Source organism: Lagopus leucura, unplaced genomic scaffold, assembly GCF_019238085.1.
Source record: "Lagopus leucura isolate 7727_CA_CO unplaced genomic scaffold, USGS_WTPT01 Super-Scaffold_1, whole genome shotgun sequence".
NCBI lineage: Eukaryota > Metazoa > Chordata > Aves > Galliformes > Phasianidae > Lagopus > Lagopus leucura.
The window spans coordinates 22,103,877-22,175,965 of record NW_024962250.1 but is presented as its reverse complement, the minus strand read 5'-3'; the positions used below and the strand labels follow the sequence as shown (position 1 = coordinate 22,175,965).

At 40.8% G+C, this 72,089-nt stretch overlaps 2 protein-coding genes across 5 annotated transcripts; one reads left to right on the top strand and one right to left on the bottom strand.

The window, feature by feature from the left end:
* Positions 1-6: 6 nt before the first annotated feature.
* ZDHHC22 (zinc finger DHHC-type palmitoyltransferase 22) lies at positions 7-4,548 on the top strand. The gene is made up of 2 exons (XM_042871184.1): positions 7-568; positions 4,283-4,548. Exons 1-2 carry the CDS (start codon positions 7-9, stop codon positions 4,546-4,548), a joined length of 828 nt encoding a protein of 275 aa, XP_042727118.1.
* A 17,777-nt stretch (positions 4,549-22,325) lies between these two features.
* On the bottom strand, positions 22,326-32,335 carry CIPC (CLOCK interacting pacemaker). 4 transcript variants are annotated; one of them, XM_042863421.1, is made up of 4 exons: positions 32,285-32,335; positions 28,890-29,064; positions 27,845-28,014; positions 22,326-24,217 (listed from the first exon to the last, which is right to left on the bottom strand). In XM_042863421.1, exons 2-4 carry the CDS (start codon positions 28,960-28,962, stop codon positions 23,336-23,338), a joined length of 1,125 nt encoding a protein of 374 aa, XP_042719355.1. In that variant the 5' UTR covers positions 28,963-29,064; positions 32,285-32,335; the 3' UTR covers positions 22,326-23,335. The 4 variants fall into 4 exon arrangements, with proteins under 4 accessions (XP_042719355.1, XP_042719345.1, XP_042719366.1 ...); XM_042863411.1 differs by having other exon boundaries at positions 28,890-30,692; positions 32,285-32,326; XM_042863432.1 differs by lacking the exon at positions 32,285-32,335 and adding an exon at positions 30,611-32,037.
* Between the last annotated feature and the right edge of the window lie 39,754 nt (positions 32,336-72,089).

Genomic DNA, 72,089 nt, shown 5'->3' with positions numbered 1-72,089 from the left:
TCCGCAATGCTAGTTCTCAGGTTGCTCAATGTTGTTGCTCCAGCCTACTTCTTGTGCATCTCCCTAGTGACCTTCGTCCTCCAGATCTTTCTCTTCATCCCCAGCATGTTCAGAGACCCCTCCACCACCCCACTTTTCTCTCCTGCTCTGCTGCATGGGGCCCTCTTCCTCTTCCTCTCAGCTAATGCCCTGGGCAACTACATCCTCGTGATCCAGAGCTCCCCTGAGGAACTGGGCAAGGGCTTAAACTTGGGCGAAGGAGCTGAAATGGTGGCGGACTGGCTGGATGGAAGCAGGTCCCCTGGCTCAGCTTTGCCCAGCACTCACTACTGTAGACTGTGTGCCAGAGTCACCCAGAGGCATGACCACCACTGTTTCTTCACAGGGAACTGCATTGGGAGCAGGAACATGCGGAACTTCATCATGTTCTGCCTCTACACCTCTCTGGCTTGCCTCGACTCTCTGGTGGCAGGCATGGCTTACATTTCTGCTTCACTCTCCATGTCCTTTGCAAACCCACTCGCCTTCCTCACACTTCTGCCTCACTCTATCAGCCAGTTCTTCTCAGGTAAGGATCCTTCCTTGGCCATGAGGAGCCCATTCTTCTTCCAGGGCTCCAGGATAGTGGCCATGGTCTTTGCTGTTTGGCTGTGTGTGAGGATGGGTGGGGGGAGGGTGCAGGCATGGGGAGAATTGTCTGTGTTTGGTAGAGCCTCCTTTAAAGGCAAAGGCTTCAGAGACTGGGACCCTCTCCAGGTTACAGATACAGCCCTATTCATAATGTGTTGTACTCTGGAAAACACTCTGTAACCAGACTGCCAGAGATGGTCTAGGGCTGCGGTCATGCATGAGGCATTTAGACAGAGAAGGGAGATTTTATTCATTGTACTACAGGTGAGGGGAGTCTTACATGCAGATGCGGAGAGTGTCCCAGAGGAGATACGACCATTCTCTTCATCCAACTCATGCACCTACTCCACCTCCTGCCTCCTGTCAGAGCAAACTTACTGATTCTAGCACAGGAGAATTTGGGTTCATGTTTCAGGAATCAAGCAATTTGTTAATGTAATGTGACCAAACACCTCTCTGTTGACTCTAGTCTGGGATGCAGCTCTACAGAAAGCCAAGACAAATTATCCATTCCTGCTCTCTGGAAGAGCTCTGCACCCAAAGCAAACCTCTGTCTTCCTTTCACCATCCCTTATTCGTCCCTCTGCTTTTCCTGATTTCCCTTCTCTTCCCGTCCTCCTGTAAATGTCCCCAGGATTTCTCCTTCCCTCCCATTCATTCTGTTCCTGTGCCTTTTCCCCCACTTTGCCAGCCCTGTCTCTTCACCTTTCACCATGCTCTCAAACTCTCCAACATCCTCCCTTTCTCCGTCTAAATGTAAGAGCTAGATAAAACCTGATCTGGGGCAAGTTACTCTGCAAACAGCAGTCTGCTCTGAAATTGACAGCTGAAAAATGCCATTTTCCCCACATGCAGTTCATGCTGAGCACATTTAGATCAGTTTAAAATAGATATTCCACATATTTTAGCTTTGAAGGTTCAACTGAGCACAGTAAGAAGGGCCTGGAGTCTGTTTTGGCTTGTGCACTGCCACCAGAATTGTTGATCATTATCTGATAGGGGGATCTCCATTGCTGGTGATGCAAGAGCCAGAAAGACCCCAGATTGCTTTCAGATTTCAGGCTGGGTTTGCAGGGTTGCCATCTGAAAACAAACAAATATCTCTACTTGGCAAATGAACAGATTCGTCATGGTAATCACTGAGAGACTATAAACATGAAATCCTGCCATGACATTTTTATGGAGTCATTTTTCCATGCAAAAGAATTTTTGTAAATAGTGTTGCACGAGCTTCACTAGCATTAAAAACACTTGGCATGTTTTTCCTTGGTGCCTAAGCTCTCCTCAGCACATCAGCCTAGAAGGGAAAGCAGGGATGTGGGAGAAGATTATCCAGGAATTAGTTCTCTCCCTGATTCTGTGAATTCATCTGCACCAAGCTGGGTCCTGGCACATGTCTGAAGAGACACTGGAGTGCCCCAGTTTTGGTGTCAGCACCCACAATGCCAAGGTTGGCACACAGCAGTGTGTGAATGGGATGTGAAGGGGCTAGGGGCAAGGTTGGGGGCTTGGGCACCCAGGAGTCAACAGAATCACAGAAACATGAGCCCATGGAATTTCTGCCATAGCTGGAGTGACAGCACACAGTAACATGCAGGTGCCTCGGTTGCTCAGGAGGAAGGGCCTTCTGGGCTTCCATCAGTGCGTTTACCTCCTATGCAGGAAAGAGAAACATGGCCTGGAATAGTTAGTTACTAGAAGGACTAGAAGGACTGCCCACCCAATGTTCTTATGCAGCCATTACTTAGGTGGGATCCAAACAGCATTGCTATAACAGGAAAAAAAAAAACAAAACAACTTTACCCTTCATCTCCAGAGTGCCCTTGGTGCTGGGGAGGAGGGAGAGGACAGAAGTTGAATCTGCTGATCTCAGGCTCAACTCAGTGTTTCCTGCTTCCATGCTGGGAAAATTTTTGGTTGGCTCATTTTCCCAGACCATGCTGAAGCATATATTTTGGCGTCTGACCCAGAGTCTATAATTTCAGTCTGTGATTCAGTTTTTCTGGCATAGATAACGTATGGTAATAAGCTTGAGACCATGTCAGGTCAGTCAGAGCAAAATGAACCCGAGACTGAAGTGGACTGTAATGATGAGGGGCAAATGAAGAGCACTTCTATAAATACAGGTCAGGCCAGATCCAAGAAAGAATGGATAGAAAATGCTTTTTCTGGGCAGCCACAAAAAATGCATAAGTGCATTTTTAAATAAGGTTAAAAAATGCACACATCTGGAAAATATGGCTGAGAGATGCTGAATAAATGCAAAGGGAAACGAGTGTAATTACTTATTTGATGCTGAATTTCAGCAGCTCATAGAAACAAAGCTTGCAGCTGTCTTCCCAAGGCTCAGAAGAAAGTCCCTTTCCTCTGCTCCATCCCATCTGAAATCAGCTGTAGAAGGGAACACATGCCTGTCATACAGGTCCAGCAGAAGAGCAGAAAAACCTGTATTTGGCTCTGCACTTCCAGTTTGGTCCCCTAAATTATTCTAATAGAATTGGTCTGGGGGATTTTTCATCATCCTGGACACTGTTCTCTCCTTGCTGCATGACATACGAAGCCCACTGGGATCTAATGATTTCTCGTTAGATGATGCTGCAATTAAAGAGAGCACAGAACAACTCTGGTGCCTTTTCTTAGCAGGATGATACAACAGTTTGGGGCTGCAAGCAGCACCCTCACCAACAGCCCTCAGAGTGGCCTGCAGGCAGAGCCCAGGTCTGAGCACATGGTGCAAGCCTGTGCCAAGTCTGTGCTCCCACCCTGCATGCCAGGCAGGCTGGGCTCAGGGACCATAGGTTGGATGGAGTATTCTAGTAGCAACTTTAAGAAAGAAACTTGGACTGCATTTGGGAAAGTTTTCTGTTTCAGATTATTGCATTCATGTGAAAGCTGTATTTGTCAAATGGTAGGAAAGGCATTACTGATTTTTCATTTTTTTTAAACATATTATTGTTCAGTGATTATACATATCACAGAATGGTTTAGGTTGGACGGGTCCTTAAAGCTCACCCAGTCCCAACTTGTGCCATGGGCAGAGCTGCTGCTCCCCATCAGCTTGGGCTGCCCAGAGCCCCATCGATCCTGTCCTCAATCCCCTACTTGGATGGGATCTATAGCTTCTCTGGGCACATGTATGTCTAGTGATGAGCCCCAAATCTGTCTGCCTGGTATTAATGCATACAGTAAGGTTTCTGGAAGCATCTAAATGCTGTAGAACTGCATCTCCTTCCAAAAGGAGCCTGGGAACCTCTGAGTCCCTGTGCTTAACAGGCAAGTGCTGAAATAATTTCATATTCTTCAAAATAGAGCTGCAGTCATACAAATGCTTTCACTTCTGGAGACTGCCTCTGAAATCCAGACCACACATTAACAACAAAAGGAGAACTCTGCAGAGACTGCCACCATTTTAGTACCTCCCCAGTGGGATGCACTGCCTGGGGCACTACAAGGAAAGGGATGCACTGCCTGGCCACTACAAGGAAAGAAATTTTATGTCGTTATTCACCACCCTACCTTTCTCCTCACTCACTTCTTGTATGGCTGCTCAATGTGGCCAGCCAGGCCCTCAGGGCTGCATTCGATGCTGACATGTGAGAGATTCCTAAACTCTTTCTTTTGCTGTTCCCCTCTCCTGACTGTCATTGTGCAGGGGCTCTGCTCAGCTCTGAGATGTTTGTCATCCTCATGCTCTACCTCTGGCTTGGGATTGGGCTGGCCTGTGCTGGGTTCTGCTGCCACCAGCTGCTGCTGATCCTGCGTGGTCAGACACGGTACCAGGTGCGGAAGGGGATGGTGGTGAAAGCCCGGCCCTGGAGGGAGAATCTGCGGGAGGTCTTCGGCAAGAGATGGCTGCTGGGGCTTCTTGTCCCCATGCTGAATGTGGGAAGCGACTGCCGCAGGCAGAAAGTGAAATAAAAACCCTGCATGTGCATCCCTTGCAGGCAGCACTCCCCAGCTCCTGGACTGTGAGGAGCTTGGCCACTTCATCCCTTGAGACTGCAGCCTCTGCAGGAGGATGGGACCGGCTATCCAGGAGAATCAATTTAGCCTATTAATGCAGAGATCACAAACCATGTAGAGGAAGAGATACTGCAGCTTAGTAGTCGCATCACTGCACCTGCATACATGGCAACAGGCTTTGAACTAGCAGCAGGATTAGTCTGATCTCAGTTCCCTGCCCTCGGCCACCTGTATGTCCCCAAACAAGCTACAGCAGGAGCTCCCTGAGAGCCTGGGTTGTTGTGATAGGCTGCAACACTGACATCTGCTCATTTGGAGCCTCCAAGGTGCCTTTGGCCCTTTCGTTCTGGAGGCAACAGCACTGAGAAGCCCTCCCTGGCAGACCTGCAATGCAATCAAGCCTCCAAAGGAGCAGGCTGTGAACACAGCTATGGCAGCAGATTAATCTGCTCTCAAAAGGCTAAGGAAAACCAGGAAGGAAACAGAGAGAAATCCAGTATTTCTCCATTTCTGTCGCAACCCACTCCCTGTGCAATGACAGGCCAACACTGCAGCTTTGCCACATGCTTTCAGCAGCCCTTTGTCCAGGAATGCAGCACAGACAAAGCTGCAGCAAGCAGATAAATCAGCATCAGGCAGAGCAAAGGGAGAGGCAATGCAGAGGTGAATGGAAAGCTGTGTCTGAGGAAATGTACTGTCAGGCTGGGTGAAAGACAGAGACAAGAGCACGTTCAGGGATGTGCCCACGTCCCCCTGCACCACACTCTGCAGAGGGCACCGACACTGTTGGTGCTGCGAGGGGCTCTGAATGCCAGGAACAGGAGCAGTTTCAGTGGATCAGGACACTTTGCTTTGCACTAAAATCAAAATGTTTACCTTGGACATCCCTGCCACACCATGTTTTTAGGCTCTCTGGAGCAACGCTTCCCTCTCACGTTGCTGCAGAGGGGTAAATTCATCCATGTTATAACTCCATTAAGGAGGTTAATGGAATTACTACAGGGATTAATCAGCCTAACGTGTCAGTTGTTTTCCAGCTGCAGCAACAGCCCTTGAGATCAGTGCAGATATGCTATGCTAATAGGTGCCTTAAGAAAGAATGAGCAACATTGACCGGGATCATAGTGCTGGGCTCCTCAGCACCTGCAACAAGAAGCTGTTGTTTTGGCAAACTGCATCAGCTTATATGGGCTGGGCAGAAATCCATTGCTTCTCTTTAATAAGCTGGGGAATATGCTGACAAGCCGTGAAAAATGTGTTTTCCCTTCCTCAAAAATGCTCTCTATGCATTCTCTATCCCAGGTAGAGAAGCACACGTGCTCACATCCTTGCATTCCTCATGAACCACAGCAGAGGCACACAGTCCTATAGCTTCACACTTGTATACACGTTTGGATCAATAATAAAGTCTATTGTGATGAGCAAAGCAACCATGAAAATATACTGAAAAAACCCTAACTGGATAATTAAAACTTGTAGCATACAAACCCTTCCACACTGTGTGTGTTCGCATGAATGCACTACTATTGCAATGTGTAATAATCTGTATTTGCACTAACTGTGAACAATAAAAAGTGTTTTGACTTTTTATGGTGGCTGTATTATGCTTTTTAACAGTTCATTGTCTGTCTTTGTATGTGACAGAAGCTACGTTTGTTACCTCATGCATACAGACATTCTGAAGGAAAAAGTCAGGATGTTTATCAATTTGCCAGTAATTCAATGTAACATTTTGGATAAGTCTTTTCACCCTTTCTACTTTAATGTAATGACCAATCTAAAAATGCATCTAGCAGGCAACTTGGAGACGCTTTCTAATCACTATTTATAAATTACACTACAAACCTCAGTGGAAAGCTACAAGAAAATTGAGTGTTATCACTGCCCACAAACAGCATCTCAAAGTAAATTATTCCCCACTGGTGAGGTGGCACCAAGGTGAGCAGACAGTCACCTTGTCGCTGGCAGCTGAGCCAGCACTCGGAGCCATGCACCTCATCTTGGACAGGCTCCAAAATTATTCTTGTCCCAACAATCAGTTGATGCAACAACTTCTTTTATCAGATATCTCCACAGGCAAAGGGCTCCCAAGGTTTTACATCAGTAGAAATTATGTTCTTACCCTCTGCAGCTGGCGCTTGAATGCTGCAGTTTGTGCAGCTCATGGCATTCAGGGCCTGCTGCCAAGCCATGAGCTTTTTGGGGGTGGCATTGTGGGGAAGGCACAGCCAGCTCACAGCTTGGGTGGACTGCCTGTGAGGACAGTCCTGTGCAGGCAGTGATGTTAATTGCCCCCAGAGCCTGCTATCTCTGCTCACTGATGCTGGGCCACGCCTGCCCTTTGCCAGTCAGAGCTGTCTGCCCTCGCTGCAAGGTTTCTCCATGTTGCAGCCCAGGGGGATCTCAATTTGAGCAACCACAGCATGGCTCCCCACAGTTATCCTTCACCCAATTGTTCTTCCCCATGACTTATTCAGACATCTGTGTTCTGACTGCAAACCATCACGTTGTCATTTTGTGCAGTGAAATGCTTCCCCTGCAGCAAACAGCTGGATGTCGGCAGAAGTGGTGGGACTCTCAGATGTATGCAGTCTTTACAGTTATGATCCTCTGGGATGAAAAGAGCTATAAAAATGTAACATTACAGTGACTCCTTGTATTGGCTTATTTCTCTCCTCATTCCCAGTTGCGTGGACTGCCCTATTTGGGGCAGATCATTAGTTCTGCAGGAACAGCTGAAAGCAGCTCTTTGATTATCCAGCTGTCCTGACACCCCTTCCCAGTCATACCTGTGCATTCACTTGTAGAAATCCTTGGGCAGAAAATGTAACAGGGCTCAACAGCTCTGAATAGAGCCTTTGCTCTTAGCTATGAATTGGTAAATGAGGGCTTAGCTCAACAGCAGTGTCACAAAATCTCAGCTAAATCCATTTGATGGCTCTGAAGTTTTATAAGGGTAAATAAAAGCTTCCCAATTTCTGTGCTTAGAGAGCTAGTGCTTACCATTTGCATTTTATTAAGTAGCAGCCGCAATAGCAAAAGCATTTCAGAACATGATTTCTTGTGACAATGTTTAAGTATTTCTAACAATTTTAAATATAAAACATCTAGGGCTTCTCTGTGCTTTGGAAAATCAGATGACCATAATTTCTTCTCCAGTAATGATAATGGCTGAGGGGAAAAGCTCCCTGTTGCCCAACTCCTTGCCACAGAAACCACAGGCTTTCACTGAGTGGCTTCCTGAAAAAAATAGTGCCATCTGTAAGGCCTCAGAAGCCTTTGCAACAATAATGGAAAGCAATTTGAGGAATGTAAATGCGAAATAAACCAGTAGAGATCAGTTCTTATATATAGCGAAACTCTTATACAAATAAGAAGTAGGTGATATTCTTTTTCATACTACACTGTTGGGCAATCATTCAGGTCTGCATGCAAAAGGTCTCCACTGAATATATTCAAAGGATACAGAGTCGAAACATGAAGACTCTGAAGTAATAAGGCATGGGGAAGAGATGAGAAAAGATGAGGTGAAATAGCATTTATCTTCTTTAAGAAATAGCCAACTCAAGGGAGATGATCACAGTCTAAAAATACTTGCAAGGAGACAGAATAAATGAATGAGTGGACTCATTAGCTGTAAGAAGATAGTTGGAGGAGGACAGGCAGTCCTGTAGCGAGGAAAAGAAAAGCCAAGGTCAGGGATGAGGGCAGCTATCTTTATAACACTCAGTGGAAAGCAATCAGAGATGTGTTCCCAGTAAGAGTAGAAGCGGTTTTATGTTGGTAGGGATGATGCATCAACATCCAGCAGGTGATAGGGGGTATGACAGCACAATTCAAGTTGTCTTTATTGATTGTTGACTGAAAAGACATGGAGAAAGCCCAGTCTAAGAAAACAGATTTTTGATAATTTTCTGCACAAAACCTCTCAAAACCCTCCAGCAGAACTCAAAGGGCTTTTCTCAGCTGAATAACAAATAATGCTACCAGCAGGTGCTCAGTGAGTAGAAGTCCTAAGTCATAAGAGCAGAATCTGTGTAACAGTTCTCTTCAAGTTACTTAGAGACCAACCAGAGCTATCATGGTTGGAATAAAGTGATGACCTACTTGTTCAAGATGAATAAGTAAATGGAGAAGAGAATTTAAAGCATCTAAGGAGACTCTGCTTTTCTAAATGTTTACACTGATAGAAACATAATGTCAAGCAACATACATTAACAAATAGTATGATGGTATAGCAATGTTATATAATAATAACAACGTGTCCAAATGTGGGTTCTCTGCTTTTTCAGTTCTCTTCCAGAAAGCACAGGGAATAAAGAGATCTTGGAGCTTACACCACACGTCAGCAAATATGGACTAGTTAATGCTTCTGATCTCCTCTGGAAGCATTCTGCCAGCATCATCTTCACCACACCAAAGAGGTCTTAGCATTGGGTTTCCCTCAGGATCTAACTGCCAAGAGATGATGGTGCTCAGGCAGGACAGTCCCATGGCCCTTAAGGATTTAGAGTCAGCATTTTCCAAGTCTCCTCATGTGTTTACAAAGAAAAAATACAAGTTCTCAAGTGCTGGTGTCAAGTACCTTGCACAGTGCCTCATTTAACGTTCTGGCAGACACCTTAATAGCAGTTCCAGAACTGATGTGAATTGAAAATACATGGAACACACTGCAACAATTTGCTTTGAAAATGGAAGGGGGTGAATGGCAGTAACCAGCTCCACATGTACAAGAGAATACTCACCTGTGATCAGTGGGGATGGGAAAGTTCCATTTGTCTGCTACTGATTTTCTCAGCGCTGCTGTTAATCTGTCTTGATCTTGAATAGTTAGCAACTTGAATTTCCTATTATTGCTGTTTATCCACAGGCTTAGGGGGATGCCTAGTCTCTACTATGTTATTTAGTTGCTTTTCTCTCTCTGTTTTTGCCACCAATCATTCCCAGATTCAGGTTTTCATCATGCCTGACTGGAAGGTTCCCATTAGATGTTAAGTCAGTCTCTCAGCTGTTTATATTAGATAAGAAGAAGTGAAGACTTGTACCTATGTGACATAAGATTGCTGAAAATGCAATAAATAGGCTTTTCCAACAGTGTACCCTTAAAAATCTTAAACCTGCAGTAGTGAAGGAGTTAACACAGTGGACCCAAATTAGAATGTCCTGGGAGTTAACAAGCAACTGCTGGATGCAGCCTTGTCACAGAGGCTGTGTTCAGGGAAGGATGTGAGCCTTAGGAAGCAAAAACAAAGGACAGGTCCAACATCATCAGTCAGGACTCCCTGTGGCTTATGATTGCTGGGAGGAAACTGTTGATGAGTACAACATAATCAATCCTTGTGGGTCTAAATATGACCTGCCAAAATCAAGCAGGTCCTGAGTCCAGATGCAAGAAAAACACATTGAGAGAAAACTCAAAACACCACTACCTAAAGCAGAAAGTGTTTCAATAGATAAAGACTACCAAATACTCAATGCTATGATCAATGTTTTGAGCAATGAAAGTTCCTTTAAATCTTGGGAAAACTGTCCCTCCTGCCAACAACTTTCAAGTGTCAGCTTATTACTTTTCATGTAGAGTTTGATATTTAAGACTCCTGTTAGATGTTCTCTGTGGATATGGAAATAAAGTGACTGACTGCAGGAAGCAAAAGGTGGTAATGAGGCTCTACTAAGCTATCAGTCATGTTGTTTAAGGAGATTTAAAATCTCTTTCAGAGCTTGTGGAAACAGATCTCCATTAACTTCTGAATAAAAACAAACAAAAAAGCTCATGTGTTTCTAATGCCAGGAGAACTGGAATTTCAGAGCAAATAATAAGACTCAGTTTCTGGTTCTCAGAATTGGAGCATATTCAGTGTGTATGAATTCAACCAAACACCACCTCACATCACCCCATTGCTTCAGGGGAGCTATGCAGTCTGTAGGGGTTTCAGAAATTTGCCCATACAATCATTGCAGCTGGCAGGCACAGTCAGCCTGGGCAGAGCTGATGGCCTGCAGCAGGAAATACCATCAACTCAGAAATTCTACTGCCTGGGCTGCACATCAAAAACCCTTTAGCTCAGATAAAAATCTTTCATGTATCACAGAAGCTTTCTGCCAGATGTGGGTTTGGGATACAAGAACTTCTGTAATCAGGCTGGAAGCAAACATATCTTTCCCCCAACGATCTGCCTTTGGCTCTGTGCACTGACCGCTCCTGTTGAATTAATTTGATGAAAACTGGTTCGGCACCATCCAGTCAGCTGTTAGCACCCTCTGGGAAAGGATAAATTTGGGGGAAGGGAGGGTGCTCATTAGGGTATGTATTATGTTAACAGAAAGAATAGGAAAGTGTGAAACACATGAAGGAGTATGCCAATCCAGACTACAAATTATAGTGTGATGGACAAACTCTGTATGAGCCTGTGGAATAAGATGACAGCATTTCAGAATGCAAATGAACTTGAAACAAACAAACAAACAAACAAAAAAATACAAGGAATCTTTTTCATTCCACACCGTTAGGTATGCTCAATTCCTGTAATACAGCTTTCAGATAAGAAACTTTGCCAATTAAAAACCTCTGGCAATAACATGATCCTTAAACAGAGCAGCTACATAAATACATGAAAGGTGTGATGTCAGAACAGATTTAAGATCGTTGTTGAATTTTGACATCGTTTTAGGATGTTCTTTCTTTCCTTTCTTCAATTTACTTTTCCTCTAACACAGGAAAATATTTTTCCTGTATTTTTCTCTAATACAGGAAAACATAGCAGCTCATTGGAAAAGAGTAGAAGAATGGGAGATCAGCGCAGTGTTTGGGAAGTATCAAAAAGGAGAAAGTAGACATTTAATTATCTCAGCTATTAATATAAGATATAATAATACTAATATAATATTGTGATAACAATATCAATAGGCATGTACAATCAGGACAGAAGATCATTGCATGAAAAGACAATAATGAAAATGCTCTCAGTCCTACCAGTTGCAGAGCGACACAGTATAGGAGAAAAGAGTTTCAAACATAGTCGTAGTCCCATAACTACAGCTGAACTACTCGCATCTTTCATTTCAGTCATTTGTTTCTAAGTTCTCTTGGTTTGGCTGCAGAACTCAGTGCCTTCCGGGACTGAGATCAACATGTTTTTCTGATTTAAAACACTGTAACTTTTTTAGATAAGAAAATGTAACATCTGATAAGCCTCCAGGCTTTTGACCTCTATTTCACATGTCGCATTACTACAGTTTATTGAACAAGTTTACACACCAGGGAGGAAAAAGACATGTGTAGGCATAAATTAATATATGTGTGTGGGCAAGATAGATGTCTGCTTACACCACAAAAGCTGGAGAGGGTTTGTATGCAACACAGCCAGCTATCACTCTCTTTACACCCATTGCCTTGTCAACGTGGAGATATTTTAAATTTTTCCCTTGTTAGGCATACAAAAAGAGATTTTAGTCTCCATGTACCTTCCATTCAGTTTTCCATAAGGAGTAAGTTTCTATACTCACTGGTGGAATTGCATTAGGGGAAATTAACCCAGCAGCCATATAGTTTAGTTCACTAAAATGAAACAAATTATAGGTTAGTACAACTACACAGATGTTCAGCCTTTAGAACATTCAGTACCAGAACCATGGCAGCCCACAGCCATGACTTGGAGAAAATACCAATATTGCAATTCTTACAAGAGAAATTTAAAGATTTTATAATAAGAAACAAATGTTGTTTTTTCTTTAGTTATATACTTACATTATAGTTAAGAAGATCCAAGTGCTTTGTCCAAGGATAGAAGGAACAGAGCCTTAGACCATCTCAATTCCAATCATATATTGTTGTTTAAATTATTCCATGCAGCAGTGGTGACGATGGTGCCAGGTGCTTTAGAGCTGGGTGTGATTCACAGCGTTAAGCCATGAACCTAAGCCTACAGCATTCTCTTTGGCCAGAGAAAAGAGGAGGGGAGAACAACAAGTAACCAGCGATGGCAGCGAGTGAGTTCATTTCCACCATCAAAATATATTTCAGATTATAAATCCAGATCAAATGGGAAAAAATACAGAGACATGATTTTTTAATAAGAAATCTGGTAAAAAGATTAGGATATTATGTGTAGATGGTTACCTTAAGATCTATTTTCATGCATCCTCATAGCATTGCTTATCAGTGTTTTTTTCCATTCTGCTTTTGTTTTTCTTTTCTAGCAGCTGCCACCTACTTATGGTACAAATTTTGTGGAATTTACTTCATCTTTTTCTGCTTCCATCCCCTCAAATTGCTGAGATTTTGGGCGTCAGCCATATGGCGACCAGTTCCTCATTCAAAGTTCTCTTATTTTATCTTTTACCTGATGTGATTTTTTAGACTATGGAAAAAGGAATGGAAAATTACAGTGCACTGAGCTGATATTACACATCATAAATACCACCTCTACATCAAGACCTTCTTTGAAATAGAGACCAAGGAAATCTCAAAAAAGTAAAAAGCCCAAAAGTATACGTCAGATAAGTCAGTGCTAATGGTACAACCTGTTGGACAGTAAGTATGCACATAATTGCCAATATCAATTTCATGTTGTTATGAATGCTATGAACGTTTGGGTTAAAGCAGTTCTGACCTGCAGCTTGAGTGCCATGGAAATGCATGAAAGAGTTCAAGAATTGAGTGCTGCTATATTTGGTTCCATTCCAAGCAGAAACAATTCCAGGCAAACAGAGACATCTTTTGAGTCACATTTATATTTTAAATGATTTATCCCATCTACTGAAAAATGATGTGCTAAGAACTGATCTCACATCAGAACCGGGAGCAATAATGGAATTATGGAAAAGCTCCCAAGTTAAGTTAGACTTTGGGGAACAACAAACTGTTTTCCTCCCTTCTCCATACTAATACAAGATGCAGGCGGTGGCCTATTGCTGTTATTGTCTTTATTTTTTAAGAGGTAATAGTGATTCTTTGCAGGACTGCTGAGTGCTTGAACTAACTGCCACTACATCTAGACGAACTGATCGCACAGGTACTCCCCATATGTGCTCAACCGTGCACAGCTGCTATAATGACAGAGAACAGGAAAAGTGCTATCAGGAAGTAATCTCACCCCTGGGAATTCAAAATCTTTATTTTATTGGCATTCATCTGCTTCCAGTCACCCAGCCAAGCACACTGATAAACTCAGGGCTTTTACATCAGATGGCTGCAGTATCCCTGGTTGGAAGGTGTTACTGTGCTGGAGAAGCGATGGAATTTGAAAGAAGAAAGCCTTACAAACTGCAGTGATGCTTCCTGTAACATTGCAGGCTTCAGGATCAGACAGAGGCAATGCATCATTCTGCTTTGCCTAATTTCACTGCTTCAAGTTTGGCAGCAGAAAAAAATGAGCAGGGTAGCATTTTTCATGTGCAAGCAAGCCTTAAGTTCGCATCTCATAGATTTTCATAGAAGTAAACCGCATGGCTGTGGCCAGAAGGTGCATCTCCTGAATGCTCAGCTTCATTTTTAACCGCTACAAGCTTGTCAGAGCCATTGGTGCCTCCACACACCCCCTCATGCTGAACAGCATTGCTTCTCTAACTGTGGCAGTCTCTACTGATGCGCTGTCATTGCAGACCACAAATGCTGCAGCAATGAAACCTCAAGCACAGTCACCTCTCTTTTTCTTCCAGTTTGGACTGGCTGCAGCTCCCATTATCCATTTGGAGGCTTTTTAGTATTCAAATGATTATCTTCAAGTCCAGACTTGCCTTACTTGTGCAATTAGTGTGGAAACAAATGTTTGGGAATTCATTTTGGTCCTTTCTCATGTAACTGATGTCAGCCACCCACTTCCGAGTGAACTCAGAAAGCTTTATTGTGCAAGAACTGTTGCAAGCATGGTAAGGGGTAGAATAATGAATAATGAGATGGGAAAGCCAAGCTCAGTGTGATAAAAGCTGTCCTCTCCTGAACTCCAAGCATGTTTGGCCATGCTGCATAGCACTAGCATTAGCATGGGAGACAACTTTTAGCAAAAACACGTTTCAAAGGATCAAATACTTCTAAGAACTGGGATGCTAGTGGGTACCTTGAATAAAACTGAGATTTTATAACTTCATAGTATTTCATGTGTTGTTATATGCATGTCCAGCAGGTAACACTGACAGCCTACTTGGTATCAGTCAGACTGCTGCCTTGGTACCTGCAGCCTTATGACAGTCACGATCACCTTCTCAGTGACAAAACCATACCATACATACCAAATACCATAATTCTTGTGGGCTCTTTTGGTGTGTCAAGACAAAAACAGCCCCCTTCCAGTTGAAATGCTGCTGTCTTGACAACACATCACCAGCCTTGAGAATACCCTGACTGCATCAAAACTGATTTGACACTATATTTTGTAGCACACAAGACTCACTTTTTGAAAAACTGCTGATGATATTGTTGTTAACTTCTGGGTGGGAAGCAACTGTAGCACAACATAATAAGCATTGTTAGCATTTATTCTGGGTAAAAATAATTTTCCTAGTACCTACTCATATTTTACTCTACACATTAAGCACAAAACTCACAAAATTCTCATTGCATTAAACTGTCTCTGTGAAGTATAGCACAAGGTCTGTCTGGTATGGCAGTGTTCTGTACTAAATAAAACTCTTTATTTTATTTTCATTTTTTAAAATTAGACATTTTAGGGGCATTGTGGAAAAAATCGCATTTGCTGAGCTAAGAATTTCTTCAGGAGGTGCAGTTTTATTCTCACCTCAGGAGACCTGCTACAGGAGATTCTGCTTCTTCAGCATGAGGTGATGGAACCATTCTTCAAAGCTAGGGTCCCATTTCCTGTACAGGAAACCCAAAACAATTCAAAAGGTGATGAAGGTAAAGGGAAATATCTTTGCCCACCCACATTCCCAGAGCATCTCCACACTGCTTAAGATTCACTGAAAAATGGATGCTACGACCAATGCTGCAAAACGCCGAGCTTCCAGCCAAAGTGCATTTTCATTTCCAATAAAAACACGTGAGTTTTCCATTCAAAGCATATCAATTTTTCAAGCAGTACTATCTATTAAAAAACAATAAGCACTGGTTTTCTGTCTGTTATTGGATTTCTTAGCTCTGGTAAATTTAAGTGGCCTAAAAAAAAACCCTGCTACTGTTGTGGAAAAAAAAGTGAAACTGCCTAAGTGGTCATAGTAAGAGGCATTCCAGTTCCATTAAACTATTCCAATTAATTTAATCACAATAAAAAGAAAACAACGAAGAAGTTGAGGAAACTCCTCTTTCAGCCCTGAAAAGCCCTACTTCCTCCATTTCTTGAAATGCATGAGATGTAGGAGGAATCTTTAAACTGGCACTGCTCCATTTCAAGATGGAAATCATACTGCTGCAGTGCAGAATAGCAAAAGCATTCCAGAAAAAAAATCAAGAGAATAAGTGATCAGAGAAAGGCCAGATGTATTCTTCTCATATCATGACAACAGCTTGACTTCCACTTCAAAAAGTAAAATAATAAGATATTTTAAACAACAATTGCTAAATATTTTTAAGTCAGCAAGTCTGAATAAGTCATGACTGAAAATTTAACACAAACTAACAAAAAGCTCTATGGACCAGCAATGTGTTTGCAATGAATTTCAGACTGCTAGGCAAGATTTCAGTGGACTTAGGGGAGGGAAAATCTAATACAGCTCCAGTTTTTCAGAAGATAGGAAGACGGATCTGAACGAACATTGACTGCAGAACATAGAGAAAACATTAGAACAACCTGTAATTTTTGATTAAGCAGGTATAAAGCAAAAATAACTGAAATTAATGAAGCTTAAAAGAAATAGAACTGGCCAAATAAAATTGAGACCTTACTTTGATTAAATGGAATTGGAAATTGATGGGAGGACAAAAACAAGGATATATTTATACCTCTGATGGGTATTTGAAATGTGCTATGTGACACACTCTGATGCCAGAATTACATGAAATTAACTGGATGGTGTGAAATGTATTACAACTATGGTCCCTTGATTGTATATAGTAATCTGTCAAACACTGCCTTCTTCCACTGAAACAAAAACAGCCTAAAATTTGCTCCTGACTACGTCATTTAATATTATTTTAAATTGGAATACAACATAGAATTATTTATAACTAAAGATGAAACAGCTTAGAAGGAAGGAAGCAGATGTTAGTAATGTATGAGACTGGTGACTTAAAATCAGTTTGACCTGCTTTCCGGATGCAAACTGAATTCAAAGGACTACGGAAATATACTTAAGGGACAGGAGGTCACTAACCTTAGCAGGTCCACAGAAGATTTAGTCTTCAGACCATAGGTGCTACTAAAATGAGAGATAGTGGCAGTAGGGAAAGTCGATATGGCAGAACTCTTTGCAACGCTGTTATGCTTTAAGTGCTCCACTTAAAAATGCATTTAAATAATTTTAAGGGATAGGAAGAAGAGCACCAGAGATGAACAAAGGATGGGGAAAAATTGAGAGCTTAAACAGTTACTTTAACAACGCAAGCTGAGGAATGACTTGTTTGGTTTATAAATACCTATAGTGAAAAGAGCAATATCACAGCATGCATTTCAGGTTAGCAGACAAAAGGTAAAAGCTCTGACAGCTGGATACTGAAAGATGACATTCAAGATAAAAGGCACATTTTTAACTGTAAGTAATTACCTTGTGAACAACTTGGGTGGATTCTTCATTGTGAGGAGCTTTCAAATGAGGGCTGGATGCTTCTTTCAAAGATGCACTTTAGTTCAAACAAGAATTTGAGAAAGTCTTGGAAACTGCACTCCACAATAGAGGAGGCCAAAACACTGTTTCCTTCTGTCTTCTGAGTCAGACAAGCGGAATTTACACTCGAGCAGTTAAATTTGTCTCACAGACAGAAGTCTCATGCATTTTGGACACTTTGGAACACATTATACAGTTGAGAACTGTATGGCTACACTATACAGCTGCCTGCAAGGAATTAACACACAGATAAAGAAAGAGTGTAAAACTGTGTAGGCAGGAGCCCCTATTTCTGTCCCGGAATAGAGAGAAAAAAAAGCAGTAACAGCAAGCTACAGCCTAGTGCATGCCAGAAATTTTGTCCTCAGCTCAAGTCTGCTGGGGACTCCGCTCCTTTCAGACTTTTGTGTTATCAGAAAGATAAAGAAGCAAGTCTCGTCCTCAGTGAAATAAAGATTAGCAGGCCTAATATCCTGTAGATAGACTTCATAGTGTAAAAAAATCGAGCCAGAAGAGATGGAAACACTGTGTTGGTGAAAAAATCTACTGCTTTACTTGTACCTATACCTGTCAGGAGAACAAAGGCTGCAAACAGTGAGTTTGCACTCTCAGTGAATAGAAAGACCTCCATTGATGGCACTCCTCTTTGGATGTAAAGCAGTATGGTTCAAGCCATTGTCCCGCCTAGCTCAAAGAGAAAACTTGAAGCAGAATCTCCTGTACCTTACTTTATGACGGTATCTCAAGCCATGATGTTGCTGGGTGTTTTGGGAATGACTGCCTAGTTCTTGCTGTAAGTTTGATTTTGAAGAAAAGACAACCACATTTTGAAAAACCTGTTTTATTGAAAATCTGGGATACAGATTTAGTTGATGAGCATTCTCCTCCAAGAAAGGGACTAAATTTTTTCACCCAAGTAATCCTTTTGGTAACAAACTATCCATACCCTTCACAATTCAGACCTTACGCATACCTGGCTGGCAGATTAAGCTAGTGTAGGAGTTCGCCCTGCACAGACAGTGAGTATAATGTACAGTCATCACATGGAAGTAACAGTTAAGGAACTGAAAAATTCTTCCAAGTTTTCATGACAAATCTATGGCAATGGTCACGCACTGCAATATATTTTTAGAGTTCTGTACAGGCCACTTTGAGTCAGGCTCCTCCCAGAAATCCTTTAATTCACATACACTGTTAAAGCTCACATGTCACTCTTCAGTAAGAAATCATAGTATCACTTTTGGATCTGCACTTTCCCACATGGGCAACATGGTCTTGTGGAAATAAGTAAAGCATGATTTGGAATCAAGGACTTGGCAGCTCAACAGCACTAGACCAAGCCATATATTTTTCAACTATATACTTTATTTGATTCATATTTCACAGTCTATTTCTGTAAAGATTTAACAAAAAGGTCATGTTTTATAACAGGGCTCTTAGGCTACTGTATTCAAAGCTGACAATGAACTCAAAAGGTACAGAAAAAGTTTACATTCCAACTAGAGCAGTAGATCTTCAAAAATATGTAGCAAAAGTAATCAAAAATACCAATGTTTATTTAACCTCAATAGAAAAACAGCAGTTTGTCTGAGCCATGAAGATACCCTGCTTGCTAACTGTAGCAGGAACTGAAGCCCCAGCAGACCATCTCACTGACTTTTTAGACTGGGACACGTGCTTTAGACCAACTTGTCTTGCCACTTTTAAAGTTAAAAAAAAAAAACAAACAAAAACCAAACCAAAACAAAAAAGCTCTCTAAGTTTACTGCTTGCATGTTTCCAATTAAAGAGGTTAATGTTTCTGCTCATCTCCGCTGGACCGCTTCCAGATCCCTGCCCAGAATCAACATCGACTCTTGCCCTAATACAGTCAACTAAATTTTCCTCAAAAGAGCACCAGAGCTATGCTGTTTTATTAAATTGCAGCCAAGAAAGGAAAGTCCTTACTGTTTAAAGCTTTACTAGGACTTCTCGGAATAAAGGCGGCTAAGAGAAACTGAACAGAAAGATATCTGACAATGTATCTGTTATTAGGGCCTTCAAAATCCTTTATGGTAACTGCAAATTTTGAAGCAAAATTTGTCTAGGGATACAACTCCTATGGGGCCCTGGCCTTACCCATACAGAGCTCTAAGAGTTTTTCTAGTTCAGCAAAACCTCTTTAAATCTGCACTGATGCCCAGTAGATTTCTAACCAGCTGCTGGACATTATTCCAGATTTATCAAATACATACTTATACAAATTAACCATTTGAAATGCCTATCAGCTGTAAGCATACACTTCAGCTCGCTCTTGGTGTCGTCAGGGAAAAATGTACGTGGTGCTGAGAGGACTATGAGAGAGTTTTAGCAGCTAGAGGTTCCCTAAGCCAAAGTGCCAGGCCAAGTTTTTTGCCAGTGCAAGGCCAGGTTTTCCATTCCCTATACTCCAACAGAGCAACAGAAATAGGAAGGACATCAAATAGTAAAAAAAAATAAAATTCTTTACTGTAAGGGTGGTCAAACAGTGGAACAAGTTTCCTAGAGGAAATCTCTACGAGGGGGATGATACCCCATGCTTGAAATATTAGAAAAGACATTTGGATAATGTCCTCATTAACACACTTGAGCTTTCAGTTAGCCCTGAAGCAGTTAGGCAGTTTGACTCGATGATCTTTGAAGGTCCCATCGAAGTAATGACACAGAATCATTTAAGAGGTCACCGGTGTACTCATTCATCATATACAGCTGGAATTCAACTTCATTTTTCTTACCTCCTTTCATCTCTAGAGAAAACCTGAATCCATCGTGTTTTCTAGGAAGACAACCACTTCCTATTAACACATTCTGAACTTCCTATTCCTCTCTATAATTGATAGACAGAATAAGAATGCTAAGAAAAATAGAATAGATACCCTATGCACTTTCCCACACTACACCTCTAAGACTATTAAAGGTATCAGATCAATGGAACTGCCTCCTACTCCTTCCTCTAAGAAGCTCTCATCCTCTGGGATTCTTACACAAATGGCACAGGGCCCCACCACATCTACCCACCCAACAATTGTCATTTAATGCAGATATCACATGCAGTTCTGGAAGAGCTAGTTACGTCCTACATTGTTACACTGTATTATGCTGCTTTCCTGCCTTTTGTTTTCTCTGGTTTAATTTTGATACTGCTGTGCTGCAAGTTGGGATATCCTATTATGCACAATTATAGTGAAAACACCACACAGTCTTCAAAAATCTGTCTCAGTATATTCCTATGTACCATGCTACAGGAGCAGCAGCACAGCAGTTCAGCAGGAGAACAGGATGAACAATGAAACACACTGCTATTAGTTTGTTACAGCTCATAAACGGCTTTATGGGGAACCCTGACACATTTATCTCTAGGCCTCTGGCTAGGGAAAACATCACTCCCATTTCTCCTCCACATGAGACATCTACAGCATTTCTTTACATTGGTTTTTCCCTAAATAGGGGAAAACCCCTTATTAGAGGGAAATCCCTTGCACCTTTTCTACTGAGTGTATTTTAGGAAGTCTAGAACAGCATTCTCCACAGCCTTCTCTAATCTTAATTCCCAAAGGCATCAGAAAATGAAGGGGTCTAACCACAAACTAGCGAGAGTTCTACTATAATTTCAAGTACCTCTTTTACGAATCTGAAATGAAGTGATCAGAGCATCAAAATACCCAGAAATCTATATGGCACACTTTTTGGAAAGCATTTTCAAGTGGAAATGAACACGCTATAATCAATCCAGATTTCTTATCCCTCATAGGAAGAGACGTTCTTAGTTCGTTTGTACAGCCTGCCTCTGCTAAAAAGCAAACAGACCCTTTTTACTGGAGGGACTGACAAAAGTGTCTAGATAAACTGACATCTGTAGAATAGCTTTTGCAACTGACAACTGCAGATGTCTGCTAATACCACTGCATAAGATGTTAGCCCTTAACTACATTTAATGTCAAGCAGGCTAGGGATGAGACACAGTTACATGGACAAAAATGGTTTTGTTTAACTTCAAACTCAAGCAGATAAAACTTTCAGCAAGATTTTCCAAGTTGACATCTTTTTATTTAGTTATTTTTAAGTACACATATTCACTCAATTTCTCTCAGTAACAAAAAAAAGGAGGGAAGGGAGATGGGAGGACTTGTTTTCCCATGGGCCCCTTCTACTCTCACTTCTCTCCTTTTTTTCATTCTTAGCAATTGATTTCATAGATTCACAGAATTGTAGGGGCTGGAAGGGACCTCTAAAGATCATCTAGACCAACCCTCCTGCCAAAGCAGGCTCCCTAGACCAGGTTCCACAGGTAGGCATCCAGGCAGGTCTTAAACATTTCCAGAGAAGGAGGCTTCAGTCTCTCCGAGCAGCCCGTTCCAGTGCTCCGTCACTTCACCCTTTCCATGAAGAAGTTTTCATACACATTTGTGTGCAACTTCCTAAGCTTCAGTTTGTGGCCATTCCCCCTCATCCTATCGCCACTGCTGCAAAGAGTCTGGCCTTGTCCCTTTGCCTCCAGCACCTTAGATATTTACGGACATTGATCAAACCCCTCTCAGCCTTCTTTTTTCAGACATAGGTTGCTCAGCCTTTCCTCATAAGAGAGGTGCTTCAAGCGCTCTGTCATCTTAGCGGCCCTCTGACGGACTCTTTCCAACAGATCCCTGTCTTTTCTGTACTGGGGAGCCCAGAACTGGATGCAGTACTCCAGATGAGGCCTCACTAGGACAGAGTAGAGGGGAAAGATCACCTCCCTTGACCTGCTGGCCACACTCCTTTTAGGGCATCCAAGGACACCATTGGCATTCGTGGCCACCAGGGCACACTGCAGAGTCCCAGGTCCCTTTCTGCAGAGCTCCTCTCCAGCAGGTTATCCCCCAACCTGTACTGGTGCATGTGGTTATTCCTCCTTAGGTGCAAGACTTTACACTTGCTCTTGTTAAACCTAATCTGGTTCCTCCCTGCCCAACTCTTCAGCCTGCCTGGGTCTCGCTGAATGGCAGCACAGCTTTCTGGTGTGCTTCCTCCCAGCTTCATATCATCAGCAAACTTGCTGAGCGTGGACACTATCCCCTCATCATCAAGGTCACTGATGCAGATGCTGAACAAGACTGGGAGCAATTTCACAGCAAAAAAAAAAAAAAAAAAAAAAAAAAAAAAGAGTTTAGCCTTATAAACGAAAGATATATGGATAAAATAACATTTAACTAGTCTTGCCAAATTAACTCTGGTGAACAAGTGTCTTTCTTGCACAATGTTTAAAAATGCCTCTGCATTCTACCAAGAAAATCTAAAGCCTTTTGCTCCGTACACTTTTTAGTCACTAACGGGAAGTGCAAATAAATACAGCTTTGAAACAAACACTTCCAGTGCAAGCCTTGCAATTCTCCTTCATTCATCCTTACAGACCAAAATCCAACATATACTCAACAAAATCAAGTCAGCGGGCTCCTAAGACTCTTGTCACTTTGGTCAAAGATTGCAGTAAATACAGAATGTTGCTTCACCACAAGCAGATCTTCACTAATTCAAAACAATTGTAACCCCGAAAGCAAGACTCTCTGTCGACAGTCAGCAACAGTCTGATAGCACCCCACCAAACTGATCTTCTCCTCACACCAACTCCCTTCCTGCAACTGATGACAGCCCAATACTGGGGACTGTTTTGCCATGCCACTCTCAGAACTCACAATCTGAAGATGGGAATAGGAAAAGACTTGCTTGCAGAATTCTGCAAATGACTGTCTTCTCACAGCAAGAATGGGAGCATGCCAGCAGAGCACATCCAAGCTTCTGAAGTCCAAGACAGTATAGAGTTAGCAAGGAGTTCAAGGTCATACTGGAGTAGTGAGTAGTCATCTTGCCAAGATCCCACTGTGCTGTCCCAGTCCCAGTCCCACGGATGGCTGTAAAGACAAGCTGTGAATGGCATGCTACCTTGCACATCTTGGACTCAGAATGTTCAAGTAAAAGCTTGAGACAGGAAATAGGAGGCACAGGAATAACTTAACATCTATGTACCATTTTACTACATGTTTGGATAAGTGGAGTCTTCAAGGTTGCTATTAGCTTTATCTGAACCTGTTAGCGATGCTTCTAGCTCTGCCCATGACTGTGGAGCATTGTTCTTTATTGCCTCTATGAAAAGTTGTGTTTGGTGCTTCAGCCTGTCCAGCTCAGCTTGAGTCACCTGGTTCTGATGAATGAGCTCCTTGGTTTTTAAAGTGATCTCTAGCAATCCTGACCTGCGTAGCACAACGAGTGTATTCTGAAAGCGTCTGCACTTACTTTGCTGTTGCAAAAGCAGCTCGGGGGTAGTGCAAGTCTCTTCTGGTATCAGTGGCAGGCTCCACACTGCAGACTGCATTGTAGTTTGTGATGCACTCTCATTCTCATGAGGAGTGCACTTTGCTGTCTGTAGAGTTCCAAAAGGCAAAAGAGAAGCCAAACCTGGAACTTTTGGAGTGTCAGCAGAAACGCGATGTAAACCAGGAAGATTTGACACTTTTCCAGTTGTCATCAAACTTGAAGAACTTTGCTGGTTAGAATCTTGAGGAGCCTTAAAGCTAACTGGCAGATGGGCAAAAGGACTAGTAGTAGACAAACCTGTGCTCCTTGATATAGGAGAAGTCTCCATTTTAGATGCTTCTGTGCAGAGTCGTTTATGGCAACTGGTTTCCTGATGTTCCTCTAGATCGAAGGAGTGATCTCTTTTACAGGGCTGTGGTGCTATTTTGGGATAAGAGTTCAGGATGGGCAGGTAGTTAGTGGGATCGTTTCTCTTTTTCCCGACAGGGTGAGGGTTAATGGGAGGTGGGATTGATGGGTGAAGAAATACCAGCTGTGGCTGAGCTGGAATCACTTCAAAGGATGGCTGGACAGTCCAAGACTGGAGCTGGGATGAACTCCCCTGAGAAGCATAAATGGGGAAAAACAATTCTTACAGCAGTGCTACTGATAAGGATTAAAAAACCTTAAGCAAAACAGGTGAATTATGCCATTTCTTCATAATTGATACATGCTACACAAGGTAACATACTGTGAGCAGCTTATTATCAAACTTGTTCTTCTCTGACAACAGAACGTAACACTAAAATCAAAGCTGAAAACCATACATAGAGAATATATTTAAAAACAATTCAATTTATACACACTTTCCCTAATAAGAATTACAGTGCATGCTTGTATCATGCAGTGCTAGTGTAAAATTATTACTGCACTTGAGGCTAAAGAAGAAGTACACAGAAAATTTGAAAAATAAACTTGAAAAATTCTGGTTATGAAATATTCCAGAAGAGTTGGAGACAGCACACGTATTTCAGGAGCAATTCAGACTCCCTCTTTGTTGAAATGCAGCAACTCCAATTCTGTCATTTCTATTCTTACAGCAAGCTTTTGAAATGGTTATTTAACACAGACATTACTTAACGTAGCTGCTCAGTAAGTCTTAGAATCACAAGTACAATAAACAGTTGCAATAAATTTAAAACCATGAAGTTGAAAGAAGAAAAAATAATGACTATCAACCAATTCAAGGAAAACTGCCTGTTCTAAGCCCCAGACAGTAATTCCATCCTTTTGGTGAAATCCTGTGCAATGCCTTAAAAGCATTATATGTCAAGAAAAGTGTTCAAGTCTTTATGTCCTTCCACAAATCACATTCTGCAATATAGGTAGGGTAATACATCGATTTTTACAAGACTTTACCTTTTCTTTCACAAATACACTACTGGGGAACTTCATGAGATCTCCTGTCCTGCACACCTTTCTCTTGACGTATCAAATGGTCTGGTAAAAAATAGTACTTCTTTCAGGAAAAACAAAAACAAAAAAATCTTCACTTCTTCTAGCACAATAAACTCTCTCCTGTTTCTCCAATTTCCATTATTTGGAATGTTACTGCAGGCCTGCTGAGGGCACTAGTTTTAGCAGCACTACAATATTTCATTCTTTTTTGTACTATTTTGATTCGTCTGAAATCCAGCCTCCTTTCTTCAGCCTCAGAACATTTAAACTGGCAAATGCTAACATGCTTTGCTGAAGTCCACTCCTGTCAGCAGAAGACTTAACTTGACAAAGGTGGGCACCATCCACTGATTCAGATATTGAGACTCGGCGATGAGATTCAATTACCAACTCTGACACTGAGTTCAGTGGGCAAGAAGCTCTGTAGTAGTTAACATTAGTTCCTTATTTCACAGACAAAAGAACACATCCAAAAGAAAGGTACCCAGACAAATTAAGAGTGGTCAAGTATATATACATACCATGGCTATATAAACATCAGACAGAACATGAAACCTTAAGAGCAAGGCTTAGGACTCAGAAATTGTTATTTATGCAGTACCCAGCATACTGGAGCCCCAAATTCATCGAGGCCTAAAGAACTGTGATAACAGTCTACCACGCTCTTGTTTTTATCCCCTACTCCCATCTCCACTATTCACTTTCTTGTCCTTTCCATTCTCATTATGTTCTGCTCTTATTGTCACACCCAAAAATCTCATTTTTAGTAGAGGAGACATTTAGTTTTACAAATTCTGCAGTCAACATCCTGCACATACCAGTGTTACTCACCTAAAAAGCCTTCTCACCTATTATAAACTTCTAAAAACTTTACCTCAGCACTACTGTATTCCAGAGAATCACTTCCTGCTTTATTTTTTTTAGTAACATAGTTAGCTGTTTGCACTCTGAAATCAGGACAGCAGATAAACATCACTAAGCAGAAACACAGTGGTTTTAGGACAGAAGGTGATGCTGACCGAGACTGAAACAGATAAACTGTGGTAGCTGGGGACACTGCATTATTATTATTATTTATTATTATTATTATTTTGGTCCAGAGAGCCTAATTGAGAATTGTGTTGAAAAGAGCACATTAATAAGATGATCAGCATGACTACTTGAGGTAACAAGACTCAGTGGAAAGAGCTAGAAAGACACTCCATCATTCTGACCTTGTCTTGCTGCTTTTACTTATTGAAATGAACATTTTCAATTTAAAATGACTGTCCTTATCCACAAATAATTAGATTTAAATGTTATGAACGGCTCCAATTAACTGAGTCTGGTAATTTTATCTACATCTTCCTCTGCATCTTTTTTTCCTTTTGCTACACTATCAACATTCAAGTTATGTGTATCATATGGATACTTCTCCTTCCTATTTGTAACAAAATCAAGAATTCAAAATGCCCAATTCTTGAACCCCAGACCAACAGCTATCAGTCTGTGATGAAGCTTGTCTCTTCCCTATTACAAGAGAACCTGGGCATTTGTGTTTTAAGTCATGTGCGTTCTGTCCACACATCTGAGAACATGGCTATAAAAAAAAAGCTTCTTGTTAAGATGAAGCACAATGCTCAGATCAGAACCATGTGCCCCAACAAATGCATGACCTGTCAAATTATTGGAACAGGTTACCCAGAGAATTGTTGGAGTCTCTGTCCCCAGAGGTATTTCAGAAACATGCAGATATGGCACTCAGGGACACATTTTAGTGGGCATGGTGGTGATGGATGGACGGTTGGACTAGACGGTTTTTGAGATCTTTTCCAACCTTAATGATTCTATGAAATATTAGCAAGAACCCACCTCTATGCTGGCTCTGACACACAGCATTTAACAGATTTTTCTCCTTTTCAAAACAGATTCAGTATAAAAGAATGAAGATCTATTTCTTTTTTCTTCACTCTTGCTGTATTCTCATACGTATTCTAATAGTAAAAAAGGCTGAAGTACTTTTGCCTTGTTTATCAACACGAGTAGAAGCAAGAAGCCTAACAGTATAGCAGTACTTCAAACTTGTAGCTTTTGCACCTTCTGTCACATTACAGACCTTTTTGATGTCACACAGAAGCGCTAGAGGAGTAACACATAATATGATATTGGAAGGTACAAACATGGAATGTAATTGTTGCAACGTGAGACATGATATGTAATTAAGAAAAAAGCTGCTCAAATAAATATACTGAAACTAATTTTAGATACAGATTTGATTTGTTCATTTATAACTTTCTAGATGAAGGCTTCATATTGCATCCAAAGCATTTCCAGAATCTAAGAAGTGGAAAGCAAAAGCAATCATCCTACTCCTTTGTCTAAACTGAACAAGAAAGAATCACAGAACGGCCAGGGTTGGAAGGGACCTCAAAGATCACGAATCTCCAACCCTCCTGCCACATGCAGGGCCACCAACCTCCACATTTAGTACTAGACCAAGAAATCATCAGCTTTTGAATGGAAAAATACTTATTCTGGTTTGATCTTTGGTGCCATTTGAATAACATCATAAAGATCTATTTTTTGCAGATCCCTTTGAGGCAAAGAGCAGATGCAATGCAGCTTCGGTACTTCATCTTTTTCCCCCCTTAGCAGTTTTAGCTGCCTCTCCAAAAGACGGGTTGTTATTAACAAAACTTTACAAATTACTGCTTACTTTTTGGACTGCATCAACTTCATACAATCCTTTTTGAAAAGAAAATATAAAAAAATTTTTTTTGCAGTATTTTCTGATATATTATTTTTTCCTTACCTGCTTTACTAGAACATTTTTCATTACAACCATAGGAGAAAGTGCAGGAAAGGAGCTGCTTGTGGTCACAGGGCAAGGCCAAGGCCCATCCTCTGCATTCCAACACAGCGCATTCAGGACATCCTCAGAGTCAGTATGCTCCATAGCACTTAGGCACTCTGAACTGCCATCTGCCAAATGTAGAATTCAGCTGTTAGTAATTTCTCATGTAGCATGCTTACTGTTTCCTTTCTGTTCTACTATTCTGTGCCCTTTCAATTAAGCATAGTGAATAATGAAGTTCAATTCTGCAATACCAATAAAATTAGATCTTTTGTGACAGCTATTAAGTGACCTTTATTTATTAAAAGTTTTTGTATTTCACAACAGTTCTGATGCAAATACTGTCTCCACGAAAATCTATTTATTTTTGTTCATCTGTATTTAGTCTCCAAGGGATGACATGCTACCACAAAGTCAGCTCTGAAGACTGTTACACAAAAGAGCTAGCAGATTCAGGTCCATGCTGCAATCTTTTGCATTTTTAAATCTGCTACCCACAAACCCAGTGTGCACAGTACCTCCCACAAAAACACTTTTAACTTTTAAAGGGAATCTTTGTATGATTATTTGTTGATTATTAAAACAGAACATACTGTCTACATTTTGCTGATGTTACAAAAATCACAGTTTTATCAGGCTCTAATGACAATCCAGTCAAACTGCAAGACATTACATGACATAATCCAATAGTTCATTGATCACTGCAAAGAACAAAAGTTAATTTCCATTCCCACTTCTAGACTCTGAAGAAAAGGATTCCTCCATTCAGTTCTTTGTTAAGCACATTTTTATATTCTCATGCCACTGAAACTCACAGGATGAACTACACAACGCTCCACTCCAAAAATTTTGATGGTAGGATTATTTTTTAACCTGCCTTAGATATGAAGACCCTACCATGTAATCAAACACAAACTGCAAAGGGTTGGAGTCAGCTTTATCCAATATCACCAGCACTCTGAAAACAGGAAGAAAAAAGAAAAGTAGCACTGTCTTTCTAAACCTGAGTATCCGGAGTCCTTGTCAGATTCAGCTGCTGCCATGCTGAAGTGATGGTTCAAGCTCTTCATTTCCATCCGTGTGCTCAGTATTTTTTTGAGGGTGTCAATACGTGACTATTTTGTCTCCATGCTTCCCCAGTGCTGGTGGCTGTCTTCAACACCTCTTCCATTGAGGAACTATAAAAACCATTAAAAAACAAAACAGAGACTTCCTCTGGATCTAACAAAAGATCCAACAGTATAAGTCAAAAGCAGCTATGCATGTCCTTGCACAAATCTTATCAAAGTTTTGAGGCATCTGTTAAGCAATCTGTGGAATTCTATTAAATTTCCAGCTACACATTTGCTTTTTATCACAGATTTAGGTTAGCAAACACTTGCCAGTGAAACCACTGCTTATTCCCTACAAAACACTCTGAACTATTCATATTTAATAACACATTAGAGAACAGAAAAGACAGGCCACAATTCTTTGCATCACATTACTTTGCAGAACTTTTGGGACTCAAGCCTTCCACCTGCCTCAGGCTAATTTCTTAAGTTTCAAGGAAGTTCCCACAATCCAATCTTTCAGTTCCCTGTACCAACTACAAGGGAATGATACCACAGTAGACGTGGCTGTTGAGTCCTTCAGAGTAGGTTAAAACATGTTGAAAAATCTAAGACAGAAATAAAGAAATTAATTGAAGCAGAAGTACAGTACAGTTTTTTTGTTGTTCTTGTTGAATGCAATTACTCTTTTAAAACACGCCATTGCTGTGAACACTGCCAGTAGATAAATCCAAGAGGATTCAGAAGTACTACAGACATGGATTTGGCGGAAGGGCAGATGACCATATCTTGTTCAGCTCTTTCCTTCAGTAGCTTGGCAAGTCAAGTACAGAGCACAGGTCTGCCAATCTTACTGTATTACCTGAAGTAGAATCATTCCATACGTAAAATCACTGGTGCATGGTACATTCATTTTGGGAGCACAGTACATATTTCTAACTTTGCTAAAAATTCCGACAGATGAGGCAATAACCCACAACTTCTATAGCCACAAATGTTAGTAAATAGAATCATAGAATCATTAAGGTTGGAAAAGACCACTAAGACCATCCAGTCCCCATCAAGTCCAACCACCCTCCCATCAGCACCATGCCCACCAAACCACATCCCTGTAGATGAATGTAATTTCCTGAACTGGCAAAAATGCAATGCCCAGCTCTACTGGATGGCTCTGAAGTTCAGCACGATGGTTAACCAAGACCAAATAGCAGATATATAGTGTACAGCAGTCATCTGCAACTAAATCAAGGCTCTTCTGAGTGAAGTGGAATAATCACTTATTTCTTTCTACACTGCCAGTAAATTAATTGGAGACTTTCAGGGTAGCTCAAATGACTCAAAGAATGAAATGTAAATAGACAACTAAAATATTAGAGCCACTTTTCTTCCTACAAAGGCAAAACAAGCTAAAAGCTACTCATAAACAATTTATTCCCAAGAATTAAAGTTGCCCAGGTTACATCTGTCTTCCAAACAGCTATTCTAGGAGCTGGATTGCAAATAAGTCAGCCATGCTGGATGAAGCCCACACAACAAACACAGTTGAAACCTGCAAAGCTGTGGTTTTGTTATAACAGTCTGTTTCATTCTCTGAATGAAGCAAGTCTTGTGATCAGAGAACAAGATAGGGATGAAGAAATCCATACTGCTAAAAGCACAACACACAGTATACCTGCAAGTCACTCCTAGTGGAGATGTGGCCTTAGAAATGCCTCCCCATACCCTTTCTGAATGAAAATTCTGAAAGTCTGGAACTAGAAGTGACAAAACAGAAAAATGCAGTTACATGATGGCCTCCTGCGACACGTACTCGTAACAACCTTCCCATGCTTCCTAAGGGTAGGTAGGCTTTTGTAAAACTAAGAACAGTTTCTCCTCTTATAAAAGGTAGGAGAGACTTTAGCTAACAAAAAGCTGACAGGATGAAACACAGAAATTGACCAATACTATTCATAAAAATTTCCTATAAAGCAACTCTTTCAAGTTTCATCTCATGTTAGAGCTGTATATTTAAATTAAAATTACAGAAACTTTGAACTTCACATAACAGACAAAGCAGGAGCCCATTAACAGCACTGACTAGTGACATCTACCTCAAGTAACACTGCAACATACATATTCTGGAATAACCTACCCCCAAAAGTAAGTTTCTCCTTAAGGTCCTTACACTTGATGGCTAGAATTGTGCTTGAAATTCTTAAGCCTTAGCACCTCCATTAATGAATTCCATATGTTAAATAACACTGCTGACATGCTAAGTGGCTGCCTGTAAAGGCAGAAGAACGTTCAACAGAAGAAAACTTAGTCACTAGTCTTCTGCCTCATTTCTACTTCTGTCTTCAGTCACACCTGCTGACCTGCTAACAGACATGGAGCTGTCAGAACTACGGAAAAGTAACCTAGGTGCTATCCCTGCTTTGTGTCTCGTTCATAGAATCATCTGATAGGACTTATCAAGGAATCACGATCAGGAAATCCAGTAATTACTGGCATTTTAAACTAGTTATCAGTATACATTGTAATCTGTATGAATTTTAACTGGATTAAAAGCTATGAAGATAACCCTGCTTCGCAGTCACTACCAGAACAGCATGGCTGAATGTTTGCGATATGGACAAGTGATAAATGAAGGAGCCGGATCCCAGCTTCTGTTACCTATCCTTCTCCAAAGCAGACATTAGTTAAGAAAGCACTGCGTATGGAATGCGAGTGTGAAGAAGAGCTAGCAATACATGAAATACAAGCACCCCTTCTGCCAGCCAGGCACCCCGTCGAAGGGACCCACGAAGCTCACAGAGCTCCGCTCCCGGCTCCACACAGCACCATTCAAAGTTCAAACCCTACGGCCGAGACAGCTATCCCAGCTCTCCAGCTGCGGGCCCTGGAGCTGCGACCGCCGTACGCAGCCCGCTCCACGCCCGACCGCTCTGCGGACGGAACCTCATGCCGGCATCCGACCGGCGTCCCCCCAAAGACGCAACTCCAGGCCGTTCCTCGGCTCCCACCAAGGGAAGGTTTGCGAGCTGCCGGCCGATCTTCCCTTAACGACGTAACTAACTGAGAGACATCCACCCGCAAGCAGCGCTCGGGACGGCGAGCCCCCCGCAGCCCGCTCCCGGCGCTGCCTCCCACACCGCCGCGCTCTTACGGCCGCCCGCCTCCCCGGCGCCTCACCCGCGGGCAGGACCGGGCCGGGCCGTCCCGGAGCGCAGCGGGACGAGAGGTGCGGCGCAGCCCCTCCCCGCGGCGAGGCGGGGCCGGTCCCAGCCGAGATCGGGCCGCCCCGAGCACTACGGTCACACCGCGCTCTCAGCGGTAACGCGCGCCGGGCCCCGACACCCCTCACCTGGCCGCCGGCGGCCTCGGCGCCATCCGCTCCGCGCGTGCGCGGCGCCACCACCGCGGGGCGCAAAGCTCCCCACCGGCCTAGACGGGCCCGCCCCGGAAAGGGAAAGTGACACAGCCGCTTCCCTCAGCACTCATGCGCACGGCCGTCTGCGTGCGCCCTCTGTCGGTGGGGCGGGTGCAGTGCGCGTGCGTGGCCGTTAGGGCGGGAAGGGCAGTGGGGTGCTTTGTGGCGCCGTGTGCGGCGCGCAGCCGCCTCGGGCGTTGAGGCGGGAATAAATTCGGTCTGAAACCGTGTTCGCTGGCCCTCAAGCGTACGGTGGGGTCGGGTGTGGGGGAGTAGGCAGCTGTAGATTCACAGCTGTTGTGAGTACACGCGGGGCTCGCCAGGGAAAAAGGCACACTGAGGTGATGCCTGAAAAGCACTCGGGAGGTCCATCCACCCCGCTGCTGTCAGAGAAGTGTCGGAAAAGAGGATCTTCGCAATAAAAGCACTAGTGCTTTCTGCTATATGCAGCAAGTATGGAAGTGGGTGAAGCTGCCCGGCCTGGGCACCTGAGAGGATCGGGCAAGTGATCAAAGCCAGGAATCCGGGGTGCTGCTGGAGTTCCCAAGTGCTGTGCTGAGCAGTATAATTCATCTAACAAATGACAGTTTAGGCTTTTCTAGTGCCTGCTGTGCTGTGAGGAAGAGACGTAGCGTATGCACAGCCACATAGCAAACAGGGAAGGCAGCATCAGAAGTCCAGAAATGGAGAGGGAAAACACAGCAGATGAAAGAGCTGTCATAAGCAAATGAGGAGTAAAGGATACTCTTCTCCTTGGTTGGTAAATATGAAATAGTGGAAGGAATGTGTGTGTGGATTTGCCTTCCATGAACTGCAGGAAGCCAGGGGCAAACAAGGAGGAGGAGGAGGATCTTCTACATCAGTGACTACAGCAAGAATAGATGTTCTTTTTCTAAGACCCCTAAACGCTGCCAGCAGCCAGAAGTCTATCAGGATATTTTGCATTTGGAGATGAAAAGCAGTTTCATGAGAGAAAACAAAAGGGATGTGTGGAAGGGCTGAGCAACGACAATGATTTCCCTGAATAGTAGTACATAAAATGAATGCTTCCATTGTAATGGTGGTCTTGGTTAAAGAACCTGAAACACACTTATTAAAAAGATCAATGTGATCTAATAAGTTCCCGAATGGAAATGAAAGGAATCTTTAGCCTCAGCCCTCTTTTGCAAATAACCTGTCATGTACAAAGCAAATCAAAATGTTTGGGGCTGTGTGAAATGACATTGTCAGTTTGAAAATCTTACACAGAATGGGATTTCATTCCTACCAATTCAAAGTGCTGTGAAAGAACTGTAGTTACACGGACTGCTAGAATGCATTTTTGAGTATTTAAATATCAGATCTGTCTCTGAGTACATCTAAACAGTACTGTGAGATGTGTGATATCTAGGCTGTGGATTTGGATCCCTTACCATTTTGGAGTTCTGGATTCTGAGGAAAAGCATGCTAAGAATGCTGTTACATCATGATATTTGCTTAGGCATGGTGCTGATTGCCATATTCCCAGAAACAACCCTCACCGATCTCCACAGAGACCAGATTTTTCAGAGTATAGAGTGTTCATGGGTTCTGTCTGAAAACAACTTATCAGAGAGCAACAGACCTGTATTTGGGAAATAAACCTGCCCTTCAGTTGAGCTGATTCAGAACGTTCGTACTGCCTGACGCCAGACTTTCATCCAAGGTAGGAGTATGGAACTACTTTCCTGTTCACAGAGAAGTTTTATTGGATAGTCAAGGTAAGCCTCTGTCTTAAATTAATTATATCTATCACTTGAATTCTTCCTGCATTCAGTTGAATTATACCTTAGATGTGAATTGAACATTATCACCTGAATTCATTGTATTCTATAACATCGTGCTTTAATTTGTGTGTTTTTAATAATTTATACCATTTTCCCTTTCTTCCCTCTTGATCTTTCGTTGATCCAAAGTCTCACACGCTGTGTGCTTTTAGTGATTACTGTCAGTGGCAACAGGGTATTTTCCTTTTTCATTAAGCTGCACTGTGGTTTGTTTATTCTAAAGGTGAACATTTTGGCAAATGAGTGTTAGCTTTTCATTCACTTCCTTGTTTAGTTTGGTCATGCAACAGGAAAAGAGTGAAAAGGGTATGGGTAAATTGTGACTGCATGTTTGCTCAGTTTAGGTGTTTCAGCATTTTAATTTTAATCTCTTTTTCCAGGAAAAGATGTAGAATTAGTCTTTGGTGACTCAAGCAAATGTTTATCCAATGAAGCAATTAAAAGGTCTTGTGTGGTTGCTGAACAGTTACAGGTGATGATATGTGGACTTCATATATGCTTACGGAAGAAATAATCTTTCGTCCTAACACGGTAGAAATAAATGGTTGGCAAACTCTGAAAGTAAAACGTAGCCAGATCAGAGGAAGAGCACAGTTTGGTAATACATTGTCTGAACTGGAGAGGCAGGAGCTGTTTGTTTGAAAGCAACAAATACTCAGTCTTTCTTCTTTATATACTTGCCGATTTATTTTGCTGTCACTGGCAAAATACACTTTAATAGGCGTTGCATTGAATTAGCTTGCAAATAAATAGCTTTATACATGCCACTTTATTGAACCAAAGCTAACTTCAGTATTTGATACAGACATCTTGGTTGTTTTTGTTATTAGTTTCTGTAATTTTAATAGATTAATTGAAGAATATTGTTGAAACGCCACATCTAAGTTTTTGTCAGTCTTAACCAAAGAATGGATTCAGATATGAAGTAGTTGCTTCAGATTTCAAAAGATTGACACCAAATCTCAAATGTATTTCCTCTTGTATTTGTGTTGTGTGTGTTGTTAGACATCAGAGCATTGTTAAACCTTCTGATCTGTTTAAAAATATATTCCACATATGGGCTTTATTAACATTATCTTATTTAATACTTATTAAAGAATGAAAGAGATATATTGTGGTCCGTTACTATGACCTAAAGTTTTCATAGGTCATAGAATTTCATCCAGCAGTTCTTTTAACAAGATTTTTCTCTAGAGAAGGTATTTAGCACTTGTTTGTTTGCCTTCTACATTTCAAGTTTATGCAACAATGCTTTCATTTCAGAATACTTACCTTTCAGCTTCAGGTGTCCATCTGCAACTATATCATTAACATAAATGTCTCCAAATTAAGAGAAGGCACCATAAAGGTTATTTCACAACAGATGCATTACAGAGAGAGCACACCATGCATAAAACACGCACCTTTGGTGATCTTTACTCTCCACTGTACTGTATTTATATTGGAGGATAGCAAAGCTAGCTGTAGTATTCCCTCTCCCCTTTGGGAAGCTATATAAAAGGACAGCCCCAGGGACTGGTTTTAGCTGGGATGGCATTTCAGCAGTTCAAAGTAGTTTGGAAGGCAGCATGCTCTCTTATAGCCTTCAGCAGATTCTTTCTCTTTTCTGTGTCTCCAGTGCATGTATGGACGGCTGTAGGGTATACATTGCAGGCTGTGAGATTTCCTCATTATACTGTTGTTTTTCGAGGAGAGAATATATGGGATTTACACAGTTGCCATAAAAGAGGTGCTTCTTACTCCATGGGAGGATGGCTGTCATATTTGCCTGGAGATAAAATTATTGGAGTTTGTGTTTTGAGTGATGATTGTTGCTTTGGGTTGGGTTGTCTTGGTGTGCGTGTCACAAATGTTGATCCTGTTAAGGTCATCTTTACTGACTCTTTAACTTGGATTGTAAATAGTTCAATGTCTTCATTTTTCTAGCCACATCTTGATTTTGTGAACCAGAGAATGGTGCTAAGCATCTTCACATTCTTCATGGCTTTCTGCATTCCTGCATTATTTCTGACAACCACAGGGTGTCGTGGGTCTCTTTGGATTACAGTAGGGAGGAAAGGTCAAACGTGGTCCAGTCAAGGAGGTTTTTTTGTGTTTTTTTTTCTCCCAGAATTAAAAGAGCTTTATTTAATTTACATAGAATAACAGTAAATATTTGTAAATCTTACTTTAAAGTGTTATTTATACAGCAAGGACAACAATTACAACAGCCTAATTCTCTATTTGGCTTTGATTTATTCCCAAGATTTTTTACTCTGTCCACTGAATGGCACATTGTTTGGTGGAAAAAAGCCTAAGATGTCACTGGGAAGTTAAAGATAATCTGGTAATGTTAATGCATAATGCAGCAGAATTAATGCTACATCAAATCTGTAATTTCCACCTAACTGTATTTGAGAATATTATTTTGATAAGGGTTTTGGCCTGTTGCTTCCTGTCCTTTTTGTAAATGAAAAGGCAAGAACTCATTGCTTTATGTGCAAGGATACCAAATGTTCCTCATTCTCTCAGACGAGAATTTTGAATGTGACCATTCAGTATATAATGGTTTGCCATTTTCCAGTTTGCCACTGCAGATCAAGGGAATATTTTTTGCACGTAGAAGGATTAGATGCTCTAAAGCTTCATCTAGTCAGCAGTGTGATCGTGTGATGCAGTAACACCAATGTAGTCATGTGTTGTGCCTCATAGTGCAGCTAGATGAACCAAGGACATAGACTGGACACGTGCTTCCCAAGACACTCAGCTTTTGTGCCTTTTGTGACTCGGCTCCCTGTATGGCTGTTAAGTTGGGTGGCTGAATGCAGCTGTTAGGCATGGGTTTGTTTGGTAGTGCAGGGATTGGGAATTTACTTGTGAAATGTGTGAATTTATTATAACCATTTAAAAGACAAATGTAGAACTGGCTCCTGATTCCTGGGGTGAAATATATTCCTATGTGGTAGGAGATCCATTTTACCGTTAGCTTAAGAGTCTGTACCACACAGACTGCCAAAGCGAAACACTGAACTGTTTGTGTCCAAAAAAGCAAATCTGTAGGAGCAGATCGCGCTAAAGCTGCTGAGTGCTGGTTTTTCCTGTGCCGTATCAATAGTGTATCCAAATCTGAATGAATGTTTATGAGACTAGAAGAAGGTAATGCCTTGATTCCAGCACTTCACAGATCTTCAGGCCAACTTTCAATAGTTATCAAGTTTAGCAGCTCTTCTGAAGAGGTCTTGTACCTCACAAGAGGTCTGTATCAACTGGAACGTGCTTAGTTTGGAATCATTTATGAACCTAACTGATCCTAATGGGTATCTTTGCCAGTCTCCATTTAGGGAGAAAGAAACTAAGAAACAGTTCTGATTTCAAGTGAGGGCAGAATGGGCAGGAGATAGCAATTAAATTTCTAACTTTTGTGCAGGGCTGATTTCTGCTGTTGTGCTGAATTCAGGCAGTGCCGTAGGGGGCTGTAAACTTCAACAAATGAGGCCATTTATTTGTATGTATTTGGGAAAAGAAACAGCTCCTAGATGATTTTCTGACAGTATTTGCCTTACAGACCGTATTGATTTAACAAACAAAAGTAAAGCCTTTATGGCAAATGTGTCACAATTGCTGTGACATCACTGAAAAATTACCTAAATATTTTATTTTGACTTTTACAGCAGTAGGTGCGATGTTAATCACTACAGTACAAAACTAAGAAGAAATAAAATCTAAACCAAACCTGGTGATGTTCTGTTTTGCTGTTTTGAATTGAAATTTAATAGTTTTGGTCAAAACTTTTGGAATCTTGGAGTTTCCTGAAAGGTGGAAATGCTCTTCTTCTTAAATTGGAATGAATATGGCCCTGTAAAATTGACCACCTTCTGGAACTGTTGTAGGATTGTTACCAAATTCCTCACGTGTTGCAGTGATGTGATATAATGGAGGCTTGCGAGGGGAATGGTAATGCCTGAAAAACACAAATATCTGATTCTAAGATATTTTATGTCATTTTATTTGAGATACTCTTCTGTAATAATGTTTCCATTTGTTTCATTGCTCTCTGGAATGAAATAACACTGGTACTAAATGTTTGTATGTTGTGCAGACCACAAACCTGCAATGGAATACATGAAATGGAAGCATAGCCAGGCTGTCACACTCTTGACCAGCTCTGCTATGCCAACAGGTATTTTGCTTAAGTAGGGCTAAAGCAAAGTGTACTAAGGACAGTAGCATATTTTGCAGATGTTTGGGCAGATGTTTGGGCATTTGTGGCTCCAGGGCTGGCCCTTTATAGATGTAAGATTGAATTAGATTTTTCAGTTTGCTGAGGGCAGAGAAAATGATATTCAATCAGGGAAGATGACTTTTCGTTTTTGTAGAAAATTCTCCACATGATGGCGGTAAAATACAGTAAAATTCAGAGGTGCCTTATGTTTCACTTTCAATACCCGAAGAGGAAAACAGCCCTAGATGAAGAACTGAGGATGTGGCTGGGCTTTCAGATTTCTTATTTTCTGTTGGTAGTCCTTAAATTCCCCAGATGGTTTTCCAGACAGCAAGGCTACAGGCGTTCTGGCACAAGGAGAACAGGCCACCCATCACATCGTACTGGGGCACGGTGTCACTCTCAGGCACGACTTCAAAGGATATTTTTGGATGCTTACTCTCTGTATTAATGTGCAGGGAGACAGGATAAGGAGAAAAGGGGTTGTTTTTAAGCCCTGACTGAAAATCTGTCCTTCCCAAAGGATACAGAGACTGTGGTTTGTCACTTCAAGCCACATAACAGAGGCTGGTAGAGGGCACTTGGATAAGCACTCAGTTTGCCCCAGTTGGGCATTGGACCAGCTTGGGTTGATTGCTGTAACAATGCCAGACAGAGATTAGTTGTGGAATGAGCTTGCCGATGAGACTCAGCCTGTCTAGAGCTCTTGGATAGCTTGGTGTATGGAAGCACTTAGAGGGAAGTGTATTTAAAGAACCCAGAGGCAGCTGTGTGGCTAAAATTAAAATGTGTTTTTCTTGTATTGTTTTTGCTTGGTTTCCTGTTGCACACTCTGAACTTGTCTTGTGAGAGCAAAAAGGAAGGGGATGAGTCAAAGGGGTGAAACTGATCCTAGAAATTCCTGCTTTGCTTTTTACGGCTTGGAGATACCAGATTCTTGACATGAAAAGGCCTGTGGCTAAAACTGTCTTTGAAAGTCGCCTCTTCGTATTCATATGCCTTTCATTCCATCCTTCATTCATTCAGCCCAGAGATATGCTTTTTGTGTGTGTGCAAGGATTGTTGCTCCATACCTTTCTTCCCATCTTTCCTCCCCAGAGCATAGAAGGCCTAACTTTTTCAGTGCTTGTCACCAAAAATAGTAATCTACAGCTGATCAAAACATGTGTAAAAGTATCAAATATAGGTGGAATAAAATTCCTGCTGTGTAAACAAACAGAAAAGGTACATAATATGGACGTATCAGACCAAGAGCTCTGATAAACCGGAAAGTTGAAAATGTAAACAAGGTTCTTTTATAATCAATGGAGCAATTGCTGCTTTAGCAGAAAGGTAATTTTCTTTGAGAGGGCATATTGCTTAGAAGTCTGAGCATAAAAACCTCTAGCAATTAATTTACACTCAACTCTGACATAAGGAATTATTAAACCCAAAATAGCACATGGGGAATTAGAAAATAGATTGAAAAACTTGGTCAAGGTCACATAGGAAGTTGTGACAGAGTTAAAAAGAAACACGTGAAGAAGAGAAGGGCAGTCCTGTTCACCATTTCCCACTCTGATCACGTGCCGTGTAGAGGTTGTAGAGCCTTGCTGTAAGGCTCACAACTTGCTTAATATTATGCCCTAAAATCTGCTTTGGTGATATATACAAAGGTATGAAGTTGTGGGAAGCTTGGGATATGATTCTATATGATCAAAAGAAAAAACGCATTTTTTTCTGTCATAGAGAATGTAGAGGGGTTATTCAAAAAACAGCTTTCCCCCCAGCAGTATACACATTCCGTATACTTAAAATGCTCTGTAAATATTTTCTAATCTATTCAAAACAAGCAAACAAACTCACAGATACATGAGTTTTTGTGCAGTTTTCTGAAGAATAGTAGTACAGTTAAGGGATGAGATATGGACCTACCTAAATACTGATGAATTGGAAAGTAGAATTCAGTGTCACTAACCTCCCAGTTTGTGAAACCTGAGACTGATAGAAGTAATAAACAGAATTTTATGTAGCTCATTATTCATTGGTGTAGCAAAGCTTTATTTTCAAAAGGGATTAGGTTCTTTGTGTGCATGCAGCATTCCTGTTGGTGACAAGGAGTGTTACACACTGCAGCCTGAACCCCCAAGTGAGCAGCAGTGAAAGGGTCACATTAACAGTTTGAACTCTGGCAATGTCAAGGGTACTCCAGAAACAATGAAAGCAGAAACTGGGGCAATCAACAGGGTCTGAATAAAACAACAGAACTGAAACAGCGACATTTCTAAATTAGCCTTCTGCATCAGTATTCGTTGTAGCCAGAATTTTGGGTATTTGGTTGAAATCTCTCAGGGGTAAAAGATTCAGGAACAGTAGTCCCATTAAACACTGCTAAAGACTGAGGTTTTCCCAAGTACCAACTTCTTTTTCTTTTTTTTTTTCTTTTTTGTCCTACAAATAATGCAGCTCTGGTATCCCTGCACATTTTCTACAAGAAGAAAGGATTGCGATTAGGTTTTCTGGTTTGTTTTTCTTCTTCAGAAATAGCTCAGTTGTGAATGACCCTGTGTGGTATGTAAGAGAAGTTCAGCCCGCAGTTTTGGTGTTACAAAAGGGCCTGCTGGTAATTTCAATGCATATTTCCCAAGTCCTCAAAAGGGTCACCGAAGGTCTCCATTACGTGCAGTCTAGAGCCTGCTACAATTTTCTCATACAATTTAATCTGCTGCCTGGACGGCCTCCAGTGTACAAGCAACTGACAATCTACAGCCTTTGGAATTGATTTCCTGGAATTGTGGAAGGCCTGCTTGGCCTCCAGATGACAGATGTGTGCTGGAGCTCTCAGTGCAGCAAGATGCTTTACAGAGATGAGTGAAAATTTGCCTCATTTCAGCGTTTTCTATAAGCCGTTAAGTCTCCTTCTAGTGGTTTTAGGGATAAAGTTATCAGCAAGATACCAGCACCATTCTGAGTGAACGTTGTTACTAATATTCCTTTGCTTTCTGTAATGCTTATCATACGAGGATCTTAATGGCTTTATAAATATTCTTTAAGACAAGTAGGTATCTCTTATCATAGTCATTTTGCACTGATGAACTAAAAACTAAAGGATAGAGTAACAAATAGCCAAAGTTCACATTACCAGAGTACTGTCATCACTAGAAAAGAAGGTTTTAATCTCAGATTACACTTCCACCTGTTAATTCGGACTCATGTTTAAGTCTCAAATTAAGTTACAGCCATACTTATATAATGCACATGAAAAGTACATGCTCTTCTTTGTAGATATCCACATAGGTAGTAGAGCAGAGACAATAACTCCAGTTTTAAGTTTGTATGTTCCTCCCATTTATCTGCTTTATATAGCAAATGCTACTCACTTTGAACTGTAGGTGCTGTTCTTTCATCTCATGGTGTATAGCAGCAAAAAAAACTGCTCAGACTGAGACACCCGAAGGAACTGTAGTGGTGAGAGCACATCAGAAAAAGTTCTGGTTTTTTGAGTTGAAAAATATGAAAAATACATTTCCATGAGAACATGTGGTAATTTTTCAATTGATGGTGAGTTGAGCAGGCATTCAAAAGCCCAAGTGTCTTTCCACATGTAGAAAGTCTCTTCAAATATAGAAATCAAATAAACAAAAAGAATCAGAAATTCTTAATACGAAAGTCCAACTCAAGTAGTTTAGTAATAGCTTGTTAGAATGACTCATATGAAATCTGAAATAAAATCTGAGTATACGGATACACTTGGTAGCTTGTTCAGAAAGAGGATACTATATCTACTGTGAGATCAGGAAAAGTTTTCTCCCAAAATCACAACTTCAAAAAAAAACCAACAAAAAAATGTGCCAAAAAATATACAAATACTTCATCTGGAAAAGGGAATACCAGGTCACAGAGAGCCTAGAGTGTCTTGATGTGTGATGCAATGAAGATGGAGCCATGCTATTTTCAGTGGTGTTGGTGCTAGGACGAGTGGCTGTGGGTGCAAACTGGAAATTCAGGTTCCACCTGAACATTTTTCCTGTGCGTGTGGCTGAGCACTGGCACAGCCTGCCCAGAAAACTTGTTGAGTCTCCTCCTTGGAGAGCTTCAAAAGCCACCTGGATGGGGTGCTGGCTGCCTACCCTGGGTATCCCTGCTCGAGCAGGACTTGGAGCCGTCGGACCCTGAGGTCCCTGACAGCTTCAGCCATTCTGGGATTCTGTTGTTCTGTTTTGGTAGCACTTTGGTACAGAAAGTAGAGAAAAAAAGGGAGGTTAGAGTACAGCCTGTGGCAACCTTGTGTTAAAAAGAATATGGATGAGAGTGTGAAAATGGAAGAGAACCCGTGTGGACATGAAACAGAACTACCGATGATCCTTTTGAAGGAAAGGAAGGAAAATAGCAAAATTGAAAAAGCAGATTTCAAGAAAGCAGACTTCAACAAGCTCAGGATATTAGAAGATCTCATTTCATGGAAGCAAACTCTGAAGGAAGAAAGCATTTTCTGATGAAAAACAAGTTACTTAAAATGTAATGATCCAAAAGCAGGGAAAGAACAGCAAGTATAGCAAGAAGTCATCTGGCTAAATCATATACACTGACCTCAAGCACATGGAAGAGTCACACAGGAAAATTATAAGAGATTAGTAGGATTAGTATAAGGGAATGCGTAAGTATGTGGGAACAGAAATAAAAAACAACAAGTCACAGAAGAAGTTATAATTAAGACAAACAAGAAATCTTTTATAAGTAATCAGTTTAAGAGATATATTAAAAAAAAAGAATATTTCATTTTATGACTGTTAGGTTTCTATTTAAATTCTATGATGAATTAGAGAAAGATTGAGCGACTATTCAATACTTTGAATACTTTGAGAGAGAAAACTAGTAATGTAAGATGCCTTAGACCAAAACAAATAATGCTTTTTTTTTGTTTCAGTATTCACTAGAGAGGTTTACTGGAGTTGTGTGGCTAATGCAATTGTTATCAAAAACAAAGAGATACGATCTTACAGACTACATAAGATGGGCTCTTGGTTATTTAGAGAACTGGGTGAACCTTTCAGCAGGCATCTCTGGTCTCTGATAGCCCGGAGATGTTCGCTCAGAGTGTAATTTAGCACACAAAAGATAAAAAGAAAGAGCTGGGGAATTCAATGTTAGTAACTTTAACTTCAATTCCTAAAAAAAAAAATACGGGAACAAATAATAAATAATCACAGAAGTTATATGTGAACATCTGGAAGACAGAAAAGAAATGGATATGACAAAATGGATATATTGAGAGCAGCCCACATCAAACTAATTTGTTTTCCTTCTGGTTTGAGCTAATAAGGCTGGGAATAGGAGAGAAATAATAGATGTTAAATATCTTGACTTTAACAAGGTCTTCAATAATCTTTGCATGTCTAAATACTGCATTTCTTATAAGCAAAGCAGTAAGACTGTATGAACACCATGTTTGTAAGATGAGTGAAGCATTGTTTGGCAAGCATACTTGAACAATAGTTAGCAATAGTAGTAGCAAAATAGCAGAAGTAATTAACGCTGTCAAACAGGAAAGATACATCAACTGCTTTGTACAAGTGTCTCTCCTGTGCATGTATTACTTGGTATTTTCAGTCGTGAGTTGAGGATGGAATGCAAAATAGGTTTGTTCTATCTACAGATGGCTGTAGGCTGGTAACAACAAGTTGGAGTATAGAATTCAAATTCAAACTGGTCTTGGCCAGTTGGAGAAGCAATCTGGACAATTGGATGAGATTCGGAATGGAGAAAGGTGAAATTTCATATCTAGGTGGAAATAGGCAGCTTTAGCAGCTTGCAACAGGAAATTAATGGCTATTCCCTTAGAAGAGGATTAGGAGGATAGGGTAGGACACCTTTCGATGCTAAATCAGAAACGTAGCTTGTAGAACATGGGAAATAACAGGACTCAGCATCATGCAGGTCTCACCTAGGTTACTGTAGTTAGCATTTAGCATTATAATTCATAAAGGAAGTGAGTCCAAAGGAGAACAGTGAGAGTGATCAGGGCCTAAAACATGATTTCTGAGGAAAGTTTGAAAAACTGGTGTTGTTTAGTCTATAGGAAAAAGAAGTCTGATAAGAAACATGCCTTCAGGTATGTCTTCTGGGCTGCCTCAGAAAGAAAAAGATTATTTTTTCTCCATGTTAGCAGAAATACAACAAGAAATGAGTTTTAAAATGCAGAAAGATAAATTCAGGTTTGGAGTTTTCTAAAAGAAGGAATAATGAGGCACAGAAAGCTGTTGCCAGGAGGTGATATCAAATCTCTATTACTGGAATTCTTTATGTTCAGACTACCTGTGCCCAGATTCTTGATATTTCTGAACTGCAATAGGACAGTAGGTAAATGTGTTGAGCTCTTGACATTCTTTTCAGTGCCATCTTATGTCAGTCTGTGCCTGAATTGTGCCCTTCTCCAACACTGGCTGCCCCATTGTTGTTGTGGATGTATCAAATGCTTCAGGCGAGAATGAAAGCAACCATTTCTCACCAGTACACACTCAAATAAAATTGAGAAAGGAAACAGGAGTTTTGATGTGTATAAAGCAAAGGCTAGGAGGACTGTCTGTGTGTCTGTGAAGCACCATGCAGTTGGGGGCAGAGAATGTTAGACTTATAAGTAGTGAATATTTAGACCAAAAACAGTCTCCACGTCTTCACTGTAAAAGTCACCATCGTCTGTAATCCATCTTCATTTATCCCTTCCCTCATGTCTTTCCTTCACAGACTTTTAAAAATACTGCGCTGAGAGCTTTAAATTGCCTTCTAATTCAGTAAGAAATTCTTGGCTCCACTCTGACAAACTTCAGAAAATCGTATCAGTAGTCTATGGAGAAATTGCAAGTTCATTGTAAAGCATCTTCTCACCAAAAGGGATCACACAGCCTTAGCACTGCTCTACTTAAAAATTGAAAACTCAGCGCATTGAGGGTTGGATTCGATGATCTCTTGAGGTCTCTTCCAACCTCTGTAATTCTGTGATTCTAATTCATTATTCCCATGGCCCTGTAGCATGATGCTGAATCACAACACAGCTAATATTGGTCTGTTTGATACAAAACTAGTTCCAGAACTCCAGTGACTTGAAAAAATATAAGTTTCTTTTGTAGCAAATAAATTTGCTAATAAGATACTCTTCCAGAAGCTGTCTCCTTTCATTTTTATTCCCATCTCCTTTTTGGTGTGTATGCATGGAGTCTTTGTTTTATACATATTTGTATTTGAAAAGAACCAAAAGCTTTTTCTTTGTGCTAAGCATTTTCATAGTTACAGGACTGGAAGCACTAGAGGGAATATTCTCAGTCATGACTGAACAGAAGTGGATCAAAATGATAGGTATTGTGAAGGAGAGAATACATAAGAGAATCACATAATGAGGGATGGATTTGATCTGCTAGAAATTAATGGAAGATGAAGCATTAGAGACCATGATCAACACATCCTATTTTCATTCTTTGCAGTGTTAGATTCAAGGAATTTGTTTTTTTTTTAAATGCTAATTGTAGTAAATTTGAAAGTTTTTTTTTGTTGTTGTTGTTGTTTTTAATTAATACAATCAAATAGGTTGTTTTGAAGAAGCTATTACATAATTTCTTTCTATATTATCTGAATTGAGAAAGGGAATACAAAAAGACTTAGTGAAAGGCTGAAGTTAGGAAAACAGGTAATTTTTTTGAAACGAAATGTAAGCATTGTCAGGAGTTGTTAAATCACTAGATAAAAAGAATTCACACTTATTTCAAGAAGAAAATTAGCTTCTTCATCTTCTCTACATCAAATGAATGAAGCTTTGTCTGCTGAAGAGAAAAACATGAGTTTGATGATCTTCTGAGTGAGACATGTTCAATGTCATTGAAAGTTAGCCACAATGAAAATGTAATTCCCTCCTCCAGGTCTTCCAGCAGCTCCTCAACAGCAAGCTCCTTTCAGAGCATTCTCAGTTCATCTTTGAAAACCACAATATGACAGATCAATTGGCAACTGCACCTTGAGAAAAAAGGAAGAAAATAAAGAAATGAAGGAAAGGCTTGAACTTGATAGAAAGTTGCAACCTTCTTTTCTTCTTAAAACATCACATCCTCCGTATAGCACAAAATGAGCAATTTAAAAGTGATTGAAGACCTTTGCCCTGAATTCAGACAGATTTAAATTTGTGGTTTCAAATTAGGTACTGCAAGTGAAGAGGCAGAAGAAAAAAAATTAGAAGAACAACCAAAAGAATCAACTTTGACATTAAAGCATATGGTTTGTTGCACATGAGAAATGATCCAATAATGGATACAAGTATCCATAGAGAAAAATGAGTTCCTACAGAATGCTATTGATTTTACGTCTGAAAAGAAAAGCAAAGAATATTGTGTCCAGGTTGGATTAGACATTGTCCTCTAGTTTGAAAGAAACGCATGAAACGATTCTTTACCTTTGCTATAATTACAGAGATACAGAGATTGCATCTATTTACATTAAAGGTCACTGAAGGCTTCTGTGTGGACAATATTCGATGTACTTCAGAAATGTAATGGAGAAATTTCGTAGTGCTGAACGCTGCTGTACGGCACATTTCAGCAGCTCAAATATTCTCCTGCGACCATCAATCTCATATTGACAGTAGAGGACTGGTGTTCTGCCTTCCAACAGCATTCAGAGAAACTTCATGGGAAAATTGTTTCCTGATTTTAATTGAGGATGGCTCGCATCAAGTGATCTAAACACACCTGAAAATGCACTCCATTTTACAGCATCCAAGCAGTATTATGTCACCTTTTTGTAAAAGGAAATCAATTCCAAAAGGTCGCTGTACTTTCATCAGAAGTAGCACAGGCATTCAGATTTGTGTTGAGCCCAAATAGAACCGTGATCGGAACACAACTTTACTGGTTTGCTATACGAAGATTGTGTTCACAAAAGCTGTCACTTGGCATTTTTGGGGGGCAGAAAGTTTATAAACATACAAGTTCACTGTTACAGGCACAGGGTCAAAATGGCTTTTCTAATTATAAACTAAAATCACACAGGGGAAAAGTGTTCCCTTTTAATATACTTTTTTTGTAATTAGAAATGCTATGTAGCCTACATTACTGATAGTTAATACAGATGACAGATTTTGGTCTAAATTAAGGAAAAGTGTCCAATATTTGGCAAGTGGGCTCTAAGCTTACTTTTCTTCCCTTTCAACACTTACAGGTTTTCTGTGTGACAAATTTGAGAGGAAGTTACATCACAGTTTGTCAGAATAGTAAAATTTGGGAGCAGAATCATAGCAACTAGATATTTAAAATTGGTAAGATGCCAGTTTTACAAAGTATATGCAGTTCAGTTCAGCACACCTAGTGTTCCTCTGTGGTAATTGAGATGAATTTGTTTGAACTGTTAATCTGTGAAAATCCTTTTTAAAAATATGCTGGAATGTCTTGTCAGAGTTGGGCAGCATTCTCAGAAGAGATCAGTACCTTTGCTGATCTTCTTTCCCCTGTGTGGATCTCCTCCCTAATTGGAGTAAGAGCAACATATTTCCAAAAGCTCCCTGAGCAGACTCCAGCATGAATCAAGATTTTTCTAGGCATTGTTCTTCTGGAGTGCTATGGCAGCAGAGACTATACTGGTAACAGCTTTTTCCTTATGCCTTGAAATACTTCCTATTGCTAAGAGGGGGAATAGAGGAGGGGGAATTACATCTGAGTCTCAGTGTACTTTTGCTCTCATAAAATATACTTGAAATCCAGTAGCAAAGTATAGAATCATAGAATCACAAGGTTGGAAACGACCTACAAGATCATCCAGTCCAGCCGTCTCCTCATCACCGTTGCCACCACCAGCACTAAACCATGTCATGCAGCACGTCATCCAGATGCCTCTTGAACACTGCCAGGGACGGCGACTCCACCACTTCTCTGGGCGGCCATTGCAGTGCCTGACCACTCTCTGAGAGAAAAAGTTCTTCCTTATGTCTAATCTAAACCTGCTCTGATACAACTTGCAGCCATTAGCCCGTGTCCTGCTCGTTGCCTGGGAGAAGAGGCCAAATCCCTCTTCACCACAACCTCCCTTCAGGAGGTTGTAGAGTGCAATATTCCTACCTGTACCCTCTAACCTTTCTTACAATTCACTGTTATGAACAGTGATTTTGTTAGTGCAGTCTCAATCTACTAATGTCATGTCCTGTGAATTTTAAGATTGGTACCCTGTTATTATAGGGTCCAGTCCCCCTTGAGCAGGGACCAGGTGAGCTCCAGAGGTCCCTTTCATTCCAAACCATTCTGTGATTCTGGAGATCAACATACGTCCATATGATGTAATTTGAATTCATTCTTATTTTATTATTTATTCCATGAAACTGGAAGAGTAATAAGGCAGTTCTAGAAGGTAAGCAGACTAACCTAAGTCACTATAGATCTGTTAGGCTGGCATCAATTCATGGCAAAATAATGGGAATTTACTAAGAATGGAAACAAAACTGATGCAAGTCGAAGTACATTTACAGAAAGTCAGTATTGTCAAAGAAATCTGATTTACATTTATGTTTACTAATTTATAGACATGACATACAGATTCTGATAAGACATTTGAATTGGTACAATAAAACATTCTAATTAAAGAATGCATCCTGTGCAATGTCAGCAGTGCACACGGTGCTCTGGTTTGGCAGCTGAGAACTCAAGAAGAGTTGTCAATAGAGAGTCATCATCATTGGAGTTCACTTTGCATAGGATTGATACTAATGCTATCAAGAGGCTAGCGGAATTCTAATGCTATTCAACATTTTCTTCACTGTTTTAATAAATTTATGGTAATAAATATGGATAACATAAGGATGGCAGAAACAGTAATTACTGACCATAAGTTCATATAGTTATGGACAAAGAACATATTGTCAGTTGCTCGGTTAGAAAAGGAATTGTTTCCTGGAAAACCATGACTTGGAAAAGATTTCAAGGTCACAGTGGCCAAACATTTCAACATGAGCTCCCAAAATAATGATTTGGCAAAAATGTGTCACTTGAATGGGAAATGGACTACTTGAATGGTAATGCAAGTTTTGGGTATGGAATTGGTGCTGGCCTCTTGAAAATGTTTTTAGGGCTTGTGTCTTAAAAACATCAATGAGCACTTTGAGTGGATACAGAGTCACAGACATAATCACAGAGAAATGCTTCATGGTTTGAAAACTGAAGGGCTGAGTCTGCTTAGTTCGTCAAAAATAGAAGATATAATTCAGAGGTAATTTGATTGCAATATATAAATACTTTCCAGGGGAGAAAACAGCACATAGCAAAAGGCTGTTCGGTTTAGGGAAGATCGGCACAGCTCTGTTTTATGCTGGAACTTAAACAAAGCTCAATTTTTTTAACAGAGAGGGAATAAACTACAGAGGAAGATGGAGGTTCTTCATCGCCCAAGATGAAGGTTTGAAAATTTCTCTGAAGAAATATGAATAACCTTCAAATCAAAACAGGACGGCTTTTTTGGCCATACTGTAGTGAAAAATAAGTTAGCAGCCTTAGAGTAGAATTTAATAGGCTGCTGTATGCCAGATATCCAGCTAAAATTTAAAAGCCTTTTCTGACCTACTGAATTTATGGAAAAGTGCATTTACATATAAAAATATCTTGAAAGAATTTTAATGTTCTAAGTCATGCATTCAAAAAGGGGAATAATAGAGTGTAGGTTTCCTGGCCAAACTCAGCTCGAATTATTTTATCTGTGCATTATAAAATGGTTCAATTACATGTTCTTAGATGTTAGAGGTTATGTAGAAAATGGATAAGGTGCCAAGGAGGGTACAAATCATCATCTTGCTAAATAAGTGGATTAGTACCACAGAAATATTATGTGATCATGCCATTTCAAACTTATTCTAATGAATATGCACGAAAAAAGCTACTGCTGGCATTTACCAGCTTGTGAATGCTTGTCTCTGCAACATCTGTGATCCTTTAATGAGAGCAGTGGGATTGAACGGGAATGAGAAAGACTCAAATAGGAAAAGGAAATCCTAAAGTCAGATCTCTCCGAGAAAGCTACTTAGTGCTTCAAATACATCGTGAAAGAAAAATGGCTCTGCTACGGATAATTTCTGTTTCCAAAATAATTGTTTGGACCCAGCTCTTCTCTTACGTGGTGCTCTTGTAGATAAACTGGGACAAATCTGAAAGACTGCTGTGTTTAGCTAATTACCAAACTGATTGGTTACCATGTTTGTCCAAGCATGCTGTGTTGGCTGAGCAGAGCTTGATGGAAGTCTGGAGATGGTAGAATGAAAGCGAAGATACACCATTTGTAAATCTTGTGTATGGTTCACTGAAAACTCTCACAGAAGAACTGTGAGAACTGATTTATTTCACATATCTGTACGCTGAGAAGGCAGATAGAGAAAGTGTTATAACTTGGAATGAAAAAGAAAACAAGAATTTAATTTTAGTGATTATTTCTTGTTCTCAACTGCATATAATGTTATATGCATTGTATCTTGTATCTGAACTGCATATAATGGCATAGGGATGACTTTTTCTTCCACATGTCACCTGAAAAATGACTTGAATGTTCTTCTTGTGGACTAGAAATAGTAAAAAGCAAGCAATACAGAATAGTAAGAAGCAAATGTAGCAGAACAGTGAATCTGTACATTCTTCTGTTTATATATTGTTTTTATGTATGAAAGGAGATTTTTAAGGGAGAAGTGTGGACTTTATGATATGCAAAATTAGATGGAAATAAGAATGATGACTTAGAAAGGGCAACAGTAGCGTACCCAATGAGAATGATAGGTTAATAGAAATGACTGTCACCAATGTGGAAGAATAAAAAAAAAAAAAAACACCTAAAACCATGGACTTCTTAATTTGAGGAAGCAGGAAACCAGTATTACGTGCCAGCAAGAACTGCTATGGATCTTCAATTAATCTCTGAATTCCAGAATGCTACAGTGTGACTGGCAGGTATCAAAAATTATTTCTGTTTCTCAATAGACAGGGAAGAAGTACAGGATTACTCTTTGGCTTTGGTACTGTTCAAAGCTTCAGGACTTGGAAAAGATGGAGTAATCGAAGTCATGTAAATGCAGATACATGGAAAATGGGATAAAATGTGAGATCGTGTCAGACAAACCTCATCTCTTTCTTTGATAATAGGATGCAATTCTTAAAAAAGAAGTAGCTTGATATGGCTAGATGTAAGTAACACTTGGAAATTTTCGTGGAAGCAATCACTTAAGAGGGAGAGGCCAGGAACTGAATTTTTAAAAACAATGTCCAAACACAACAGGGTACTTTGAAAGAGAGGTTATAAAAATACAGGGAGTTTGGTTAGGATAGTTTTGAAAGATTCATCTTGGGACTGCGTCTGTGTAATATTTCCCATTAGTGATCTTACTGCAAAAACCTGTTTATCTTTATGAAAGTTAGTGATAACACTGTGCTGGGAGGTATAATTAATACTGAGGAGAATCTGCCCATTGGATGGCTTGAACAAGATGATTGTGTTTGCAGGAGGCATCAGATGAGAAAGCAAACTTTTCTGCAGTGCCATTCAATTAGGGACTAATGGCAAGAACTGCTGTGAGCTGGATGCACGGGGAATTTAGACCCCAGTGTTTGTTAACTAAATGCACTGATAGGATTTTTCAGCTATGAAGAAGACCACTTGATATTCAAAAATGCATTTCCTGTAGATACTGGAAAATGATTAGGACAAAGCACTTTTAAGATTTCATTTGGCTTACTGATATCAGTCTGACCACTCATGCAGGAAGAATTATGTATTTAAAGTGGAATAAATGCAGAAGATGGCTGGAAAAATCATTATGGGATTGGTAAAAAAATTCTTTCAAATGGGGATTAAAAGAATGTGGATTAGTATGGCCAACCAAGATGAAGACTCAGGGAGGATATGAGTGCTTTCTAGAAATACATTTGGGCATAAATTGTGAGAAGAGAGAAAAACAATTAAAAGATAAGGTCAGATGGATACGAATGAATCAAAATCATTAGAAAGTTGAATTCTCTAACCATCAAGAAAAATGAACTTCTAGAGCTGTCTTCTAGACAGAGCAATGAGTGCAAGGAATCTGAATGACTTGCAGGGTGAAGGTGGATACACTGATGACAGGCTGAGGCTAATTGTAAAGCTAGAAGTGGAGGTTGTGAGTAAGGCTGTGGGCACGTGGCATACTGCTATTCTTAGAAGAGCACTAAAAGGAGATTTGCTCTCCTTGCGTCCTCAGCAGGTGCCATGTGTTTTGCTTGCTGTAATACTAGAAAGTGGAAAGCGTGAAGCCAGAAAAGTTGGCAACAAGATATAATGACACACGGGGAAAGACTGTGTAATGGACTGTTTGGTTTCTGTCCTGTTATTGCAAGGTATGCCCCTGAAAGAACACATCTTTCAAGGACATGTTTTGGTGTGGTGTTTAAGGGATTCTGTGGCTGATAAGTGCAAAGAGAGAAGATGGGGCGGCCTGTCCTGGCTTGGTTTAGGTTCTTCATCCTTTACTGGGTCATGAGCTTTGAGTAGTAATTGTGGCATTTAACTTCAGCATTCACTTAATGTATCACATCCCTCCGAGTTGCCATTAATTGGAAAGGTAGGAAGGGGAAAAGAAGATTTTACTTGTTCTCTTCTTTTTGGCAGCGTAGTTTCTCTTTTGTGCTGTTTTTCACTCTGCCATCTTTCTTTGATGAGGTTGGCCACGGCTCTGTTGGGATTTCAGGTTTATTACTCTTAGTTCAGGTCAGAAAGGAAATATTTTTACTGGTCATATCTGGAAGGATTATCGTTTGAGGAGGATGGGGGTGGGAAGAAGGATGCCTTTCCCCATAATTTGTAGAGTGGTCCATTTTAGGATTAAGTTCATATCACCTAATAAATCCCCTGGCATTATGGAGGCTCAAAGCATTACAGACTTCCTTGAAATCTGTCTGTAAAACCCAGAGGTTTGAGTAATGGAATCCCTTTGTGTTGCTGAAGGGAGGGGAGTGGTGGGGAGGGACTTCCGAAAGTAGGAAAGTATGAATGTTCTTGTGGACCTGTTGCTGGTAGTGTCCTTCTTAGACCCAGGGTTGAACTGATGCATGATCCTGATGCTAGAATTTTGATTGAGCACACTGCTTCATTGATGAAGTATAAACCTGAGTTCTTTGCTGTTTGATTTTATTCAAGTCTGTATCATCTTTCCTAAAAATTGAGGTGCTAACTATAGCTTTGTGATTGGTTTCCAGCTGGCTGACTGTATTCCCTGTGAAGTTTGAACTAGGCTGGATATCCTTCATCACTTTCTGACCTGTTCTATAGTGCTGCTGTGTTCTTTTGTGCTTTTGAGAGTATAGATGCATTTAAATTATGGGGCAGTTGAAATTTATAATCATCATCATGCTGTCTCACAGAGAGCCATTTCTAAGACACATTGTGCTGCAACATGAATATTTATCATCTTATGTTATTATTGAATTATTATGACGGGAATTTGTACTTCTTTAATATTAAATATGAGAAAGTTTTAAAGCATTCCCTACTTGGAAAGGGATCGTAATAATAAAACCATGAACCAGACAAATAATACAGGAATGCATTAAGTAGCACACGTGTTAATTTAAGACAAATTAGTATTTTAACCTCCAGAAAAGGAAAATACTGCCCAGCTGTAGTAAAGTGTAAGGAACAATTGAAGGTGAGAAATTCCAAAGGAAAAGAAGTATTATCTTCTATCCATTTTTAAGCTTTTACAGAATTCTTGAGGGAGCTGAGATGCAAATGAAAGACAATCTGAAATAAGTTACTGTGATGTTTTAAATACTTGCATAGATATATCTGTCTATAAACCATGCTGGCAAGAATTCTGAGTTTACAAACTTCCTTCAGTGGGAACAGTGCATTTATTAGGGCTTCAGTTTTTAAAAGCTACACTAGAAATTGGAATTCAGAACCAAGCTCTTTCTCTCTTCTGGAGAGAAAATTTCAGTAAATTCCTCAAATGTAAGTTATTTTGAAAAAAAAAAAATTAAAAGTAACAGATTAAATGTATTTTAAAGAGATTATATTTAGCAGGTTATCAAAATTGGAAAATTTGCAGGCTCCCTGTACTTTGCCCAAGATGGCAGTTTTGTTCCCAGTGGTTTCCCAGGGCACAAAGATGGCTGCTGAGAAGCATGCTGCTGATGTGATACGGTGCTGGAAGCTTTTCCCCGCGGGGTCCAGGAAGGGACACCATTCTCAGCCTGAGAACTCGAGGCTTTCAGAACTTTCCACTGAAACCTAGAAAGCTAGACCATATCCTTGAAGATCGTCTTAGGTATGGCTAAATACAACTCCTTTTCATTTGGTCTTTTAAAGGAGAAACTCTCACATAAAGCTAGGATAGAGGAAGCTGCAGGGAAACTGGTAGCTGTCTCAGTTTATAGGTAGTTGGTTTTTTAGAAGTTTTTTTCTCCCTTCCATGGAAGGAATATACCTCCTCTTCTATACCTCTGCTTTCTTATCTTTTAGCCTTCCCTACTAAGAGGAGAGTTTTCCTCTCTTGTTTCGAACAGTGTACCGAGTCACAGCTGTTAGTTCAAGCAGCGTGTGGGAGCTACTTCCCTGTTTTCACACAGAGAGAATTTAAATGCAGAGTGAACCAGGAAGGAGTTTATGTGTGTTATCCCTGACACAGAACTGCTGAGCCAGTTTCACTGGGGAAAAGTTTAGAGTTTGTCAGATGAATAAAGGAAAGCAACTCCTGTAATATAAGCAAAGAAAGGAAGAAAAGGTGATCCGACAGCAAATGGTTCTATAACATTCTTGGATTCTCTCTCAGAGATGAAAGCTTCTTGCATCTAGACCATTGGGATCATTCACCTATGCAATGTGCGGGTTACGTTTGCATGGCCACGATACCATCAGTCAGCATTTCTGGAGATGAAGGGAATGTCAAATATTCAAACAGTTATTAATGCCAATAACATCTTTAGGAGACATTTTCTTTCTGGACTAAACAACAGTTCAGGAAAATAGCTTAAATGAGTGGAAGAGGAACCAAGGTCTGGAAACGATTTTATATCATTAGATTTATGAAATCTAAGGATCCCATCTTGCTGCCGTGGACCTCTCTGTGTCTTTCACAGAGAGTGAGAGTGAGAGTTTTTCTCTGTGGTTTCACATTATTCTTTTGAAATGGCAGTTTATAAAATGTATGTTTAAGCAAGGGAATAACTTGGTGATAGTTTAGGTAGGTGTAGAGTTCTCTCTCTGACTTGGATTTTCTTCCAGGCATTCTGTAGCACAAGGTAGTGGTACTGAGGTTCTCAGCACTGAGGCTGTTCATTTGTCACCAGTCTCTCTGGTGAGAAGCATTATTTTTATACCTGTCAGCATAATATCCAAGCATCACCCTATTTCAGGCAAATTCTTCTTCAGATGGTTGCAGAGCTGCTTGTTGCCTGCTTTGCAGCAAATATGCATGAGGTGCTCTTTGGGGCAAGTATGCTTACTTTGCAAGTTATCACTTAAAACGTTTTCATTTTTCCTTAGATACAGAAAAAAAGGCAAGGAGAGTTTTAACATAAGGAAAAAGAAGAAGCTAAGCAAGAACTTTATTTTACTTGAATTTGATGGTTCTATAAGAGGCCTTGTAAGGTGGTAAGGTGCTGCAAACAAAACAAAAGAGCAACAAAAAGTGGAGTAGAGAGAATCAGTTAGGTGGCATAAGCTGTTGGTGGGATGCCAGTACTGGGTTGGTTTGGTCACTGATTCCTTTTATCCGTAGGCTGCTCTGAAAGTAATGCTTTCTATTTATTTTCATGGAAACTACAACAGATACAAAGAGCATAATAACAAGGACTGTTTGGTAGAGCAAATTCTCAGCTACAAAACACTATTATGCATCACAGTCACCATCAATAGCTGTGCATTTTTGCCAGCCATGAATAAGAGCCTACATGCCATGCTCATAAAAATCTTCACCAGTGCAGGTAGCACACTGTTGCTGTCACCACTGCTGAAAGGCACTACTCACTGCCTCACAGTGCTCATGTCCCCTGGTTGGTCTCAATAAAAGCTCAGCAAGAATCAGTGAATGTCAATGGACACAATTTTTTTTTCTGCTCGGAGGAATTCAATGATACACCTTTGCTTCATATTCATTTCCATGTCATTTTGTCACACTGCCACTTGGCTGCCATCTGTCACACGGCAGCAATATGTAACAGAATATTGGTGGGAAGGTTCCACCTCTGGGTCTGTCATGGGTCAGTATAGTAAAACAGAATGCATTACTTTTGGAGCAGCCCTTGCAAATGGAAAAAGGAAAACACACAGGGAAAAAAAAATAGCATGCAGAATGAGTGTAACTTTCATGCGTATCATAGCACGTGACTCACTGCTCTTAAGTGTCAGACTTAGCATTCTTTTTAGAATGACAAGACTTTTGATTTGTTTAAAGAGCTACTTTTGGTCACTGGCTCACAGAATGTTGTGCAAACTGGGGGTCGTCGTGGCTGCCTGCATCAAACCAAAAGACAGCAAACAAAGAGAAGAAAGATAGAGAAGACCAGAAAATAATTTGTTGGAAAGCTGGGAACACTGCTACTTTGGGGAAGAAAATAATAGGAGTCTTAAGTTCATATTCCAGATGTTAAATATTCAACTAAATGTGGCAGTGCTGTCTCACCCAGCCACTTGTAGGTTTTTCAGAGACAATAAAATAAGCCTAGAGGAGAGACAATAGATGTTAAACTGGGTGGGAGAAGAGGGGCAGGGAGGCATAGCAACTCTTATGATGAAACTTGTTTCTTTCTCTTTTTCTTGAGTTGTTCAGTCGGACAATCTTCCGGTCTACAAACCTAAAAATGTTGCCAAGTAGCTGCAGAAAAATAATTTCCAGAAAAGGGTGGCATCTGATTAATTTCCTGCATCCTACCCTGACTTGTTGTGGTTTTGGCTGCAAGATTACAAGTCTAAAACTGAGAGAAGTGTCATTGGCCCCTAGAGACAGTGTCCAAACAATTGAACATGTTTGGAGGAAAGGTTTATTCTTTGGCTCTCTCAATACTCGTGGCTGCCAATTATTGAGCAGTTATGGCCAGACACAGATGCTGTGTTGTTCATGGCTGGCTTTTGGGTTCAGAAGTATCTGGAATTGTTCAAGGAAGGCTAAGGAGGTGTCCAAACATTTCCTCAAGGTTCCTTTGATATTTTGTTCTGCTGACGATCTTTAGGCATGATGGTTTCCCTGCGGAGAAATTCTTGACTCATATCTCAGAGGCTGGGCTAGTATAGGAACTCACATAGAGAGGTTAGAATTCCTTTTCTGGTCATCTGAGAAGCTGGACTCACTGAGGTCTCATCAGCTCAGGGCAGACAGGGTTTTGGAAGAGCTGAAAGCCACAGAGTTCACAGGCAGTTTTCAGGGCTGGAATAAAACTCTGTTCTCGCAAGAACTCTGTGCAGTGCTGTGACACCAGTAGCAAGCCTTTTTTAAGAATTGGCTACGTGCAATGACCAGAAAAATCTGACAATCCTAATAAAAGGGGAATGCAAAAAACATGTCTGTGTCCTTCAAAAATAAATCCAAATTATTGAGCCGTTATGGCCTCAATAATTTCTTCACAAAGAAATCAAAATGCACCTGAAATCCAAAGTTAAAACCGAAGTTGAATCTAGATATCAGTGGTGAATTTGGCTGAGAGATCTAAAGCCAGAGTGGAGATGTTTTTCTTTCTTTTCTTATGATAATTCTTTATATCTTGCCTTTTCTTTGGATCATTGGGTTCAAAAGGGTGGTGATTTTGACTAGAAACATAACCAAAATCTCTAAGTCATGTCCCCTTCTATTCCAGGTATCTTGCTCATGAAACAACTGTGGAAGGATATTACTTGGCTGTGGGACAGTGTAAATGATAGTAGATATTATCAGGAGGAAGAGGTTCAGTTTCACTACTTAGTGGTTTCTGGTCTTGGCAATTTGGACAAGGACCTCAGGAAGAAGAAATTCTGTATGCTTTGCTTGGAGACCATAATCAATCTTTTCAACATTTGGCATGGATTTAGGTCTCTAGGCCTTTGAATTATTTCCATCTAGATCTCAGTAAGACAAGAAAGTGCATCATGTTCTTGGTGGGCTGTGACCATTGCTTTTCAAGTTGTTATCCTTCAGATCTTCAGTAGTCCTTGGGCTATCATTAAATGCTTGGCAATGGTTGTATATTTTCTTTGTTATTAATGTCTGCAGGTGTGTTAGTTATCTGAAGAACTTACTCATTAGAGATTATTTTTACAGCTCAATAGTCCATGCCTTCTGGGAAATAAACTACTCTAAGAATCTCTGTCAAAATAAGACTTTTGCACAGTTTCAGGTTCTTCCCATGATAGAGGCCACCTGCTATCTCAAATGGGCTCTAGTTCACCTGTTCTTAGACAGTTTCTAGGATTTAATGTAGGCAGATGATCAAGTTACATCCATGACAGAATACTCAGGTTATATTATCCTGTTAATTTTATATCAGAGAGTTTTGATATGATTTTTAAAGTATAAAATAAGCTCTTGGAGTGCGGTCTGGATGCGTTTTCCATCATCGAATGAAAGACTTGATCCAATATCAACCAAATATACTTTACCAGAGGTGCCCTCTTAGCCTGCCCCAAAAATTGTGATTGTGAGGAGCCTCCATTTCAAATAACAGAGCAATTCTTAAACGATTCTTTGGAGACAAATGCAAACACAGAGGTTGTTTTGCAGTCAGTACAACCATAGCCACCATTTACTTGTACCGGTTCTCTTTTCTGGCAGCCACGCTATAATGCTCTTTTCTGCACCCATCAAGGCTTCTTTACAGCATCAGTTTTGAAGTAAAATGTGCTTATTCTCACAAGGAGTTTTTAACTTTAAAGAAGACAATTTGCGATGCATCCAATCCTGTCCATTAGGAATCATCAGAATAAGCTCATCCAGAAGGAATCCTTGGTACCAAAGCAGTCCACTTGCCAGATTCGCCCTAAGAAGAGCCCCTAGAAGTCGTGAGGTCCACAGCATCTTTTCCAGCAGAGGTAGGAGGAGGGTTCTGCCCTAGCTCCTTTTGTCAACAGGACAGATATATATCTTCTGAATCTGAGGTGAATATCGCCATTAACAGAGCTTTTACATGCCTTGCCAAAAGCAAAAAAATATTTTTCTTCAAGAGAATCTCTGAATCCCAAACTGCTTCTGCTTGCAAATCAGAGCAGGTTGAGCTTTTTCTTTAAGACCAAACAACCAACACCTATCACTACTTTCTGAGGATCAAAACAATGAAACTCGCTTGTAGATGACAGGATTTGAGGGTAGTGCCTCACCTCTGCGTGGCTGCATTCTTACTCTGCTCATCTGAACCTTCATCCTCATCTTTCAGCAGCTGTGTCTGAGCTTCTTTGTACAGAAATCTCTCAAGAAACCCCCAGTTACCTGACATTGTCAATCTTCCCATCAGCCCTCTGTTTGCTCAAAGTATTGAGGAGTACTACAGGGAAAAGAAGATGCACCTTCAGTAAATCATTAGTCTTACAAGCAAAGCTTCAGTAAAAGCTATTAAATTTGCTGAAGCCACAGTTATGTGGTAATACTCCTATGAATTAGGCATTGATTAAAAGGCAGAGCTGTCAGATTTTCCACATGACAAAAGGTTAATGTGGGGTGCCACAAGGTCCAGTACTGTCTTCTGCTATTGAGTGTAACATATTGAGCAGTTATCTAAAAAAAATTGGGTCAACAATGAAATGACAAATTTTGCAGATGACATGAAAGCAAATAAGTGTCTGGAATTCAGATCCATACCCTATGAAATCTCCCTGATGTGTTGCATTTCCTATCATGGCAAATTCTATTAGTCCTTTTCACCGTATTCATGAATGTAACTTGTACAACACAATATCCCAGCAACCTTATGTTTTGCATTCTGCTGAGTGAGGTTTATAGCTTTTCATTTGCAGCTTTGGGCTGACTTGAAAGACTGAATCCATGTCCCAGCCTGCAGACTGGGAGTAATTCATTACCATGCAGAGCAGGTATTGAGGGAGACTGTCTCTATGCGACAGCTCTCAATCCACTCTGATTATTACGGCTCAAGGAAGAGAGCGTGCAGGGGAAACTGAAGGGAGTGAAAGGGGGAAAAAAAGATTTTACAGACTTTTCAAATTTTAAAGAAAAGGATTGGTATACAGTATCTGGAAACGTAATGTATCTGTGTCTGTGTTAGCAGCCAGTCACTCTATCAGTAAATTTAAAAGCAAATATCCATAAAAGATGATCACAAGGAAAGAAGCCAAGCCTCAAATACTAATTACCTGTTGAATTTATCATTTCTGGACTCTTTTAAGGAAGAACTTATGACTTTTACATGAAAAGCATCACAGAATCAAGTAAAAATCCACTCTGCTACTAATTTTCCTGCTTTCTGCTTGGGCACACGGCTCCCTATCAAGATTGTAAGGCTATGTCCATTGTGAATGTGTGCACTGGCTTTCAGGGGAAAGGACAGGGAAGACATTGAAGGGTAGAATATCATGATTTATCTGTTTTGTTTTAGCAAGTCATAAAACTATGAGAAAAAAAATGCTACCTTTGTCTGTTGTCGCACATCCTGAAGGGCTGAAAAATGTTACATAGATAATTAGACCCTCTGCCTATTTCCAATTGCATATATCCCAAGTGGCTGCTCCGTCATGGGTAAATGGCTGAAATACTGCCACTTCTGTGTAGAAATATAGCAACTGCTTAGCAATGGGTTGTGATACTACACGGTAGTTCAAGGGAAAAAAGAAAAAGTGTATGGAAGCATAACTATTTTTTTTCTTAAAGTGAGAATATGGGGATCATTTTTTGCGTGGTTGTTGCCTTACCTTCCTCTAGAGCTCTTGCCTTACTCTCCAAACCAGTGGTGAGAGCGCTTACCATGGAAGATTCTGTGTCCTGAGTTTAGTTTGATTGAGGAGGTTCATTATGCCATCTTCTTCCTCCCTAGGAGGCTGTCTTCACAGTTAGCAAACCGGTTGAGGTAGGGGCAGCATTTTTCTTCCTGTTGGCTCTGTGCCTCTGTGCTGAAAGGAGCACAAGATTTATGGTTCCGGAAGAACAGCAGACAAGAAGGGGCACGACTTGCCAGCCTGGTACTCAAGAGTTCTCACCACGAAGATGGGATTCGTGGGTTCAGCAGTATTTCATATTTCTCTTCCTTTATGCATCTTCGCACAGTTTGCCACTCATCCGCTTCAGTTGTCTGATTGGAGTCTCTCATTTTCTTCTGACATGGCATAGAAGGCAAAGGTGCCTAACACTCTGTGGGGTCAGGCGGCTAAAGTGAGCTGTTACAGCACCTGCATTTTTTATCAGCAGCCTGTAGTTTATGTCAAAGGTTGCCCGTTTAATCAGAACCCAGGATTTTTGTTTTTGAAAATTAACTGGGATATTCAGTGAACCACTAGTTCTTTTCAATAGAGTTAGATGAAAAGAACACTGAAGAAATGATGGAGTACAATTTCAAAGGACCAACTAAGGATCAATGGTAATGTCACTAACAGAAAATATCCAAAGTTCCGGAGGTGCTGGGTTTTCCTATTCATTAGTCACATACAATCCAACATTATCAATTGAATTATTTGCATATGGACTTATGTAAAATCATAGTCACTTCTGTAATTGAAAACTATAATTCCATCAAGGAGATCTGACACCAAGAATGGTTGAAATGAAACCCAGGTCGCTACACGTTGGAGCTGGGATTTCCTGGGATTAAGTTGCTCGTATTTATAACCCGGAATCTGCATTCCTTTCCATTGCAAATTTATAGTTTATTTCACAGTCATTCTGGTTGGGAAGGGAACTTGTTATTTACATAATGCAATAATTATGTATAACTTATTACTAAGGTTGATTAGATGAACCACACCCAGACAAATAAACTTGTTTTCTCTCTTTGAGATAAACACAGATAAGGAAGAGGCCTAAACTCTCCCATCATGAAGCACCTTTGGTGATCAGAAGATTTGCATCACTCTTGAAACTATTTTTCCATATTTTTACACAATATATGATTGGCAGATAGATAAAACATAATTAATAAATCAGTAATGTCATTGTGCTCGTTAGTCTGTAGGGTCTTCTTCAGTGCAGCAGGTATGTGCTGACTGCTAAGCACAGGGAAATGCAACTGATCTCCTGGGATCTGTTCACACCCACAGTTTTAACCATCTTGCTCATCTTGTGCGCCACATGTACAGAGAGAAGGAATTCAGATTCCAGGGTAAAGTAAATGCTGGCATTTAAAATTTTGGAATGTTTGACTTTGCAACCATAGTATTCTTTTAACGTAATCTCTTTGTGTGTAATTTTCTGTGTTAATTCCATCATGTGGAACCACATTAACTCTCACGTGGATCATTAGTAGAGCTGGAACTTTGATATGCTTGTACAAACCTGTACCATTTGAGCTAAGAGACCTGAACAACAGGCTGCTATCCTTTATATGAACCAGCCTCTGACGGCAAAATGAGACAAACACTTTGTGAGGGGATTTCACGGCTGTATGCTGACAACAGGGCAATGAGGGGGCTGAGGAAGCCTTGTCCTGGTACTGTACGTGCAGTACTGACTAAAGATCTTTTGCTCTTACGTGTTTAAGTCTATCTCCTTCTGTATTTATAAACAGAAACTCCCTGTGAGCTCAGCTCAGCCTGTTGTAGGATGTGTTCAGTATGGATAAAATAATAAACAAATTTATCTACTAGCCTCTTATATGACCAGAGTGTACAAGCTAGCCCTTGTAGACTTTGTAATTCCAGGTTGTTTTCCTCCTTAGCAGCATGAATTATGTATGGAACAAAAAACCAAGTTTCTCTCTGCACCCAGGGCTGCCCTGGCATTCTGTGTGCTGTGGTTCTGAAGCACTGCGGTACTGAGCCTTCTGAAAATAAATGTAAAGATTTTCTATCATTCACAAAATAGTATAGTTTTCTGTAAGTTAATAATCAGAAAAGACCTTTATGATGACATTGTACAAAGTATCAGCCTCAGGCAGACAGCACAGAAAACTTCAAGTCAAATGACTAAAGTTTGGCAGTTGCAATTAACTAAAGCAAGGCTTTGTAATGGAAAGTGCTATTTAACTTCCTTGTACAGCTCTTGAGGAATGTAAAACTTTGCCAGTAGGATCCAGAACTGTAGTAGGGGAAATACATGTAGATACAAGGGACTCAGAATGAGCAGCTGATTAGAAACAACCCCAAAACAGGTCGGATTTGCTTAACTGCCAACATTTAGGGAAACCAGTAAACAAACAGAACAGTCCAGTTGTTGAAAAATAGCATTTCAATGGGCTTTTGGATTCAGTATCATAGATTTTGTAAGGAAGGAAGATTCAAAACACACAAAAAAATTATATTGATCATCTCCATTCAGCATTTTCAGTCAGTACGAACTGTGAGACTTATGAAGCCTTTGGTATGAAGTATAGTGCCATAACTAAACAATTTGCTTATTTGGGTTGTTGGCTGGAAGCAAAACCACATAAGCCAAATATAAAATTGAGCAATTTTATCTTGCAATTTCCATCACTTTCTGTCTTCTGCCATTTAATAGCATTTGTGTGGTGCCGTCGATCTTAAAATCATTTATTATCAGTGTATTTGAGGACATTTTAACATCTGAATTTTAAAAATAGATATATTCCCAGCCCTTTTTTCTGTAAATAGCTGATTGTAGTGCACAGTATTATTGCCCATATTAGGTGGGATTTTTAAATGTTGTAATTTTTTACCAGAAGAACTTGTTTTGTTCTATCTTAGAACAGGAGTTCCAACTGTATGTACTTAGCCCATGTTCTACTAATATTAGGATTATGATACTAGATTTTGTGGTGGTATCATCTCTAGACTACTTCAATCTGAAACCGACGATCAGCTAATTAATGTGATAGCAGTCTAAAAAGACAAACTTGGACATTTCTCAATATTTTTGAGGAGTACTGGGCTTAAACCACAACCTTTCCTTATAATTTATGTGATTCAAGTAACACCATGGTTTACCTGACCTGTGCTAAAACTGCACAGAGCTGCCCTGCCCTGCTCTGTGTGCATCTGTCTCATGCACCTGCTTCATACTGGTGTCTCCATTCCTCGGCTGTCTGCAGAATTCAATCTTGATTTGTGCCTAGGTTTTATTAAAAGGGCAAACTGAAGAGGTCTTAGGGCAGGAAAACCTTGCTGCAGTTTATAGGTGTACAGTACAAATTCAGTCTGTGCCATAGCTAGCTTTCTAATCACTCTGCCTGTCCCTAGGGGTATCCCAACACACTTTCTGGCCATTCCAGTCCAGCTATTTCCCAGCAAACCTGGTGTCTTGCTAGTTGACAGAGAGAAGCAAGACTTCATGGGAGAAGAGATGGCTTTCCTGGCAGAGTAGAGACGAGCTCCTGCTAAGTTCACATGAGCCTGTGGCTGGAAAATCATGCTAGCTAGATTTTGGCTTCCTTTTAGAAACTGAAGCCCATGGAAATGTTGGGGAATGAGGGTGGTTGGGCACTGGAAGTGACTTCCTAGGGAAGTGGTCACAGCACTGAACTTCCTGGTGTTGAAGAAGGATCTGAACAATGCTCTCAACCACGTGGTCTGATTCTTGGGGGTTGTGGAGACAGGAGATGAACTCAGTTATCCTTATGGGTCCCTTCCAACTCAGGATGTTCGATGGTTCTATGATATGTGATTCATCCTCTATCCATCAAGGGCTTAATTCTTGATGAAATAACTCTTTGCTTCCCCTTCTGGAAGGACACTGTAATGAAGAGAGCACCCTGTTCCAGAAAATACAGGAATTGTCATGCTGTTGGGCAGGCTCCAATTTTTTTGCACGGAGGAACTCCTTATACTAAAGAGATAGAACCACTGTCCATCCTCCCTTTGCAGAATGGGAAACAGTCCTTCTGATTCATGCTCATCTCCCTCCCTCTTCCTACATTTGCTGAGGAGGATCTCTATTTCATAGACTCTGCTGTAGGAGTAAACATAGGTAATGAATGGCAAAATTGTAACAGTCACAGTTCTAAACAAAATGCACTCCTCTGGAGTGGGATAAACTTCCACTTGATCTAGCATAAAGGAGAAGTTGGCTATCCAAAACTCTGTCCTGGTCATAAAGAACTACTGTGTTCCCATCCCATTGTGTTCAAATTAGTTCTTCAAAGTCTGATCATGTTCCAAGACAATAACAGCAGCAGCAGCAGCAATCACAGCAAGAGGAGCCACGTCTGTGTGACAAAGCTGCAAAGCAGAGGCTGATGGACAGCATCTCTCCGAAGCCCTGCTCATGTATTCACAGGCTCTCTGAGGCCAAGGAGTCGAAGTGGAATGCATGCTGCAGGGATTTGTGTTTCTGGGAGACGGAGACACATGTAAGCTCTTGGTCTGCTGTTCTCACCTGCTCAGGCAGCACGTGCTCAGGGAGGATGGGCAGAGCCTGACTCCTCAGTGATCCTCAGGTTTCATTAGTGTACGTAGCCCAGGTCGCATGAACTAGTTAAAATATACTGTGACGACTACCAAAGATTTAATTAGAATAGTTTTTCCCAGTGTAGTCATTGGCAGTGGAAGCAGAGATTAAAGCAGCCTCTGTGTGCTGAACATTTCTACTACCTTTTTCAAGATGGAAAATGTTAAGATAAAGACACTTAAGTACAAGTGATGGGAATGTGTTACTGCAGATGTGCAACTCTGTGTATGTCTGCTTGAGAGACAAACTGAGGCGTGTTCGTCATCTAATTACTCAAATTCATTTCATAATAAGATATAGCAGTAATAATTTGTGTGAATTGAGCAAAAGGAAGAACATGTTCTAAGGCTGTAGAATGTAATCTTGGCTGAGATGGAATAGGTGGCATTTTTTTTTCTCCCCTGGACTGTGCAAGAGGCTTTGTGGTGATCAAGGGAGTTCTTTCAGGGGAGGTCTTCCTTTATCTTAGCTGGTCCTAATGCATAAAATTGAAAACCATGTGGCAAAATGACAAAAGCTAAAATTATAGGCAAACAAAATTCCAGTAATAAAAGCACATTTTACACATCTGAGATACTCTACATTTAAATAGGAGAAGGAAGGAAGGAAGGAATGTAGAATATTAATGAAGCTAATATAAAATATCATTGATTTTTGATTTTATATGGTATGCACAAAAATTCAGAATCCATAATTTTAGGAAACTCCTTTTATCTCCAAACACAGGTTTACTTTGGCCCAGATTCAGCAGAACATTTAAATACAGACTTGAAATTATTTATAAGCTAACTGCCCAGGGTTTGATTGGGTCATAAAAGAACAAAATGCTCACTAAAGACTGTTTATGGCAAGGACTTGGGAAACCATGACTTCCTGTATTGCATAAAATTCCCAATTTAAAAAAAAAAGAAAACAACCCTAGAAACTATGACGAGTTTGGCTCACGTTCCTTCAGTACACAAGGGCTGTTAATGCACAGAGCAATTGGCAGTCAAATGGAGGCACACTATGGGGCCATTGTAACTGTTTCTGCTATGAGTGCAGCAGGTAGGCGGATGATGAAGCAGCCCTGGAAGCAGGATCTGCTCTGCTGGGGCTCCTGGCTGGCTGTAGCACAGGGGCAGCCTGAGGGTGGCTGGCCACGATAGTGTGAGTAGAAAGCGTTGGTTTGGCTGAAAAAACAGACATCCATATTCTGGAAAGTTCCCTCCCTACTGTTCTGTGAGCTCTGTGTAGCTTTGCCAGCAGGAGCTTGCAGACTCAGAAATTCCTCCCCTTTTTCTTTTGTTTAAATACAGGAAGAACTAAAGTAGATTCAAAAGGGACCAACCTGCAGAACTGTGAAATTGAAGTGAAACCCACATCCTGGCAAACAACTGGCCATAGCTGTAGTTTCAGCAGATCCCAGACTGTACTGTTCGAAGGCAAGTTATTAATTCTTACCGTCTTGGCCAAAATCCAATGTGCTTTATTATTTTCTACCTCCTTGAAGCTCTTCTCTGCACTTTCAATAACACGTAGTTTCATTCATCTCCTAACATAAGCTCATGCAGTGTTGCTTGTGAAATGCCTCAGGAGATGATAAACTGATAGCAAGCAGCGTGAGTCAAATGTGCATACCTGTGGGTAAGGCTCCAGGTACGCTCCTGCTCAGGGCGTAAATACAACTGCTGTGCTCCTGCTCTGGGAAGGCAGGAAGTGAATGAGGTTGAAGCTGAAACAGTGTTACTCTCTGTACAAAAAATGGATAAAAAAGGATACTGTGCAAGCAGAAATTTCTTCTAATTCAGCCTATGGGTCTGGCACGCAAACAAGCACATATTGCGACATTTTAAGAAGCATGGCATGACCGATCTCTGCGTGCTTGGGCGCTTCTGCTAGGTCCAAAGGGCAAACTTGCTTCAGCATATCCTGTTGTTTGCTTTGGAATCTCAAAGATTAAAGGTGTCTATAAGTGTCAGTAATTCTCTTGGTTATTGTTAAATATTTCCTTTTATTATCTATATAACAGAAGCTAGAGATTAGAAAAAACAAGGTGAGTTCTCAAGTGCGCCCTCACTGTTTCCTGTCTGTGAGCACAGGAATGTTTTGTGCGTGAGGAGACTCCAACTCTCACGTCCCAGGAGGAAGGCTTGACCACCAGACTACAGGCTGTTTTGAAGGCAGGCATCCCCCACCCTTCCTATTGAAACCGTGCCATGTTGCAGAAAATAATTTAAGTTCATTGGGCCGGAGAAAGACAGAATGGGAGACACAGAAAGCAGAGACGACGTAAGAGAAAGCATGACTGTACTAGTTAAGGCATCCATCTGGCAGAGAGATTCTTAGATTCCCTTCCCAGCTTTCACAACTGTTTCTTAAATATTTCATATAAATAGTCACTTGATAAAATACAGAACCGGATGTTTTGGATACCATATTGAGAGGTGCTTAATTTCCCCCATGTTCTATATAAGAAATCTAGAAACAGAATGAGAGGTTCTGAATTTCCTTCTAGGAACCCAATACCTTTCACTTTGGCTCTGCGAGGTCTAAGTTCTGGACAACTGAGCCGCTCTTCAGACCTGACTCTCATGATGTCATCTAAAAAACCTATTTTAGAGATGTACATTCTCCATCACATTTCCCTTCCCAATGTATTTGACATAGACTTTTTTGTATCCCTTCTTATAAATGTCTCATTATTCCTTCAGCTCTTCCAGGTACCTTTAAAATTAAAAGCTGCAAAAATCAGCTCTGACTTTAACTGGAGTAATTTTTTTTTTTTTAATTTAATATCTTACTTGCTAGAGAATATAGCCATTTTCCCACTACAGAAGCTTGACTGAACTTATTTTCAGATACCTTGAACAAGCTAGATTAAAGTTGTTTTTCTGTCATCAAACAGGGATGTTCAATGGGGAATTCCAGTTCAAAATGCAAACTTAATTCAGCGTTCCTGATTTTCTCAGGGAGCTTTAGGGTGAGCATTTGTTATTTTTCAGAAATGCCATGCCTGATATGGCTGCCTGAACTTGTTCTGCCAGCCTGGAGCAGAGACACTCTTCGCTCACACGTTGCTGTGGGGTTCCTGATGCCACTGTTGGACTGAATTGTTCTGATAGTGGCTACCATAGCTGTAGGGCACAAAGTGGGATCTCTTTTGGCCAGCTTACAGCTTCTCATCTGGTCTCCAGCCTTCCCAGAACAGAAAGGAAAGAATTTGACTGTAGCAGCTCAGAAATCGCACAGGTCCAGTATGTTCTTTCCAGTTGCTGTTCTGGAAGCAGCCCCTCCATCTCCAGTTACATAGGAGCACTGTAACATGCTTTATTACTTTCTCAAGCTGCAGCTTATTTCCCAGGTTCATTTGTATCATTTTCTTGGATGAGATGTGGTTCCAAACATAATAGTATGCTGGCTGTTACTCTGGTCAGCATTCAGCTTGAGAAGAAATTATTGGCATGGGCAGTCCCTCTGGTGCATTGACTGAACCCCACAGTGTGGTGTCATCAGCAAACTTGCTGAGGGTGCACTCAACCCCACTGTTGTTGTCATTAATGAAGATATTAAAGTGTATTGGTCCCAGTGCTGACACCTGTGGGACACCACTTGTCACTGATCTCCATCCAGACATGGAATCATTAACCACCATTCTACTCAGGACTCTGTCCTGCAGCATTCTTTGTCCGTTGAACATTCCACCCATCAAATCCACATCTTTCCAATGTGGAGAGAAAGATGTTGTGGGTACTGTGTCAGAGGCTTCATGAAGTTCAGATAGATGACGTCAGTGGCTCTTGCCTTGTCCATTGATGCGGTGACACCATCATAGAAGGCTGCAAGGTTGGTCAAGCAGGATTTGCCTTTGGTGAAGCCATGCTGGTTCTCCTGTAGCACCTCCCTGTCTTCCATTTGCATTAGCCCAGCAGAGAAGTGAGACTGACAGATCAGTAGTTCCCAGACTCATCCTTTTTACCCTTCTTAAAAATGGGTGTGATTTTGCCTTTTTGCCTATCACGGGGGACTTCACCTAACTGATCTGTCACATGTCATTAAGAGTGGCAATGGTGACTACATCAGCAAATTGCCTCATGGCTCTGGGATGCGTCTCATTGAGACCCATAGACTCAGGTGGTCATGAACCTGATCTTTGCTCACAGCAGAAGAGACACTGATTCTCCAGTCTTCTCTGTCCAAACCAATCATTTTGGGCTGTGTGACAACAAGTTATCAAAGACAAACGAGGCAAAAAAATTGTTGAGTACCCCAGTCTTCTCCTTGTCTGCTGTTACCAGCCTGCCTGTGTCACTCAGTGGTGTGGGAGCTATGCCCTGCTGGACTTTCCTTTTCTGGTTAAGGTACCTTGGAACCCCTTGCCAAGTTTGGTTCAGGTTGGGCCTTGGCTTTCCTGACTCCATCTCTACATAGCCAAGCAGCTTCCTGATACTTTTCCCATGATACCTGTCCATTTCCACTGCCTGTGCATTTTCTTCTTGCTCTTCAGTTTGACCAGCGGGTCCCAGTTCAGCCATGACAAGCTGTTACCTTCCTTTCCTGACTTGCTACACCTGGGGATGGAGAGCTTTTGTGCCCTGAGAAAAGCTTCCTTAGGGATCTGCCAGCTCTGCTCTGCACCCTTGCGTATGAGGACAGTTTCCCAGGGTGTTTTGTTGGCCGACTCCCTGAAGAGCTGAAAGTTAGCTTTCCTAAAATTTAATGCCGTAATTTTACTCTTTGACTGTCTTAATGTAATATACAATTAACTAGCTTTGAATTTTAGAAGAACATTGAATTATGATACTTCTGTATTTGTGGGAAATGCTGTGGGAACTAAGAAGGTCAGATATCCAAATGGTTGCGTTTATTTCTCATTCATAGGAGTCCACATGCAACAGCACAGGCCCAACTTTAAGACTTTCATTGGAAGTGATGCATCTTAACAAGCCTATCTGTACCCAAGTTTCCTCGTTTTTTTATCAAGGAGCTGACCAGAGTTTATGCTACTTAGCCTGGGAACCATAATAATAAAAAATGGGGAAGATAGTCAGGATCTATACAGCTTTACATTTAATATGGGGAGTTTCTGGAAAGAGTCTGTAAGTAGGGACTCCTGCCCAGACCCCATGCTTTGGCCAAGCGGTTCTTGGCAGGCCTCAAAGAGGGTGGTGAAAGTGCAGCTTTAAGCCATCCTTGCATCATCCTGGGGCTGTCTCCCTGCCAGCACGGTCCCCAGTGTGAGCTCTAACACTGTCAGCGCTACTGTACGTTGTGCAGGCTACCAGTGGGCCCAAGAGACTAGGCTCTTAGCTGGAGACCCGTGAGAAATAGGGTCCTTTTAACCATTTCCAAACCATATGTCTTTCACTGGTCCTGGGAAATCAAGAGCCGTTGCATGTGACTGCAGTGACTGCCACTAGCTGAGGCTTTTTTGTGTCTGCGCTGGTCGATCTGCAAGTACCTGCCTGAATTGCCTTGCAGACACCATTACATTGATCGTGTGGCAAAAATCAACAACAGAACATAGCATCTGGAGAATCTGGCCCAAATGACTGCACATGTACATGAAGATGTTTGTGATATCAATGCATGTCTGCAGTTGCTGCAAAAATCACTTTGTCTGCGACTTTTCACTTGCTTCAGAATAAAGAAATCTGAAGAATATAATGAGGAAAATGAAGTCTGAAATCCGATTCCTAACATCCATGAACTGCAGCTCCAAGCTGGAGGGAAAGCATTCAAATCCCACTGTGCCCTCCTGGATGCGATTCCATTTGTAGCTCTGCAGTAATCAGCAGACACCAGTGTCTGGAGCAATTGAATATTTTTGGTATGTAATTGGCACTTAGATACCAACATGGTACCGGCTTTAGAAATAGCTAAGGCAGATGAATATTGCTTCTTCTTTTCGTGTGTGTGTCTGTATCATCTGTGTGAAGCTGTGTATTAATGTGGAAAATTCTCTGTTGATTTTGCTGGGATGCGTGTCTGTGCAGAGAATCTGTTTCATTCCAAACTGCAGTAACGTATAGAAGGGATGTTTTTTCTTTGTGCTGTGAGCATCTAAATTAAATTCCAAGTATTATTTGTGCAAAAACTGTGAATGCTTCCAGCTTGCAAATGAAGTCAGCCCCTTGTTCGTGTTTACAGTAAAACAGCTGTTCTCAGCATTTCTCCCTGAGCTTCAGCTACTTCAGCTCTGCCATACTCACTCAGTCTTACATCATAGCAGCTGCAATAATAAGAGGCTGAAAGAGGTCAGAAGCAGGCAGTCCTGCT

Excerpts from the sequence above, each read along its gene's own strand:
- ZDHHC22 (XM_042871184.1), top strand. The coding sequence starts at position 7 with ATGCTAGTTCTCAGGTTGCTCAATGTTGTTGCTCCAGCCTACTTCTTG. Across the intron at positions 569-4,282 it reads TATCAGCCAGTTCTTCTCAG|GGGCTCTGCTCAGCTCTGAG; the intron begins GTAAGGATCCTT and ends GTCATTGTGCAG.
- CIPC (XM_042863421.1), bottom strand. The coding sequence starts at position 28,962 with ATGGAAATGAAGAGCTTGAACCATCACTTCAGCATGGCAGCAGCTGAA. Across the intron at positions 28,015-28,889 it reads CAAGGACTCCGGATACTCAG|ATGGCAGTTCAGAGTGCCTA; the intron begins GTTTAGAAAGAC and ends TACATTTGGCAG. Across the intron at positions 24,218-27,844 it reads AAAATGTTCTAGTAAAGCAG|GGGAGTTCATCCCAGCTCCA; the intron begins GTAAGGAAAAAA and ends TATGCTTCTCAG.